The sequence below is a fragment of the Theropithecus gelada genome, chromosome 5, assembly GCF_003255815.1.
Source record: "Theropithecus gelada isolate Dixy chromosome 5, Tgel_1.0, whole genome shotgun sequence".
In the NCBI taxonomy this organism is placed as follows: domain Eukaryota; kingdom Metazoa; phylum Chordata; class Mammalia; order Primates; family Cercopithecidae; genus Theropithecus; species Theropithecus gelada.
Genome location: NC_037672.1, coordinates 119468998 through 119541086, shown reverse-complemented (window position 1 = coordinate 119541086; position 72089 = coordinate 119468998). Strand labels below are relative to the sequence as shown.

Below are 72089 nucleotides of genomic sequence, written 5' to 3'. Positions count from 1 at the left end.
TCATTAAAAAATCAGGAAACAACAGGTGCTGGAGAGGATGTAGAGAAATAGGAACACTTTTACACTGTTGGTGGGACTGTAAACTACTTCAACCATTGTGGAAAACAGTGTGGCGATTCCTCAAGGATCTAGAACTAGAAATATCATTCGACCCAGCCATCCCATTACTAGGGATATACCCAAAGGATTATAAATCATGCTGCTATAAAGACACATGCACACGTATGTTTATTGTGGCACTATTTGCAATAGCAAAGACGTGGAATCAACCCAAATGTCCATCAGTGACAGACTGAAGAAAATGTGGCACATATACACCATAGAATACCATGCAGCCATAAAAAAGGATGAGTTCATGTCCTTTGTAGGGATATGGATGCAGCTGGAAACCATTATTCTCAGCAAACTATCACAAGAACAGAAAACCAAATACTGCATCTTCTCACTTATAGGTGGGAATTGAGCAATGAGATCACTTGGACACAGGAAGGGGAACATCACACACTGGGTCCTATTGTGGGGAGGGGACATGGGGGAGGGATAGCATTAGCAGATATATCTAATGTAAATTACGAGTTAATGGGTGCAGCACACCAACATGGCACATGTATACATATGTAACAAACCTGCATGTTGTGCACATGTACCCTAGAACTTAAAAAAAAAAAAAAGAGATTGGGTTACTTACAAAGGGAAGCCCATCAGACTAATAGCAGTTCTCTTGGCAGAAACCCTACAAGCCAGAAGAGAGTGCGGGCCAAGATTCAACATTCTTAAAGAAAAGAATTTTCAACCCAGAATTTCGTATCAAGCCAAACTAAGCTTCAGAAGTGAAAGACAAATAAAATCCTTTACAGAGAAGCAAATGCTGAGAGATTTTGTCCCCACCAGGCCTGCCTTAAAAAAGCTCCTGAAGGAAGCACTAAACGTAGAAAGGAATAACAGGTACCAGCCACTGCAAAAACATATCAAATTGTAAAGACCATCATCGACACTATGAAGAAACTGCATCAACAGGTAAAATAACCAGCTAGCATCAAAATGACAGAATCAAATTCATACGTAACAATATTAACCTTAAATGTAAATGGGCTAAATGCACCAGTTAAAAGACAGACTGGCAAATTGGATAGAGTCAAGACCCACTGGTGTGCTGTGTTCAAGAGACCAATCTCACGTGCAAAGACACACATAGGCTTAAAATAAAGGGATGGAGGAATATTTACCAAGCAAATGGAAAGCAAAAAAAAAGCAAAACAAACAAACAAACAAACAAACAAAAAACCCAGGGGTTACAATCCAATCCTAGTCTCTGATAAAACAGACTTTAAACCAACAAGGATCAAAAGAGACAATGAATGACATTACATAATGGTAAAGGGATCAATGCAACAAGAAGAGCTAACTATTCTAAATATCTATGTGCCCAATACAAGAGCATCCAGATTCATAAAGCAAGTTCTCAGAGACCTACAAAGAGACTTAGACTCCCATACAAAAATAGTGGGAGATTTTAACACCCCACTGTCAATACTAGACAGATCAACAAGACAGAAAATTAACAAGGATATTCCGGGCTTGAACTCAGCTGTGGACCAAGTGGACCTAATAGACATCTATAGAACTCTCCACCACAAATCAACAGAATACACGTTCTTCTCAGGACCACATTGCAGTTATTCTAAAATTGACCACGTAATTGGAAGAAAAACACTCCTGAGCAAATGCAAAAGAATGGAAAGCATAACAAACAGTTTTTCAGACCACAGTGCAATCAAATTAGAACTCAGGATTAAGAAACTCACTCAAAACCTCACAACTACATGGAAACTGAACAACCTGCTCCTGAAGGACTACTGGGTAAATAACAAAATTAAAGCAGAAATAAGTATCTTCTTTGAAACCAATGAGAAAAAAGACACAACATACCAGAATCTCTAGGACACATTTAAAGCAGTGTATAGAGGAAAATTTATAGCACTAAACACCCATAACAGAAGGCAGGAAACATCTAAAATCGACACCCTAACATTACAATTAAAAGAGCTATAGAAGCATGAGCAAACAAATTCAAAAGCTAGCAGAAGACAAGAAATAACTAAGATCAGAGCAGAAATGAAGGACATGGAGACACAAAAAGCCCTTCAAAAAAATCAATGAATCCAAGAGCTTGTTTTTTGAAAAGATCAACAAAATAGATAGACCACTAGCCAGACTAATAAAGAAGAAAAGAGAGAAGAATTAAATAGACACAATAAAAAATGATAAACGGAGTATCACCATTGATCCCACAGAAATACAAACTGCCATCAGAGAATACTATAAACACCTCTATGCAAATAAACTAGAAAATCGAGAGGATACGGATAAATTCCTGGACACATACACCCTCCCAAGTCTAAACCAGGAAGAAGTCGAATCCCTGAATAGACCAATAACAAGTTCTGAAATTTAGGCAGCAATTAATATCCTACCAACAAAATAAAGTCTAGGACCAGATGGATTCACAGCCAAACTCTAGCAGAGGTACAAAGAGGAGCTGGTACCATTCCTTCTGAAACTATTCCAAACAACAGAAAAAGAGAAAATCCTCCCTCACTCATTTTATTTTATTTTATTTTATTTTATTTCATTTTTATTTTTTTTATTATTATACTTTAAGTTCTAGGGTACATGTGCATAACGTGCAGGTTTGTTACATATGTATACTTGCCCTCACTCATTTTATAAAGCCAGTATCATCCTGATACCAAAACCTGGCAGAGACACAACAAAAAGAGAAAATTTCAGGTCAATAGCCCTGATGAACATTGATGCGAAAAACCTCAATAAAATACTGGCAAACCGAATCCAGCAGCACATCAAAAAGCTTATCCACCATGATCAAGTGGACTTCATCCCTAGGATGCAAGACTGGTTCAACATAAGCAAAGCAATAAACATAATCCATCACATAAACAGAACCAATGACAAAAACCACATGATTATCTCAAAAGATGCAGAAAAGGCCTTTGACAAAATTCAACACCCCTTCATGCTAAAACCTCTCAATAAACTAGGTATTGATGGACCATGTCTCAAAATACGCTATTTATGACAAACCCACAGCCAATATCATACGGAACAAGCAAAAATTCCCTCTAAAAACCAGCACAAGACAAGGATGCCCTTCCTCATCACTCTAATTCAACATAGTACTGGAGGTTCTGGACAGGATAATCAGACAAGAGAAAGAAATAAAGGTTATTCAAATAGGAAGAGAGGAAGTCAAATTGTCTCTGTTTGCAGATGACATGATTGTATATTTAGAAAACCCCATTTTCTCAGCCCAAAATCTTCTTAACCTGACAAGCAACTTCAGCAAAGTCTCAGGTTACAAAAATCAATATGCAAAAATCACAAGCATTCCTATACACCAATAATAGACAAACAGCCAAATCATGAGTGAACTCACATTCACAATTGCTACAAAGAGAATAAAATACCTAGGAATCCAACTTACAAGGGATGTGAAGGACCTCTTCAAGGAGAACTACAAACCACTGCTCAAGGAAACAAGAGGACACAAACAAATGGAAAAACATTTCATGCTCTGTTCTCACTCATAAGTGCAAGTTGAACAATGAGAACACATGGACTCAGGGAGGGGAACACCACACACCAGGGTCTGTTGGGGGATGGGGGACTAGGGGAGGGATAGCACTAGGAAAAATACCTAATGTAGATGATGGGTTGATGGGTGCAGCAAACTGTTGGCACACGTATACCTATGTAACAAACCTGCACATTCTGTACATGTATCCCAGAACCTAAAGTATAATAAAAAGAATTTAAAAATCCACAAACATTCCATGCTCATGGATAGGAAGAATCAGTATCGTGAAAATGGTCATACTGCTCAAAGTAATTTAGAGATTCAATGCTATCCTCATCAAGCTGCCATTGACTTTCTTCACATAATTAGAAAAAACTACTTTAAATTTCATATGGAACAAAAAAAGAGGCCACATAGCCAAGACAATCCTAAGCAAAAAGAACAAAGCTGGAGGCATCACACTACCTGACTTTAAACTATACTACAAGGCTACAGTAACCAAAACAGCATGGTACTGGTACCAAAACAGATATATAGATCAATGTAACAGAAAAGAGGCTTCAGAAATAACACCACACATCTACAGCCATTTGATCTTTGACAAACCTGACAAAAGCAATGGGGAAAACATTCCCTATTTAATAAATGGTGTTGGGAAAACTGGCTAGCCACATGCAGAAAGCTGAAACTGGACCCCTTCCTTACACCTTATAAAAACATGAACTTAAGATGGATTAGAGACTTAAGACCTAAAACCATAAAAACCCTAGAAGAAAATCTAGGCAATACCATTCAGGACATAGGCATGGGCAAAGACTTCATGACTAAAACACCGAAAGCAATGGCAACAAAAGCCAAAATAGACAAATGGGATCAAATTAAACTAAAGAGCTTCTGCATAGCAGAAACTATCAGCAGAGTGAACAGGCAACCTACAGAATGGGAGAAAATTTTTGCAATCTATCCATCTGACAAAGGGCTAATATCCAGAATCTACAAAGAACTTAAACAAATATACAAGAAAAAACCAAACAACCCCACCAAAAAGTGGGCAAAGGATATGAACAGACACTTCTCAAAAGAAGACATTTATGCAGCCAACAAACATCTGAAAAAAAGCTCATCATCAATTGTCATTAGAGAAATGTAATCTAATGATCATTAGAGAAATATAAATCAAAACCACAATGAGATATCATCTCACGACAGTTAGAATGGTGATTATTAAAAAGTCAGGAAACAACAGATGCTGAAGAGGATGTGGAGAAATAGGAAAGTTTTTACACTGTTGGTAGGAGTGTAAATTAGTTCAACCTTTGTGGAAGACAGTGTGGCAATTCCTCAATGATCTAGTATCAGAAATACCATCTGACCCAGCAATCCCATTACTGGGTATATACCCAAAGGATTATAAATCATTATACTATAAAGACACATGCACATGTATGTTTATTGCAGCACTGTCCACAATAGCAAAGACTTGGAACCAACCTAAATGCTCATCAATGATAGAATAGATAAAGAAAATGTAGCAAATATACACCATGGAATACTATGTAGCCATAAAAAAGATGAGTTTATGTCCTTCGCAGGGACATGGATGAAGCTAGAAACCATCATTCTCAGCAAACTAACACAAGAACAGAAAACCAAACACCACATGTTCTCACTCATAAGTGGGAGCTGAAGAATGAGAACACATAGACACAGGGAGGGGAACATCATGCACCAGGGACTGTTGGGGTGTGGGGGACTAGGGGAGGGAGAGCATTAGGAGAAATACTCAATATAGATAATGGGTTGATGGGTGCAGCAAACCACCATGGCGCATGCATACCTATGTAAGAAACCTGCACGTTTTGCACATGTACCCCAGAACTTAAAGTATAATAAAAAATAAAAATAAAAATACGACAAAGATGAAGGAATTAATTATTACAAACATGTTCAAGATTTAAAGCAAAATCTGAACACAATGAGGGGACAAATACTGAATTCAACAGAAAAACGGAAACCATAAAAACTGAAACTATAAAAAAAAATCTATAAAAATTAACCACTGTGCCAGAACAGAAATTCTAGCAGTGAAAATTACATGAAATGAAAAATTGACTATATGGGCATAATAGGAGTTTAGACACTGAAGAAATAAAGACTGACTACTAGCAATCTTACACAATTTCAAAGGACAGAAAAAGAGTGGATGCTTCAAAAATCATTCTTTTAGGTCAGCATAACCTTGACACCAAACTAACATTACAAGAAAGAACAACTATATAGGCCAACATCTCTCATAAACAGAATGCAAAACTTTTACTATTAAAATATTAGTAAATTAAAAATTTGCTATCTGTAAAAGGTAACATATGTGACCAAAGTGGAATCTATCCAGGAATGCAAGATGGATTAAATGTTTTTAAAAAATGTAACTCTCTATATTAACAACAAAACAATGATATAACCTACATGAATCAACTCAATTAGTGCATAAAATTCACTTAAGAAAATAAAAATTACTGGGAGGCCGAGGCAGGTCGATCACGAGGTCAGGAGCTTGAGACCAGCCTGGCCAAAATGTTGACACCCTGTCTCTACTAAAAATACAAAAATTAGCTGTGTGTGGTGGCACGCCTGTAGTCCCAGTTGCTCCGGAGGCTGAGGCAGGAGAATCGCTTGAACCTGCGAGGCGGAGGTTGCAGTGAGCCGAGATTGCACCACTGCACTCCAGCCTGGGTGACAGAGTGAGACTCTATCTCAAAAAAAAAAAAAAAAAAAAAAAAAAGGTAAGAGGAGAAAATGATAATTAGTGGCACCGAGAAAAACAGAATTTTCTTAATCTGACAAAAGGTATCTACAAAAAATGAAACCAAATACCATAACTAATATAATGATAAAATATGGAACATTTTCCCCCAGTTTGGGAGTAAGACTAAGATAAGAAGGTCCATCACCATTTCTATTCAATGGTGTAGTGTAGGTTTTATTGACTGTAATAAGAAAAAAAGTAAGAGATTGGAAAGTAAGAAGTAAAATAATTATCACTAGTCATAGATGACGTTATTGTATTAACAGGATATCCAAAAGAATCTGTAATTACAAATTATTAGAATGAGAGAATTTAGTTAAGATTAACAGTTATCAAAGTTAATATACATAAAAGTCCATTTATTTTTATATGTCATCATCAAATATACTTAAAAACAGTGCCATTTGTAACAGCACAAAAAAATCAAATAACTGAGAATATAATGAAATATATGCCTCTACAAAACATTACTGAAATTAAGACCTAAATAAACGGTTATGTTTCTGATTTGTAATTCTCACTTTTCTTAATCCTCCCTGATCTACAGAATGAACGCAATCTCATTCAAAATTTCAGATTTTTATATGGGTGTGAGTGGCAAAGGGGAGACCATGAAACCAACAAAGTGAATCTTACATTTTTATTACAATACGAAGACTCTAAAATAGCAAAGACATACTTGAAAAACAAACTGGAACACTCATATTACCAAATATCAAGATGTTATAAGCTATATAGTAATTAAGACAGTGTGGTATTGGTATACAGACTTGACACTGGAAAAAATACCTACATATATAAGGTTATATCAGATGTACAACTCCAATCCAGTGGAAAAATGATGGTGTTTTCAATAAATGCCGCTATGTCAATTGGCCATACTTTCAAAAGTTCTTGAACATTATGTCAAAAAACGAAAAATAATAAGTGTTGGTGAGGATGTAGAAAATTGGAATCCTTGTGCATCGCTTGTAGGAATACAATATGGTGCAGCCACTGTGGATATCAGTTTGGCAGTTCCTCAAAAAGTTAAACAGAACTACCATATGATTCAGCAATTCTACTCCTAGGTATATGGCCAAAAGAAATGAGAGACTTAAAGAGATACTTGCACACTCATGTTCATAGCAGCAAGACTGCCAATAACCAAGGGGTAGAAACAAACCAAATGTCCAACAGATGAACTTTTAAACAACAAAAGTACAGTGTATAGATACAATAAAATATTATTCAGCTTTAAAAGAGGATGAAAGTTCTGACACATGCTACAAACATGGATGAACCTTGAAAACATCATGCTAGGTAAAATAAGCCAGACACACAAAAGGACAAATATTATTGGATTCCACTTAAGCGAGTTATGTAGAACAAGCAAATCTATAAAACATTCAATAGACTGGAACGTCCAAGGGGCCTGGGGAAATAAGGAATGGGGAGTTACTTCAATGGGTACAAAGTTTCTTTTTGGGATGATGAAAAACTTCTGGAAATGGAGAATGCAGTGCAGTAGAACATTGTGAATTTACTTAATAGTACAGAATTGTACACAAACATGGTTAAAATAATAAATTTTATGTCACGCATATTTTACCACAATATAAAATACATGAATGTTCATGTAGTTGTATTTATAATAAACTGAAAACAACTCAAATGTCCCTACATGGGTGAAAGGAGAAACAAACTGCAGTAATGTATATAACAGAATACTATTCAGTAATGAAAAGGGGCAACTATGATACATACAACTTGGAATGAGCTCCAGATGAGTCAAAGCCAATTTCCAAAGGTTATATGATTTAATTTATATAATATGGAATCTCAGCAACAAAAATATATTGAGAGAACAGATCAGTGGGTTAGGGGACAGAATTTGACTATAAAGGAGCAGCATGACAGAGTTAGTTTGTGCTGATGAAACAATTCTGTACTTTGTGGTGGTAATTTTTCAAATCTACATATAGGAAAATATTTCATAAAACTATACACATAAAAAACGAATGAATGGAAAAACTGGTGAAACCTGAGTAGGGTCTGTGGTCTTGTGAGTAATACTGTGTTATGTCAATTCATTGGTTTTGATAATATAATTATGTAGCACCTTTGAAGGAAGCTGAGTGGTGGGTACATAGGACCTCTCTGCAACTTCTTATGAGCCTCTATTTCAGAATAAAACATTTTTTAAAATTCTGAGATAAAAATAATTCCTTTACTTAAAAAAGCACACATTAAAATTGGTATCATATACATTCTTAATATTCCAGGAAGTTTTTGATTTTGCAAAATACAAGTCGGCTGCGTGCAGTGGCTCATGCCTGTAATCCCAGCACTTTGGGAGGCCGAGGTGGGTGGATCCCCTGAGGTCACGAGTTCAAGATCAGTCTAGCCAACATGGTGAAACCCCATCTCTACTAAAAATACAAAAATTAGGCATGATGACGGGCACCTATAATCCCAGCTACTCGGGAGGCTGAGGCAGGGAGAATTACTTGAACCCAGGAGGCAGAGGTTGCAGTGAGCCAAGATCGTGCCATTACACTCCAGTGTGGGTGACAGAGTGAGACTCTGTCTCAAAAAATAATAAAAAAAAAATTAAAAAAAGGAAGAAATATACAATTCATCTTGGTGCACAGTTATACAGGATGAGCACTCATTAAAAATTTAGCAGTAAATGATCAAAGAAGACAACTCGTTTGTAAGAGAATATATCTAAAGAACCCAGAAATGCTCTGCATTTCTGTAGCAGTAAATTTAGATGTTTCTAGACATGAAAAATAGCTGGTTTTGTTTTTGTTTTGAGACAGGGTCTCACTTTGTCACCCAGGCTGGAGTACAGTGGCCAGATCGTGGTCCACTGCAGCCTTGACCTCCTGGGCTCAAGTGATCCTCTCTCCTCAGCCAACTGAGTAGCTGAGACTACAAGCATGCACCACCACGTGCAGGTAATTAAAAAATATTTTTTGGTAGAGATGTGGTCGCACCATGTTGCTTCAGTTAGTCTCGAACTCTTGAGCTCAAGGGATTCTTCTATCCAGACCTGTCAAAACGCTAGGATTACAGGCATGAGCCACCACACCTGGCTTGTACTTTCACTCTTGAGGAAAATAAAAATTTATAAAGTTTTCAATATGTAAATGTTAACTAATTTTTATAGGAAAGTCATTGCCTGGGAGGCAATAAATAAGTAAACAAATTTACAATTTTGTTAACAGTGCTAAGACATGTAAAAATGAATGTGATAAGAGAATATAGCAGAGCGTGACATAGTATATGAGAGTTCAGAGGCAAAAGAGAGATTTAAGAGCAGGAGATTTCAAAGACAATTTCATGAAGAAATTCTATTTCAGCTGCCCTAGAAAGGAGATAAATTGGATAAAGATGAAGTGGAAATGTTTGGTCTTGCTAAGCTAAGGGGAGAACATAAGTAAAGAGAATACAGAGGAAATCCATGATATATTCAAGAAACACAGAATTATCTAAATTGGTTGAATAATATAGTATTGTTAAAGAAGTAGGAAGTAGTAAATAGACTGCTTGTGTAGAGTCCAAAAAATAAATAAGAATAATGGAATTTCCTATTGTGCAGAACACTGCAGATGCCATGAAATTTTTTCAATTCTCAAATTCTAGTAAACTTTGACAGCTTCAGGGCTAAAATATTCAAAGTCTGACTTGAAGTACTATCAAACTGTACTCTAAAATATCTTTCTACTAATGAAACAATTCGACAAACAGTTGATGAAAAAAAGTTACAAAGCATTAACATTTTGAACAAGTACCCAAAGATATAGCTTAAAAATTTATAAAGTCATCTGTCCAAACAAGTTACATATTAGAATGTTTTTACAATAATGAATTCCCTTTACATTACAGTCAACGTGCAAAGCAAGACTCTGACAAGTATATTAACACATGTAGAAAAATTAAAACTTCATTCTCAGGAAATCATTCATTTTAAAATTTTAAATGCCAACGCCAACCTATGAGTAGTACACCTTTTCACTTCTACCATCATATAACAAATGAAAATTACAGTTTCCATGAAAACAGAAAGTAATCCAGACTTAGAATACCATAGAGAAAGGCAACTCAGGCTCAGCAGAAATTTTAACACTAGAAACATGTGTATTATTTACAGGAACTAATAATGTTTTGGTAACCAGGATGCTCCTGAACAGTGTAACTGTTAAGCTAAATAAAACTAAATATTTCTGACATCTATTGTAATACAAAAAGTAACAGAATAGTTTTACTTTAACTTAATTTATAGGATGCTATGAGGATCAAAAGGTTCTGAAAAGGAAATTTGAATGCTTCCTGTTTTACTTAACAATATTCTTTCTTCTTTCTCACATCAAAGAACAATTACCTTTATCTAGGAACCATCAATTTCAGCTCATTGTCAAAGACAAAGTTGCATTTGGAAGTCACAGTGTTCTTTCACTATTGTTTTAAAGCTTGAAGATGGTCACATTAAGGTTGATTGATGGGGATCATTAATATTTTCAAAGTATTTATACCTATCTCATGTGCATATTATACTCGTTATTTTTTACAAGTTCCATCTCATGCCCCTTGGAATAATTCTGTCATATCACTTCACCTCATGTGCAAAATAAAATACAGTTGACCCTTGAACAACATGGGTTTGAACTAAGCTGGTCCACTTAACACATTTTTCCAACCAAATACGAATGAAAAACACAGTATTTTGGAGATACAAAACCTACCTATAGAGAGAGCCAACTTACGTGGGTTCCACAGGGCTGACTGCAGGATTTGAGACTGCGTGAATTCTGCTATATGCAGAAGTGGGAGTGTGTGCTGGAATCAAACAATACCGCTGGTATACTGGGGGATGACTGCATGTATATATCTAAAAATACCTTCTGCTTAAAACTGTAAAACAGATATAACTAAATGCCTGTTCTATCTTTTATAGGTACTACCTCATTACATGATTAAGATCATCATTTTTTTCATTTAAAAGTTTAGAGCAATACTTTCTAACCATACTTACGTATGCCATAGCCCAGATAAGAAAATGGCATTGGGCCGGGCGCGGTGGCTCAAGCCTGTAATCCCAGCACTTTGGGAGGCCGAGACGGGCGGATCACGAGGTCAGGAGATCGAGACCATCCTGGCTAACACGGTGAAACCCCGTTTCTACTAAAAAATACAAAAAACTAGCCGGGCGAAGTGGCGGGCGCCTGTGGTCCCAGCTACTCGGGAGGCTGAGGCAGGAGAATGGCGTGAACCCGGGAGGCGGAGCTTGCAGTGAGCTGAGATCCGGCCACCGCACTCCAGCCTGGGCGACAGAGCCAGACTCAGTCTCAAAAAAAAAAAAAAAAAAAAGAAAAGAAAATGGCATTGCACAGTGTAAATAACAGGCTGCCTGAGGCCAGAGTTAACTGTCCAGGGCTCTAGCTGTCTCAGGGCCCATACACACCTATCAAAAGCTAAAAAACCCACTATCAATCTCCATTCATAAGCCATCATTCATGCCTATTTTAACTATTGTACTATTTCTGCTAATAATTTGAGTTCAACGGGGGATAAGGTGGAGGAGAGTATGACAAAATGTAGGCCAGGGTTAAATTTCTATGAACTCTCACTGAAAATACCCTGAACATAATCTACCCATTACTCAGTGAAACTGTTTTACTTCCACTCAATTCTTCTCTTTACTCTTATTTCCCTCATTTTAGCTACAGCCATTTCAGTAATATATTCATATTACACTATATTCTCTATAACCCCACTGACCCAATTACAGCTGGGTCAATTCTCCGACCTGGCTAACATCTACTATGACCCAAAACAAGTTGTAAAAATCACATTAGGTGGCTCCACTATAAAATCATGCATGTACACAAAATCTCCGTAATCTTTTTTCTCTTTTTTTTTTTAGACTGAGTTTCGCTCTTGTTGACCAAGCTGTAGTGCAATGATGTAATCTCGGCTCACTGCAACCTCCGCCTCCCAGGTTCAAGCGATTCTCCTGCCTCAGCCTCCCAAGTAGCTGGGATTACAGGCGCGTGCCACCAGCCTGGCTAACTTTTGGCATTTTTAGTAGAAACGGGGTTTCACCATGTTAGCCAGGCTCGTCTTGAACTCCTGACCTCAGGTGATCTGCCCACCTCGGCCTCCCAAAGTGCTGGGATTACAGGCGTGAGCCACCGCGCCTGGCCGAAATCTCCATAATCTTTAAACATTTAAAATATCCTAACCATATTATTCTTGTCACCAAACTGCTAGAAAAAATAGAATGCAGACACTGCCTACAACTTCTCATCTTCCATTCCTCAATGATGGCCAATCTCAATTCTAATACGCCTTTTTATTATTATTCTGTAGGGTGGTATTTTTCAAAGTGTGGACTAAGTATCACCTGTATCACCTGTATCAAACCACGTGTAATAACTTGTCAAAATGCAGATTTGCGACCTTTCCCTAGATTTGCTCAGACTATCTGGTTGCTTCTCCCGAGCAGCCAGGTTTGGGAACTGCTGTTTTAGACAACAGTGAACTCATGGTTGCCAAATCCAAAGTTTTTTTTGTAGTTCTCATTCTCCTTGACCCCTCTGCAGCACTTAAGAATGCTGATTTTATTCTTGAAATTTCTCTTTGTGCTAGCCTTACTCTCCACTTACCTGTCAAAGAACTCCATGTTTCCTTATTTTTCTGAATCCAATATATGAGTGTTCCTTGAGGTTCTAGCCCTAATCCTCTTTGTATTCTCCCTGAAGAGGCAAACATCTCTTCTCACAACTTCAATAATCACCATTAACTATCTGCACAATCTTTGCAAACGACTGATTCCCAATCTTTTACCAAAGGTACAAAACTTTCTTAAGGTCTCCGTTACCATATTTCTTATTGTTATATATCTCCAATTAGCCATCTTATTACCATCTTTAAAATGTCAAAACTTCAAATCTTTTCAGCCAAATCATATTCCATTCTTGACTTCTCTACTTGTAGTAGTAATGGTACCTCCAGTCACCCAGCTCAAAGTCATGGAGTCACCTTTGTCTTGTCCATCTCCTTTATTTCATATATTCTGTTTTCATTGCCTAGCATCCCATCATTACTTGAATTTATCTTCTTTATAAATGGTAACAATCCTGGTTTGGGTCATCATTATCTCTTACGTAGGCTGTTATCATGGCCTCCTAAATTTCCAGTCTTCTCTTCTCTAATCTCGAATACAATTCCTCTCTAATCTTTATTATTTCCAGATATAATGCATTTTCTCTCCCATTTCAGCTTACCAAATTTTACTCATCCTTCAATGCTTGCCTCAGATCACCTTAGAGCTAAAAGGGGGCTTAAACTTAGATACAAGCAATTTAGTGGTTTTTGAACAATTTTAAAAGTGGAAGTTTAGAAGTCTGAATTTAGAAGTTTGGTTTTCTTCAAGCAAACTATCTTGCAGAACTTCAATACATAACATGTGAGAGATGAAAAGCACAGCTGTTTTTGATGAAGGGCAGCCTGGAGCCCTTCCCACAACACCTTTATCCCTGAACAAAGAATGAAAATCATTAGTCTAAACTTCATCCTTGCAAAGATAAAGAACTGAAGAGAGATTAAATGATTCACAGTAGTCTCAGCCATAAAAGCAAATGTTGGGCTTCACGTCCATTTCCTGACCTTTCTACTAAATGACTGCCTTCTACTCCATGCCATCTCCTTTATCCTTTATGAAGTCTCTCTTGATATCCCTTATCTAGACAAAATATTTCCTTTCTTGAAACCAAAATACCACATACAATTGAATGTACATAGTATACAGAGGCGGCAACTACATGTTGAATAAATGAGTGGTACTTAGTAGATTTTGTCTGTAAAACAGTTGGGCATTTTTATCTTCCCCTTAAAACTGCAAATTTCGTGAGGAAATAAATTGTTTTTTACTGATCCTCATGGCAGTGCCTAATTCTGGGCCTTTTAATAATGAGGCAGAACTTTCAGACACAAATAAAAGTACTTGGTGCTTTCCCACATTTTGTAAGTGCCAGCTAAAAGCAAAATAGTTATGAATGGAAGAGCCAAGAGAAGGTGAAAGATCTTGTATTTTCAAAGGCAAGTTTACTATCAAGGAGAAGTGAAATAATAGAAGGCTGAACATTTGCTATGAAAAGAAACAGCCCTGCAAAGAAAATAAAAATATTGAACAGGGAAATAGCAGTTGCAGAAATAAGCAATAAATACTATGTAACTAACTGAAATGGAATTTGTTAATATTGTGTTTATTTTAATCCACATGAAACTGCCCATATTTTGATCCCTTTTAATCCACCAAAAAGGCAACTTCACATGATTCAACCTAGTATCAGTAGAGTTTAGATTACTGAAAGATGTCTTTCCAGCATGACTTCACTGTTCATCAACTAAATTCTACCATACTTTTAGAACAGACAAAAAACCCAAAACTATTTATATACACCTCATTTGTGATTATAACAGTTCATGTGGGGTAGGTGTGAGATTGATAAGTTTAGTAAAGATCTAAGGTAAGGGGGACAAACTCTGAGAACCAATCATGTTTAATATATCTGTGATTGCAAATCAAGGAATAAGATGCAGAAGCTAAAGTATGAGACAAACAATTTCACTAAAGATACTTCTCCTAACTCAAAAGTAAGTAAACTTTCCCTTTTTTTCTTTCTAATCACTGTATAAAGACATACAGGTAAAATGCTAAACAGTCTTTTACTGACTTATAAATTAGAAATCTCTGTTAATCTAAATTATAAATAATTAAATCACATTTGGTACAGATAGATCTTGTAGAACAGCTGAAAATGGGCAATCATATTTAATGTACATATGACAATCCTCTATTAATAGAATAACTACTTTATCAAACTATTCCTTAACATGGTTAATATTTTTCTACATTTATATGTGCAGTTTGTATTCATGAACTCCTTTAACATGAGAGCTGATGTTTTAGGTATTGTTTCTTTACTAACACCTAGCATGGTGACTGGCAAATATTGGGCAGTCAAATGTCTGTTGAATTCATCAATGAGTATGAATCATTATTTTTATTCTCAACTTCTAATATTTAATTTTTAAAAAACTGAGTGAGATGCCAGGATACAACATTGAATATGGTAGCCATATGGACAGCTTTAAAGCAAAAACTGAAAAGAAAAGGAAATCTCTATTAAACTACAAAAAGGAAAATGGCTTTACAATATCTGTCAAAACAAATACAAAATGGCTACATATTCAAATAGGTAAGTCCTTTTCCAAGAAAATGAAAAAGTAAAAAACTCTAATGTTTCAATGTAATTTGGCAGGAATATTTAGAAATTTTCAGCAATCACTGCACATTGCTATTGCTAAGACTCTGATTCTGAAAGTTGAAAACCACCAATATTTTAAAAACATTTTTACTAGTCAAAACATACCAAACAATACAAGATTTTTAATGTGACAATGGATTGCCTATTTCACATGTTAAATTGCTCTATGCAGGGAGATTTCACAATCCAGGATCCATAGCCATGTTGTTGTAAGTAGGATTTCAACTTACATTTAGCTTCTTGATAGGAGGCAGACATACACTAGAGAAGAAAAAAAAATGAATTACAGAAAACAGGCAGCATTTAACTTCTGAAAAGTAGCCCCAATACTGCTTCTTTAGCTTGAAATTTTAAAAAGTTAATGAGTCTTTTTTAATTCCGATATTTTAATATTTTTGAAGCTAAAAAATTTCCTTCCCAACACTCCTAAAAAGCAATTATTCTTTTTTTTTTTTTTCTCTCAGAGCCAAGGTCTGACTCTGTCATACAGGCTGGAGTATGGTGGCATGATCACTGAATTCCTGGGCTCAAGCCATCTTCCAGCCTCAGCCTCCTGAGTAGCTAGGACTACAGGCATGCACCACCATGCCCCACTATTTTTTTTTTATCTTTTGTAGAGACAGGGTCTTGCATGTTGCCCAGGTTGGTCTTGAACTCCGGGCCTCAAGTGGTCCTCCACCTTGGCCTCCCAAACCTCTGGTAGTATAGGCATGAGCCACCACACCTGGCCAGTTTTTCTTCTTCTTTTTTTTTTTTTTTTAACATTTTAAATTAAAAGATTAATCAATCTCATTGAAGAAAATTTGAAAAACAGACAAAATATAAAGAAAGAAACAAAAATTATCAGTAATCACAAAACTCCATGGTGGTAGATAAAACTAATGGTGGTAGATAGCCACCATTAATATTTTGGCGAATTTTCATTTTTTGTAAATGAAAACATAAATGAATTTTTAACAAGCTGGTTTTACTGAGATATAATTTACATACCATGAAATTAATTCATTGTTAAGTATATTGTTTGGTGTTTTTTAATGAATTCATAGAGGTATGTAAGTATCAGCAGAGTCCAGTTGTGAAACAAATCTCTCACCTCTAAAAAGTTCCACTGTACTCACCTGCAGTCCTGGTGCCAGGACCAGCCCTAAACCCAGACAAACATGAATCTACTTGCTGTCTCTAGAGTTTTCCTTTTTCTAAAAAATTCATATAAATTAACACAATAAGGATCCCGTTGTGTCAGGCTTCTTTCAGTTAGCATAAAGTTTTCCAGTTCATTTAGTTTGTTTCATGTATCAGTAGCTTGTTCTTTTTTATTGCTGACCAATATTCCATTGTAGGGGTATAATATTTCATTGCAGGGATATAACACATTTTGTTTATGTATGCACCAGCTGATTAACATTTGAATTGCTTCCAGTTTTTGGCTTTTCTGAATAATGCTGTTATAAACATGCACGTAAATACCAGTGGAATTGCTGATTACACATTTACCATCTTAAGAAAATGCCAAACCGTTTTCCAAAGTGGCATTTTCTCATAGTCTGTAGTTTGTATTTTCATTTTCTTAACGATGAATTTTGAAAAGCAAGTATTCTATTTTGGAGTCAAATGATCAATTTTCTTCTTTTATGGGTTATACTTTTGGTATCATATCTAAGAAATCTTTCCCTAACAATGTAAATATTTTCTAATTTATATTTAATAATGTAAATATTTTCTCATATTTTATTTGAAAGTTTTATAGTTTTAGCTCTTAAGAGTTAGATCTAAAGTCCACTTTGAGTTAATTTTTGTGTATGATTGACATAAAGATCTAAGTTAATTTTTTGTTTTACCCACATATATCCCACCATTTTAGCATTATTTGTTGAAAAATGATTCTCCCATAGAATTGGCACTTTTGTACAAAAACAATTGATCATATGTGTATAGGTTTATTTCTGTTCCACTGATCTATATGTCTATTATTATATCAATACATTGTCTTAATTACTATAGCCTTATTGTAAGTTTTCTAACTTGGTTCTTTTTCAAAATTCTTTTGGCTCTTAAATGTCCTTTGGATTGCGCTGGGCACGGTGGCTCATGCCTGTAATCCCAGCACTTTGGTGGGTACAGTACTTGGGGTCAGAAGTTTGAGACCAGCCTGGCCAACATGGTGAAACCCCATCTCTACTAAAAATACAAAAAATTAGCTTGGCGTGGTGGCGGGCACCTGTAATGCCAGCTACTCGGGAGGCAGGAGAATCACTTGAACCCGGAAGGCGGAGGTTGCAGTGAGCCAAGATCATGCTGTCACACTCCAGCCTGGGTGACAGAGCAAGACTCTGCCTCAAAAAAATTTAAAAAAGGCCTTTGGATTTCCATATCAATTTCACAATCAGCTTGTCAATTTCTACACAAAAGCCTGCTGGAACTTTAATTTTGCTTTGAAGCTATAAATTAATTTGGAGAGAAGTGACATCCTAACAATACTGTTTTCCAGTGCATTATGATGGTACATCTCTCCATTTACTTAGGTCTCCTTCAATTTCTCTCATCTATGTTTCATCATTTCCAGTGTACAGGTCTGGCATTTCTTTTAAATTTATTCCTCTGTGTTTACACACGAACACACACACACACAAAAGTACACATTTGGTGCTACTGTGGATGAAGCTGCTTTCTCAATTTTTTGAGCATTCATTCCTTGTATAGAAACAATTTATTTTTCTACATTGCTCTTATATCTTGTGACCTTGCTAAAGTCACATATGATCCAGTTGTTTGTTTCTGGTAGTTGCCAAACAATATTTTACCTACAAGATACAATTTAGGAAAAAAAAATTTCTTCATCCTTTACAGTATAGGTACCTTTTTACCTCTTTTTCTTGCCTTGCTGCACTGGCTAGGACCTACAGAACAGTGCTGAATACGTGCTGAGAGCACACATTCTCGCCTTCTTCCCCAATCTTGAGTAGGGAAAGGAGTTACTCAGTCTTTTAACTATTAAGCAGAATGTCAATGGTAGGCTCTTCATTGATGCCCTTTATGAACGTGAGGAAGTTCACTTCTATTCCTTGTTTGTTCAGTGTTTTTATTGTGAATGGGTGCTGGACTTTGTCAAATGCATTTTGTATGTCTTTTGAGATTATACAAATTTTAAACTTGAATTTATTCATATGGTGTGTTACATAAAGTAATTTTGTGATCTCAAATCAACCTTGCATTACTGGTATAAACCTTCTTGGTTGTGGAGTATAATCCTTTTTGTATATTGCTGGATTTGGTTTGTCAATATCTTGTTAAGGATTTTCACATTTATTTTCATGAGAGAGACTGGTTTGTAGTTTTCATTTCTTGTAATGTTTTCTGGCCCACTTTTGGTATCAGGGTAAAACTGGACTTGTAAAATGAGTAGAGAAGCATTTTCTCCTCCATTTTCTGAAAGAGCTTTTGTAGGATTTGTATTATAGTTTGCTTATATGTTTGACAGAATTCACCAGTGAAGTCATACACATGTCTGAGATTTTCTTTAGGAAAATAATTTAATTGGTAATTCGATCTCTTAAGTTTTATTTGGATATTCTATTTTTGAGTCAGTTTTTATGAGTTGTGTCTTTCTAGGAATATGTCCATTTCATCTAACTTGTTTGTTGACAAACAGTTGTTCATAATCCCTTATAATAATTTTAAGCTTCTTAAGGTCTGTAGTGATGACCATTTTTTTTAAATTCCAAATTTTGATAATTTCTGTTACCTGTTATTTTTTCTTGGTTAATCTAGCTAAAGGATTACCAAGTTTAATTTTTTAATGAACCAGATTTAGATTTTTTCCTATTTTTTTTTCTATTTTCAATTTCACTGATTTCTATTCTGATTCATCACATTTTATTATTTCCTTCCTTCTACTTACTTTGGTTCTGATTTGCTCTTCTTATTCTGGCTTCTTGAGCTGGAAGCTCAAATAACTGATTTTAAGATTCTTTTCTAATATAAGCATTTAAAGCTATACATGTCTAAGTACTTATTTATATAGTCATTCCTTGGTGTCCATGGGGAATTGGTTCCAGGACCCTCTAGAAATATCAAAATCTGCAGATGCTCAAGTCCCTTATATAAAATGGCACGGTATTTGCATATAACCTAGGGACGTTCTCTCATATTCATTAAATCATCCCTAGATTATTTATAATATCTAATACAATATAAATTCAATGTAAACAGTTGTTATACTGTATTTTATTTGTATTATTTTTATTTTTGTATTTTTTTAAAACTTTTCCTTCCTCTCTACCCCAAATATTTTCGATCCATAGTTGGCTGAATCTGAGGATGCATAACTTATGGCTACAAATGGCCACCTGTATTCCATAAATTTTAATATATAATATTTCACTTTCACTTAGTTCAAGATATTTCTTAGTTTTCCTAACAATTTTTTCCTTGAACCATGAGTTATTCGGAGGCAAGTTAACTTCCAAATATATAGAAGTTTCTCGTATTTCATTCTGTTCTTGATTTCTAATTTAATTCCATAGTGGTTAGAACATACTTGGCATGATTTTAATCCTTTTAAGATTACTGAGACTTGCTTTATGACCCTATGCTGAAGAATGCTCCATGTGGGCTTGGAAAGAACATATATTCTACTATTGTATAGAGTGTTTTCTACAGGTCAGTGAGTTTTGATTAGTTGGTAGTGTTTATCCTATATTTTGACCGATTTTCTGTGGAGTTGTTCTACCAATTACTGACAAAGGAGAATTAAAACCAACTACAGTTGCTGAATTGTCTATTTTACTTCACAACTCTGTCAGATTTTGCTTGTATATTTTAGGGCTTTGTCGTTACACCAACGTACACATATCTTTGTAATGTATTGACCTTTTTACCACTGTAAGATGTTGCTCTTTGTCTCCAGCAATGTTTCTCCTCTTCATGTATATTTAATATTAATATAAATATTCCAGCTGTCTTATTATTTATATGATAGGTCTTCTTTCATCCTTATAACTTGCAATTTATTTGAGACTGAATTTAAAATCTGTCTGTTGCAGACAGCATATATTTGAATCAGGCTTTTTTTAAACCCAGTCTGACAATCTGTCATTTGACTGGAGCAATTAGTCTATTAGTCTACTTTATTGTAATTATTGATATGGTGAATTTATATCTGCCATTTTACTATTTATTTCTCACATCTTATGTCTTTTTACAATTTCTCTGCTTTTACCTTACTGTCCTATAGTTTAAGAAAAATGTTTTACTGAACTATTTTAATCCTTCTGTTGGTATTTTATCAATAATTTTTCATTTATTTTCTTCATGGTTACATTAGGAATTACAATATACCTCTTTACCTTATATATTTGATTTCAGATTCATACTGGCTTATGGTAAAACAGCAACTTTATTTCAATATAGAGCCATTTCTTACCAAATTCTTTGTTATATTGTCATATATATTGAATCTATGTTATAAACTCAACAACACAGTGTTGTTTTAAACAACTTTTTAAAAAGAAAATAAGAGCAAATATATAGACATGCACATATACATACTCATAGGTCTCATGTTTATCCACACAATTATCATTTTCAGTATTTACTATTCCTTCCTGTGGATTTGCTATCATCTGGTACAATTTTTTCCAAGCCTCAAGGACTTTCTTTGGAATTCCATTTAGGGAAGTACTGCTAACAACACATTTTCTTAACATTAGTTTAACCTGTGAATGCTCTTATTTTGCTTGTATTTCTGAAGGATTATTTTCCTGGATACAGAATTCTTGGTTATCAGGAGTTTTCCTTCAGCACCCTGAACCTGCCATTATACTGCCCTTTGGGCCTCCACTGTTTCTTTTATAACAGCTTTGTTAAGATATAATTCACAAGTCACAAAATTTACCCTTTTAAAGTGTACAATTCAGCTTTCAATGTATTCACTAATTTGTGCAGCCATCACCATTAATTTTAGAACTTCTCCATCAACCCAGAAAGAACTTTGTATCTATTAGCAGTCACTCCTGATTCTTCCTCCTCTAGCGCCTGAAAACCACTAATTTCTGTCTCCATGAATTTGTCTACAATAGACATTTAATATAAATCAAACCACAAGATATGGGGCCTACGCATTCTTTCACTTGACATAATATCTTATTGTATCTGGGCTCTCACTTATATTTCATTGTCTATATGCCATACCACACTGTCTTGATTACTGTAGTTTCATAGAAAGTTTTGAAATTAAGAACTATGGGCCGGGTGCGGTGGCTCAAGCCTGTAATCCCAGCACTTTGGGAGGCCGAGACGGGCGGATCACGAGGTCAGGAGATCAAGACCATCCTGGCTAACACGGTGAAACCCTGTCTCTACTAAAAAATACAAAAAACTAGCTGGGCAAGGTGGCAGGCGCCTGTAGTCCTAGCTACTCGGGAGGCTGAGGTAGGAGAATGGCATAAACCTGGGAGGCGGAGCTTGCAGTGAGCTGAGATCCGGCCACTGTACTCCAGCCTGGGCGACAGAGCGAGACTCCGTCTCCAAAAAAAAAAAAAAAAGAAAAGAAAAAAGAAATTAAGAACTATGTATCTTTCAACTTTTTCTTTTTCAATTTTTTTTTTTTTTTTTTTTTGGCTATTTTGGGTTGTCCTCCACTGTTGCTAATAAGAAATCAATGCATTAAGCCTTTGTAAAACTTCTGCCATCTTCTGATCAACTTGTATGTGGAAGGGAATGTACTGAATGTTACAGTCAGCTATCAAGTATCCCTTGGCTTGTACTCTTTGATGGGCTCTCTTGGGTATTCCCTGCACATGAGCATAGTTTTTCAGTCAGCCAGGGAAATATGAAGAATCTACCTCAGCCCTTTCAGGGCTCTCTCATTTTCCAGATCTCCTTGTTAACTTGCTAGTTAGCCTACCACTTGCCTCCAACCAGGATGGCAACCTTGGGCCAGCAAACTTACCAGTTTTCCCCATTTATTTCCTACCAAGTTTGGCATTTAAGCCAACAAAACTGCAAACTTTCATTCCCCTGTCCCAAATCAAGTATACCTCCTCTGAAAGCAAAGCTGCTGCTTTTGGTGGCAGCCTCACTGGGTCAAAAAATTACAGTTCTTGCCATTCAAACCAGCAGAAAGGAAGAAAATGAGAATGAGAAAAGAATGAGAAAATGAATGACAAGAGCCCTGGGCAAGAGGGCCACATACTCCTGTAATTCTTGCTAAAAAAAAAAAAAAAAAAAAAAAAAAATAAAGCCGGTTTTTATTTTTTTTTTTTTTTTTTTTTTTTTTTTTTTTTTTAAGAGAGATAGGGTCTTGCTTTGTCCCCCAGGCTGAAGTGCAGTGGTGTGATTATAGCTCACAGCAGCCTTGAACTCTTGGGCTCAACTGATCCTCCTACCTCTGCCTCCCAAATAGCTAGGACTAGAGCTGTGGGCCACATGTCGGCTAATAATAACAGTTTGTGAGGAATACACACCTTTGAATGTTTTTTCTGTCTTCTGTCAATGTCCAGAGTTGTGAAAGGTTGTGTTTCACAATTTTGTCTGGTTTTCTACTTGTTTTTATAGCAATTTACAACTTTTTTATGCCACAAAACCAGAAACAGTCTAGATAAGCTTTTATACTTAAAAATGTGTGATTATATATACACACACCTGTAATTAATGTAACTGCCTTACAGGCTGTGACTATACAGGTTGAGCATTAGGTTGGTAAAATTAAATGACTTTCATATAATGCTATCTCATTATTGGCATTAGGATAGCAAAGCAATTTACATTTAATATTTAATAATGGTAACCTGGAATTATGTTCATGTTGGCCAGGCATGGTGGCTCAAGCCTGTAATCCCAGAACTTTGGGAGGCCGAGGCAGGTGGATCACCTGAGGTGAGGAGTTCGAGACCATCCTGGCCAACATGGCAAAACCCCATCTCTACTGAAAGTACAAAAATTAGCCCGGCATGATGGTGTGCACCTGTAATCTCAGCTACTCAGGAGGCTGAGGTGGGAGAATTGCTTGAACCTGGGAGGCAGAGGTTGCAGTGAGCCAAGATTGTGCCATTGTACTCTAGCCTGGACAACAGAGTGAGACTCCATATCAAAATAAAAAAAAAAAAAAAAGAGAGAGAGATGTTCATGTCATTATCACATAGAAAGAAAAAGTAGATTAAAACATACCATACCCAATATGGTCTTATTTTTAAACAGACACATATACAAATACGTATATATGAGAAGGAACTGAAATAACATGCTCACATTAAAAGACTGAGTATTAACTTCGAATAGTAAGTGGGATTACAAGTATCAATAATATTTTTTTCTGTATTTTTAAAACTTTTTCAAATTTTTGACTTAAACTTACATTATGTTTATGTAAAAAATATTTTGGAAGAGAGAAAAAGGCTGTGTACATTGCCTACTAAATCAGATTCAAATCAGATGCTGAAATTAAAGTTTTTTCACAACTTTAAAATAGAAAAATTCATATATCTTAAAAATGTATTATTTTAGAATACTTAACATTCTATAGTTAATACAATTAATACCAAATGCAGAATAAATTTTATTAACATTTTGTTTCTCTGGTATGACATAGCAGGTTTTGAGTGCTATGTAACTTACACTGTCAGAATAAGTATATACCATACTAAAATGGCTACTTTAAATGGCAATACTTATTTACATATCTAATTTCTGACATGTTCATTTAAAAACCAGTTTTACCGTTACATGGTAATATCTTATATTCAGGAAGTATTCAATAAACTTTTGTTAAGGAGATTCATTTTAAAATGACCACATTAATGTCTTAAATTTTATTCCTATGATAACTTTATTCCTTTAAGGACTTACCTTGGCTGCATGATATGTACCAGCTTCAAGTAATTCTTTTTTAGCTTCTTTGGCAAGCAGGTTAAACCGACTTAACATTGCAGCCTTACAAAGCCGACTTGCCATTGACATACCACTTTTAAATGGGGAACTAAGCAGAGAGAAATGAAATTTTTTTTTATTTCTTTTTCAGCAATTTATGTCGGCAATTGTACGGATTAAAATCAACATGTATCTACAAAATATTTCTTGATTATTTGCAATATACATAGTGAACTGTTTTTTACATAAGAGGCATTCTTAATATTTACTTTCTGAAGTACATTTCTTACATTACGTTTTAAATTATTTAGTATTGTATCAAAAATTAATGCAGAAGATAGACCTTGGAACATTTCTATTGTATGAAACAAAATTAATCTATGATGATACAGATTAAACAGTGGTTCTATAAGGGATTGACTGGAAGTGGGCATCGAAATACTTTCTGCATTTTGACTAAAATGATGGTTACATAGGTATATGAATATACCAAAATTAATGAAATCGTACAATCTATTTTGTATTTCACTGCAAGAAGTTTTGGCTCAATAAAAGCGTAACATATACACATAACCTATTTCACAACCCTTTGTGTGTGTGTATATTATGTGCATGTAGACGTGTAATTTGGGTTTCTAATGAAAGTAGGTCCACAGATCATGAACCTTTTTGCTACTGTAACTTTTCCCCTTCATTGTATCTTCTCATTAGTTGTTCTTAGGATAGATAACAAAAACAGTCAAAATCCTTCATTCCTCCTAGTTTCCAGTTATTTGCAATGTGACTTTTCAGATCCTCACATCAATAGCCATGGCTGATTTTTGCTTCCCTTGAATTTTACTAGTCTTGTGATTTGTTTTAGCAAACAGAATAGATAGTGTGATAATTCTGAAGCTAGGCCTGGAGATGCCTTGGTTCTTATTTTCTTGGCACTGCTGCCTCTCCCATGTGACCCTGCTAGGACTAGCCTATTAGAGGGTAAGTGAACACAAGGTAAGATCAGCTCACCTGACCTTTAGTTGACCAACAGTTGACCCCAGATGTGTGGGAGAGCCCAAGAAAATCCAGAAAAACCATTCAGCTGACTCAAGAACTTCCAAGTAGTAATAATAAATAGTTGTTTTAAACAACTAAGTTTTGAGGTGGTTTATACATAGCAACAGCTAACATACACTCATGTGTACAAAATCTATTTGATTTCTACATATTAATTTCCCACCATGATACTTTTGTTGCAGTGGTTTTGATAATTTCTTGATTTTTGGATATAAATACCATCTTCAAAGAGTGATAATTGTTACATAACTCCTTCTTTCCAATATTTTCTCTCTCTCATTTCCCTTGTCCAAATGTATTAATGCCTCCAGCAAAATGTTGAGTAACAGCAGTAACAGTAGATAATGCCTTACTCTGAATGTTAGTGGGAATGCTTCTGACATTTTATCAATCATGATAATATTTTTGGACTAATAAAGATATACTTTATCCTGTAAAAAGACACTACCTAGCTATTCCTTTTTATTGAATATCTTCATCTAGAATAGTTGAAGAGCTAAATTATTTATACACTTTCTTAGAATTTATAGAGATAAACATCTGGTATTTTCCCTAGATTAATTAATATAACATATTAATAAGAGTTTCTAGTCTAGTGTTATTTCTATTATGTTACTATCTTTGAATTCCTAGAAAAAATGCCAATTGGTGTTACTGTATAAAATATATTATTGCAATGTGCTGCTAAATTCTGCTCCCTGATCTTTTATATAGCAGTTTTTCTTGGATATAAATGAGTTTGGTCTGCAATTTTGTGTGGTAGAGAGGAGGAGCAGCAATTTTTTTTTGTAAACTTTTAAGTTCAGGGATACATGTGCAGGTTTTTTTTATATAGATAAATGTGTGTCATAGGGGTTTGTTGTACAGTCACCCAGATATTAAGCATAGTACGCATTAGTTATTTTTCCTGACCGTCTCCCTCCTCCCACTCTCCACCATCTGAAAGGCCTCAGTGTGTGTTGTTCCCCTCTATGTGTCCATGTGTTCTCGTCTAGCTCCTACTTATAATAGAACACGCGGGATTTGGTATTCTGTTCCTGTGTTCGTTTGCTAAGGATAGTGGCCTCCAGCTCCATCCATGGCCCCGCAGAGGACATTTGCTCATTCTCTTTTATGTCTGCATAGTATTCCATGATGTATATGTACCACATTTTCTATATCCAGTCTATCATTGATGGACATTTGGAATTATTCCATGTCTTTGCTACTGTGAATAGCGCTGCAATGAGCATACGCATGCATGTGTCTTTATACCAGAATGATTTATATTCCTTTGGGTATATACCCAGTAATGGGATTGCTAGGTCAAATGGTATTTCCATCCTTAGGTCTCTGAGGAATTGCCACACTGTTTTCCACAACAGTTGAACTAATTTACACTTCCACCAACAGTGTATATGTGTTCCTTTGTCTCCACAACCTCACCAGCATCTGTTTTTTGACTTTTTGATAATAGCCATTCTGATTGGTGTGAGACAGTATCTCATTGTGGCTTTGATTAGCAATTTAAAAAAATCAGATTTAAGTATCAATCATATACTTGTTTCATAAAAGTATTTGGATGCTTTCCATCTTTTTGGATAGCACTGGAATTATCTGCTTTTTAAAGGTTTAGAAAAAAAACCTCTGAACTACCTCAGAATGGTACTTTGAGGAACAGTTAAGGTGCCTTCTTGGTAACTTTCTCATGAAAATAACATTTATATTTTTCCTCCTTCTATATATAAGTTTTGCAAGTAATGTTTTCCTAGAAATTTGCCCATTTCATTCAGGTTTTAAAATATATTTGTGTGGTTACCCAAAATAGCTTATGATCCTCTTGTTTTTATATGAGATTGGTGATTTTTCTTATCAGCTTTTTATAAGTAATTTTGCCTTTTTCTGTTTTTTTAAAGCTCTTTTCTTTATATTTCTAAATTATTTCTATCACTTATTGTTATATGCATTTAAGGCTCTGACTTTTCTATTCAGCTTTGTTTAAACTGTATAACCTACAAATTCTGATGTGTAATATTTTCAATATCCCTATTTTCTAAATATTCTGCAATCTCAGTTTATATTTCCCCTTTGAGCTAGGAGTCAGAATTTTTCCAGTAAAAGCAGTTCCTAGTATTCCGAGTTTGTTATTCACAGTTTTATCTCATCATAATCAGAGAATATGTCTACATTGCTTCTACTTTTTGGAATTTATTTTCTTTGTGGTTTAACACACAAACAAGCTTTTTGTTAGTGCTCTATAGTTTCTTGAGGACTAGGTACATTTTCTATTTTTAAGATGCAGAGTTTAAAGTAATGAAATCTACCTTACTGTTATTTAAAATGGCTATATTCTTGTTTACTTGTTTACTGTTTTGTCTACCTGATCTACCATGAACTGAAAGAGGTGAATTGTTGTCTCTACTAGTAGTGTGTTTCTATGTTTCCTTTCCTTGTCTTCTATAATTTCTGCTTTGTGAATGTGGCTATGTCACTTTCGGCTAAACATTCTTCTGTCCTCCGTATGAATTATACTGTTTATATTGGTAAGGTTTTATTTTTTTTTTTGGTCTTACTGTAATGCTTTCAGACTGAATTATACCTTGTCTAATATTTAGACTACACATTCTGGCATTTTTTTTTTTTTTTTTTTTTTTTTTAAGATGGAGTCTCGCTTTGTTGCTCAGGTTGGAGTGCAATGGTGCGATCTCAGCTCACTGAAACCTCTGCCTCCTGGTTTCAAGTGATTCTCCCTGTCTCAGCCTCCCAAATAGCTGGGATTACAGGCACCTGCCACCATGCCCAGCTAATCTTTTGTATTTTTAGTAGAGATGGAGTTTTGCCATATTGGTCAGGCTGGTCTCAAACTCCTGACCTCAGGTGATCTGCCCGCCTTGGCCTCCCAAAGTCTTGGGGTTATAGGCGTGAGCCACTGCACCCAGCCTCTGCTTTCTTTTCATTTGTAATTACTTGGCAAGTATTTGGCCATAAAAAATGTTAAGCTCATTTTACACAGTTTCATCTTTGTTATGCCATTATTTTATGTTTTCAGTAAGTAATTTTTTAATGTCTTTCATAGAAGACCTGTTTGTATGTTTAGTTGAGTCTGTTATTAATAGTAAAGCACTTGCTTATGCTGGCCTAAGTCATTTGATAAAAGTGTAATTCATCCTAGTTAAAACATCAGTATTATGCTTAACTGAGTTCCTACTAAGAAATGTTTATGGGTTTGTCTGGTTTTTTTTCCTTTTTTTCTTTTTCCTTTTTGGGATAGGGTCTCGCTCTGTTGCCCAGGCCAGAGTGCAGTGATGTAGTCATAGCTCACTGCAGCCTCAAACTCCTAGGTTCAAGTGATCCTCCTGTCTCAGCCTCCTAAGTAGCTGGAACTCCAGGTATGCACTCCCACTCCTGGTTAATAATTTTTATTTTTTATATAAAAGACTGGGTGTCTCACTATGTTTCCCAGATTGGTCTTGAACTCTTGGTTTCAAGCCATGCTCCTGCCTCAGCCTCCCAAACTGCTAGGATTACAAGTATGAGCCTTCTTGACTGCTAAGAAACATTTGTATGTGGTCTTCACTTAAATTTGTCCTTCACAAAGAAAGCAATTTTAAGCATTTAAATTTTTAACATTATTCACTGCCTCATTACAAATGTATGTTCACACTAAAAGAAGAGTTTTACTGAATAATCAATGGCAGAGACATTATGAAGAAATGTCTAGAAGGCACAGAGCATCATAGTTAAGAACAAGGGCTTTGAAAATAAAATGTCTGGGTCAGAATCCAAGCTGTGTCATTAACTACTTGGGTAACCTTAGGCAAGATATTTAACCTAGCTTTTGTCTCAGAAACTGTAAAGAATAAATAAATAAATAAATAAATAAAATCACTCAACCTACAGGGTTATTATAAGAAGACAGTATAACACAGCACCATAGTTCTTACACGTAAGAGTACCTAAGTAATATTTGGAAGAGTATATAAAAAATATAATTCCTTAGTAGAGACGGGGTTTCACCGTGTTAGCCAGGATGGTCTCGATCTCCTGACCTCGTGATCCGCCCATCAAAATACAAAAAAAATAGCCGGGCGAGGTGGCGGGCGCCTGTAGTTCCAGCTACTCGGGAGTGAGGCCGGAGAATGGCGTGAACCCGGGAGGCGGAGCTTGCAGTGAGCTGAGATCCGGCCACTGCACTCCAGCCTGGGCTACAGAGCGAGACTCCGTCTCAAAAAAAAAAAAAAAAAAAAAAAATATATATATATATATATATATATATATATATATAATTCCTGGCCGGGCGCGGTGGCTCAAGCCTGTAATCCCAGCACTTTGGGAGGCCGAGACGGGCGGATCACAAGGTCAGGAGATCGAGACCATCCTGGCTAACATGGCGAAACCCTGTCTCTACTAAAAACACAAAAAATTAGCCGGGCGAGGTGGCGGCGCCTGTGGTCCCAGCTACTCGGGAGGCTGAGGCAGGAGAATGGCGTGAACCCGGGAGGCGGAGCTTGCAGTGAGCTGAGATCTGGCCACTGCACTCCAGCCTGTGCGACAGAGCGAGACTCCGTCTCAAAAAAAAAATAATAATAATAATAATAATTCCTGAGCCCCATATTCAAAGTCAGATTCAGTAGAAGAAATTGAATTTCTAAAAAATTTACATCATTCTAATACTAAAGGTATTAAATTACAGTTGGAGAAACATAGGTTATGGTGCCAGATTCTTTGGGTTTGAATGGTGACTCTGCCATTTAGTATGTATTTCAGTAAGCTATATAACTTCTCCACGTCTGTCTTCTCATCAGAAAAAAAATATTAAAATATTAAAATGTTTAAAATTAGTACAACACCTGCAACATAGTCACACTTGACTAATGATAATAATTATTGTTCAGACTTCAATAAATGGTATCCAAAAGAGTTAGAATAAAAACTGCAATAAATGTCTTCTTTTGCTTAAGTAATATATGGTTTAAAGAAATTAGTAATTTTAACCTTTCAGTGATCTTCCCACTCAGGCCATCCACAATCTCCAAAGAAACATCTCCTTGTGCCCAATTCAGACTCAGAAATTTGTATTCCAAGTTCATCTGAAGTGGATATGCAGAGGGTACTAAACTAATATGAGGTCTGTTGACTAAGTAAAACATTGGAAGTTTTGAAGTGAGTGCATCATCAACACGTTGCTTTATAGCGATTTCTAAGCCTCTGGTATCACTGCAATTCCCATCACCTAGAAAGCAAAAAGAAAACACTCAAGTTCAATATTAAAAGACCATTCCAAAATTTAAAAATAAATGAAATGATTGGAAATCATCCAAAGCCCATTTCTCTATCCTTTATCTTTCAACCTTCCCTTTCCTAGTTCTATTCTCTTAGCATCTACTCCATATTCTTAACTAGAACCAGAACAAGGTAATAACAGATTTTCCATTTTAAAAAAGACTCTGATACAGAAAATAATGAAAAGTCCCTCTACGGAGCATTAGCAAAGAGCCACAGCTGCTCAGAAACGGGTACTTTTGTACTGACTCTGAAAGAAATCTGGTACGTCCAGATTTGTCGACTGCATTATATCCTGATTTCTTGCAAGTGCAGTTGACAAATCTGGATGAGAAACAATTAGTGAAAGGGAGTCATTTTCAAACATCTAAGGGCCACAAATTTTAACTTCTCCAATACCACAATGCTTCAATTTCACAACACAAAATAATTTAAAGAATGACCATTTCTGGTTAAAATTGTGCCAATACCAAAAGCTTTGAATTCTCAGTCATAATAATTATTGAAGGAGAAATCTCAAAAAGATGCAACGTTACTACTAAAAAACAGTAAGCTGCATCAAACTTAAAACAGAAGTTAGGAAGCAGTCATTCTTATTTAAAAAACAGTTATTCTAAAGCATATCTCTTTCTTTCTCAGAAGGTCAGAAGTTCTTGCAACAGAATCTTTGTAAACCACTGGACATATTTCACAAATGAAGTTTTGTGTCCTTATCATTAAAATTGTTGAGATGGTTACTAGGGCTGCATTATGACTATCTGGGCACTAGAAAATGATGTAAAAAGGACACGTACTGCTTTTGGCATCCTTTTTCTAAACACTTCCTTAAGTGTTTATCAAGAGTGACAAATGATCAAGACAAATGAAGAGTGACAAAAGAAAACTAATCAAATAAAAAATACACTTGGGCACAGAATAAAAGTTGGAAAATATAAGGTGTGAGGAATATTTAATGTATCTACAATGAACAGTAGATAATAAGGATTTTTAAAAAGCCTAATGTATTTATTACACTCTGCAATGAAATAATGACAGTGATGTACCAAAAAAAAAAAAAAAAAAAGACATTTGGAAAAAGGAAGAAAAAAAAAAACCTGTAAGTCAAACTCCTCATGAAATGCTTTAAACATCAAATTGTTTACCTAGATGCTTTAATGGGAAGTATAAAACCTAATATAATAGAAAAAAAGTTTACAAATATTTTATTATAAATTTTACTTTTCCTTTCATATATGTGTGCACTAATAATTTACTATATCTGAGGTATGATTTTAATATATCTTGAGGCTCAATCTTGTTCCTAGAAAATAAATCTCTAAAAGTATGCAATATAATTGAAAAATTTTGATTTGATTCATTCAAAAGGATCTGAAATAACATGAAACTCCAAGGTTAAAGTCAAAGGTTAAATCTAATCAAACACTATAGAAGACCTGACCTGACAATAATTCATATATATATATATATATATATATATATATATATATATATATATGTATATCTCCAAAATCTATCAAAAGCAGCAGCATGAAAAGTTATGAAAACTGGGGTGGAATTCAGGCTCTACCACTAAGCAAACTGACAGACTTTAGGCAAGTATTTTATTAACATTGTGAATGTGATCGGAAAAAGAAAAGAAAAAAGGAAAGGACTGAATAAGAGATTCCCTAAGGTTATCAGCTGCTTCTTAAAAGTCCACAAACTGTATTTAAAATGGATTTCTTCACTAGGAAGGATTCTCTACACTTCAATTATACAAATCAAATTAGTACATGAAAAGGACCTCTGGATGGAAATAACTTCTGGACAAACATTTTTGAAGTACTTAGGCAGAAAAATTTATTGTAATAGGGGTTACCAAATTTGCAAGATATATTGTAAAAAGCTTGAGAATGAATACAAATCTAGCTATTTTTTAATAGTCAAGAAAGAGAATTTTTTTCCCAGATTACTCTGGATAATTTTCTATTTAAATATAGTAAATGCCCTTTTAATGCAAGCCTAGATCCCATGTTTTAAATTTAAAAATTCCACCACCATAAAATGACAAAATGAGTATCTACAGAATATCCACAGCATAAAATTTGTTTCTGCAAACTTTTTGAAAAGTAAAATAACGCTTTAAAATAATGTTGGGGTACAGAAAACTCCTCAAAATATGAAACTTCAGCATGCTGAGTGCTTCGAAAATTGAAAGGCCTCAGAAATAAGCTTCACAGCCAAGGTTTTTCTCTGATCTTTCCCTCATCTCCCTGTGTCACTGATCTTTCCCAAAGCACCAGGAGGAGCTCTCTCTGGAATTTCCTTATCCAGCTGGATGGTCACTACAACTTAAACGGTATCTTTATTCCACAATCTCTGCCTCCCACCTTTGGGATTCATTCATTCTCCCTGATAATTTATCATGAAACCAATAGCTCTACAAAACAGCAGATATGTGTTTTGACCTTAAAGTTTCATATATGCAAAAACTAATTTTATACTGATAAGTACAGAGGATTTGCTTAGTGAGCGAGAGGCCCAGGAGATTATGAAATCTCACTCACCAACTAGTATACTGCTGATGTAAACTGGCTGTATAAAATGACTCAGCAATGCTCCCTGTACACCAAGCACTTCCCATCTGGTCAATTTGTCACTTGAGGACATACTGCTTATTCTATTAACACCATCTTTAGGACAGTAAACAGTCAGATAAATTTTGCCTTCAACAGCCACGTGGAGACAGAGTTCTTCATTGGCTTCAAATGCAGATATAGAATGTGGATTAAGACGTCTAGAGAAAGAAAAGAAAGTTTCTTCCTTTAAAAAACAAAGGTGACAGAACAAAATCTACCTGTACCTAAGAACTGTTCTCTAACATGTTTAACTTCCCAGTGTACATTTAATTCCAGTAACAGAAACAGATGCAAGAAAGCAAGGCAGGAATGGAGTGCCTTCATTCCACAATAGTAATATAAAACAGAGATGAACCACATTTAGAGCCTCCAATAGAGATATTTTTCATATTATTACCATTTTATGTCCCTTAAAATTCAAAGAAACACTAATTTTTATCCCTATCATAGTTTGTGAATTAGTTCCCTCATCTGTATGAAATTTTTTTAAAACTACAAAATGAAAGAATGAAAAAAAGGAAAACTATTTTTCTTTGTCATCTTCATTAAAAATGCAAAATTATTTTTCTTTAAGTTTCTTTCTAGAGAACCCTGACCTCATCTTCAAAGGTGTTACTAGAGGGATATTTTTAAAAATATTACCCATGGTTACTTACCATTAGATGGTCAGACTTAAGGTGACTTTTACCGCCTTCTTTGTTCTTGTTTGTACTGTTTAAATGTTATGCTACCTGATATTCATTCATCAAAGCAATAATATTTTGGCCATAGGTTAAAGTTTTTCTTAACTCTCGTATTTGTATGTGAGTAGTGCACAAATCCACACTTCCTAAAGTTTATGAGGTCTTCAAAGTAGAAAGGAGCAGAAGATATTTTTTACTAGCATAGCAAAAAAAGTGGTGAAGTACATGCAACTTTTAGGTACAGGTTGAGTGTTGCTTATCTAAAATGCTTGGAACTAGAAGTGTTTCAGATTTTGGTTTCTTCACACTGGAATATTTGCTTTATACATACCAGTTGAACAGAAATCCAAAAATCTGAAATATGAAATGCTCCAATGAGAATTTCCTTTGAGCGTTATGTCAGTGCTCAAAAAGTTTCTGATTTTGGAGCATTTTGAATCTCAGACTTTTGGATTTGGGAAGCTCAACCTGTAGAAGTAATAGATTGAGGGGAAAAGGATTTGGGGTCTCCTGCAGGCCACAAATAACAACTCAAAGCTGAAGAGAAAATATGGGTAATTAGAATTTACATGTTCTATTTGCTGTAGAAAGTCAGATGTGTGGCATGGCCATCCTACTTGCTTTTAAAAACAACTTCTATAATACTTACAACTGTGACTTAATCTGGGCTGATCCTTTAGGCAACTGGTTCATGTAAAGGCAAATGTTGATATTCTGCTTAAGAGTGAGTAGATTAGAAGTTGGTTCTGTACAAAATATTGATTTTTCCATCATAGCAGGATTTTTGCTGTAGAAGAGCAGAAGTTGTCTGTAAAAGTACCTAAAATAAATGTTATAATTTTGTCAAGTAATGAATTTTATAAAAGATGGATCTCAATGAGCATCGTGTCCATATGTGTCACAAGCAATGTCCTACGTGTCAAAAGTTTTGACACAGGTAAGAACTCCTAAATTAATCTTAGCTTTATTTAATGAAAAATTAAGGTTCTTGAAAGTTCTTAACTGGAGCCCAGTCTGCCCTGTAACCTAACCTAAAACACCATTCTTTCTCGACTACTCCACTTCTGTTTCACATTAGAGTCTTCCAACTATCATCTTCTGCAAAAGACTCATTTCTCTACTGATTCCTCCCTTCTTCCTCAGACAGTTCTGCTCCCAGTCTCCCAGATGAAGTGCCAACTTTTTGCCTTACTTCTATTTCCCCTTCCCTACCCAAACAAATTACTACAAAAATGACAAAAACTGTGGTCCCTGCTCCTTAATAGTTTTAAAGAAAAAATACAAGAGCATAGGAACAATACAATGAACACCATAAGTTGTATTAAGAAATGAAGCAGATATAGTTACCGATAATTTATCGCATGTTTCAAAATAACTAAATGAGTGGAACTGGAATGCTCCAAACACAAAGAAATGAAAAATGATTGAGGAGAGGGATATCCCAATTACCCTGACTTGATCATTACACATTTAACGGTTGTATCAAAATATCACATTTACCTTATAAATATGCATAACTATTATATATTCACAATAATCAAAAATTTTAAAATTCAAAAATTTTTTTTTTTAAAAATAGGGAAGCAGATCTCCTGAAAGACTACAACTAATCAAATCAAGGACAAATACTATTTTGCTTATTTAATAAACCATGACTTTAAGATATACTCCCTTGAATCCCATCATCAAAAATATACAGTAAAAATTAAGCAACAGTATGTAAAAATGCCAAGCACAGGAATAAGTAGGAATAACACAAAAGAGGTAGCTTTTAAAGAGGTCAAATAATTCCATAAGCACTGACGGGGGGTGGAGGGCAATGAGATGCATTACCCTCATAGTCTTGCTGAATAACTTTTAGGATTATAGGATTCCTCATTACTAGAGATACAAATTTATATTTTTTCAGGTACACGTATCTACATTTATTTTAAAATACTCTACTGAAGAAAACACCAACACAAAAAGTGAGAATGCAGAGATTTAACAAGGACAGCAGAATGCTAATAACTGTTGAAGGTGAATGAGAATTTGCTATCCTGTTCTCACTTGAGTGTCTTTGAACACATCCATAAGAGGCTGGGTGCAGTGGCTCACCCCTGTAATCCCAGCATTTTGGGAGGCCTGGGGGGTGGATCAAGACCAGCCTGGCCAACATAGTGAAACCTCGTCTCTACTAAAAATACAAAAAAATAGCCGGGCGTGGTGGCAGGTGCCTGTAATCCCAGCTACTTGAGAGGCTGAGGCAGGAGAATTGCTTGAACCTGGGAGGCAGAGGTTGCAGTAAGTGGAGATAGCACCACTGCACTCCAGCCTGGGCAACAGTGCGAGACTCCGTCTCAAAAACAAAGAAACAAACAAACAAAAAACACAAAAAAACGCCCAAAACATCCATAAGTTAAATAAAAAGTCATTTTAATGGTTTAAAGAACTAAAATGAATAAGATCTAGTATTTCATGGCACAACAGGATGACAATAGTCAATAATTGTACATTTTAAAATAACTAAACGAGTATAATTGAAATCTTTGTAACACAAGACAAATGCTTGAGTTGATACATACTCCATTTACCCTAAAGTGATTATTGTGCACTGTATCAAAATAGCTTATGCACACTATAAACATATACACTATATACCCACAAAAATTAAAAACAAGAAATTATAAAATTTAAAAAAGAATTCCTAATTTAGTAGGAATAAAGAGGAATTAAAAACAAAAAATAACCAAAAGCTGGTGGATATTATGAGAAATAGCACTCATTTCCCATGTTATATGTTTTCATATGAAGTGACTTGCAAATTCCTTTCTTTCCCACTTGCTATTCATTCCTCTTGTAAAGAACAGAGTGACTGAGTCTGGAAAAAGAAACTAGGCATGCTCACCTAAGCCCTTTTCTCTCTCTCTCTTCAAGATACTCCAGCCTCAAGAATCCCTTATCTATACTCTGCTTTATGGTAAACTTTGCATAATCCTCATGAATGAAAACCTGTTGGTTTCTGGTGCTGTCCTTGGATAAGTATGGCTATTCAGGGGTGAAATAAGACCAAACCTACTGAGTGTGGATCAAAAGCTATACTTTTCAGCAACTTTAGTCATAAAAAAGTGTTATTTTTATCTTTCAAAAAAATATATTGTAGGATTTTTTTTTTTTTTTTTTTTTTTTGAGACAAGGTATTAGTCTATTGCCCATGCTGGAGTGCAGTGGAGCAGTCTTGGCTCACTGCAACCTCGATCTTCTGGGCTTAAGCAATCCTCCCACCTCATCCTCCAAAGTAGCTGGGACTACAGTTGCATGCCACCATACCTGGCTAATTTTACTTTTGTAGAGGCTAGGTCCCACAATGTTACCCAGGCTGGTCTCGAACTCCTGTACTCCAGCAATCCTCCCAACTTAGCTTCCCAACGTGTTGGCATTACAGGTGAGAGCTACTGTGCCTAGTTGACTGTAGGATTCTTAAAACTGAGTTTGGCCAGGTGCGGTGGCTCACGCCTGTAATCCCAGTACTTCGGGAGGCCAAGGCAGGTGGTCACCTGAGATCATGAGTTTGAGACCAGCCTGACCAACCTGGTGAAACTCTGTCTCTATTAAAACACAAAAAATTAGCCAGGCATGTTGGCGCATGCCTGTGATCCCAGCTACTTGGGAAGTTGAGACAGTAGAATAGCTTGGACCTGGGAGCCAGAGATTGCAGTAAGCAGAGACTGTGCCACTGCACTCCAGCCTGGGCAACAAAAGCAAAACTCCATTTCAAAACAAAACAAAACAATAAGAACTGAGTTCAGGTCTTAATAATAGAAGCCACTAAAATCCACAGGGTAGACATTGGAGTTACTATGATAAATGTTCCAAAGATGACATGGAATTATTCTGATGACTTAGATAAGAATATGTGACATCCTTGGCTCTATGATCAATAAAATTCTATTTGTAAATGAAGGCATTTATATGAAGTTACTTTGGGCTGAGGGCATTCATATTTAATAACATTAATACATGTATTATCTTACCTAAGAAGAGACCTTCTTGCTGTAACAACAGCATGAGTGTCATGTAATACTCTTCCATTTGGCTTAATGTCCTGGCTGTAATTATATTCACCTGTGCCTATAGCTACAACCTCATGCTGTCCAGCTGAAAGAAAAAGGCAGACAGTAGAAGGTTAATTTAACCTCTCTCTTCTCTACGTTCAACTCTTACCTCTATCTCACCATTTTTAATTTAGTAGAATATATTAACTGAAAAGATGAAAAAATAATTCCACAATTTAAAATAAGAGTCTTAGAGTCTTCTAAGAAGCAAAATTAAAAAGTAGTATCTCAATGAAAAAGGTAGATGTTTTATAATACTTCATCTAAACTTTTACCACAATCAACAGAATTACCAAATGTCCTTGGCTTTCAAATATGGCTTTCTATCTCTTCTACATCTAGATGTATTTGATCTTCTAAGACACTTCATTTGCCATTCTGCTTCTGTCTTAAATTATCTGTATTTAATGCCTCTAATTTATCTATATTTAATGCCTCTAATTTTTCTTAATCCACTCAAACCCTATACAACAAATTAGTTTCTTTCTTTGTTCTACTGAAGCTGCTTTCTTAAAAACAAACAAACAAAAAAAACCCTATGCTTTTTCCAGTAGCTTTGTTCCATTCACATTTTGCTGTGCCCTGCTTGAAATCTTCTGGAAATTCTATGCTCCAAAAATACACAATTCAAATTGGCAGTCTTTTTTCCTCTCACATTCTAATTAGGCCTTTCCATTGCCCAGTGACTGGATCACTCCTTTTCCCCCCATATTCCCCTTTGAATATCCTCCTCATTCTTTCTCTTACTTCAGAAAATCTTGAGTTTTCGTTTTTCAAACAAAGTTCAATTCTACATTCACAACTACCTAATGGATTTTTACTATTAGGCTGGTGCAAAAGTAATTGCAGTTCTTTTTTTTTTTTTTGGCACCAACCTAATAATTCAGCAACAATTGCTGAGGTGTTACCAAGTACCGGGCACTAAAGTAGATGTTAGGAATAAAATGTTGAGCAAGACATACCTCCATTAGGCTTACAGCAGAAGAGACAGAAAAAACACTAAACAAACCCCAAAGTGTGATAAGTGCTTTGAGGGAAACAATTATGAGGGTTATGTGAAGATAATGAGAGAAAAGCTTATTTTATGCAGACTAGTTGCAGAATTCTTCCCTAACGAGCTGAAATTTAAGCTTCAGCACCAGCGAGACAAAGGGTATTCTAGTCAAAAGAAATAACACATGCACACCACCCTGGGCAAAGACAGAAGACTATTTCTTTCCTGGGCAAAGAGAGAAGTATAGCTAATCTAATAAGTAGGGTGAAGGGAATGGTGTAAGATGAAGTTGGAGAAAGAGGTGTTATATAGTACACTATGCTGAGAAGTTTATGGATTTTTACCAAAGAGCTATGGGGAAGCTACTGAAGTAAAAACCAACCTGGATTACATTTCCTTCCTACAAAGCAAACAAAATAATTGACAAAATAAAAAGACAACTTACGGATCAGAAGAAAATATTTGCAAAGCATATCTCCAATAAGGGGTTAATAGCCAAAGTATATATATAACTCCCACAACTCAATAGTAAAAAGCAAGTCACTTGATTTAAAAATGGGAACAGAACCTGAACAGACATTTTATTTGACAGAAGACATACAAAGAGGTATATGAAAAGGTGCTCAACATTACTAATCACCAGAGAAGTGCAAGTCAAAATCACAATGAGATATTCTCACCCGTTAGGAGGTCTATTGTAAAAAAGTCAAAATGTAAGTTTTCACGAGGATGTAGATAAAAACCCTTACACGTTGTTGGCAGAAATGTACATTTTTATAGGCATTGTGGAAAACTATGGAGATTCCTCAACAAAATAAAAATACAACTTGCCATATAATCCAGCAACCCCACTTCTGTGTATATATCCAAAGGAAGTGAAATTAAGATCTGAAGAGGTATCTACACTCCCATGTTCACTGTAGCATTATTCACAGCAGCCAAGATACAGAAACAACCTAAATGTCTCAATAAAGGAACAGATAAAGAAACTATGACATATATATAATAGAATGTTTTTCAGCCCCCCCAAAAAAGAAGAAAATTCTGCCATTTTCAACAATATGAATGAATCTGGAAGACATTATGTTAAGTGAAGTAAGCCAGACACAGAAAGACAAAACACTGCATAATCTCACTCATATGTGGAATCTAAAAAGGTTGAACTTATAAAAACAAAGGAGAACGGTGGTTACTAGTGGTTAGAAAGAAGGGGAAATGGAGAGACATTGATCAAAGGGTACAAACGTGGAGTTGTAAAACTAATAACTTCTGGAGACCTAATGTAAAGCATGGAGACTACAGTTAATAGTAATGCACTGTATATTTGAAATTTATTGTCAATATTGTGGGTGGTAGGGTGGAGACCAGGTAGACCAGGAGGGTATTGTGGTAGAAAAAACAAAGAGTGGTAAACGGTGTTACATGTTTCTGGAAAGTCAAGTGAATAGGTAACAAAATCCACTGGACTGTGCAACATGCAGGCAGTGGGTACCTTGGCAAGGCTAATTTCCAAGAAGTAGTGGAGAAAAAGAAAAAACTAAGTTGAAGCAAAAAGTAGACACAGTGGGCCGGGCGCGGTGGCTCAAGCCTGTAATCCCAGCACTTTGGGAGGCCGAGACGGGCGGATCACGAGGTCAGGAGATCGAGACCATCCTGGTGAACATGGTGAAACCCCGTCTCTACTAAAAAATACAAAAAACTAGCCGGGCGAGGTGGCGGCGCCTGTAGTCCCAGCTACTCGGGAGGCTGAGGCAGGAGAATGGCGTGAACCCGGGAGGCGGAGCTTGCAGTGAGCTGAGATCCGGCCACTGCAACTCCAGCCCGGGAGACAGAGCGAGACTCCGTCTCAAAAAAAAAAAAAAAAAAAAAAAGTAGACACAGTGGCTGTCAGGAGCTTCTTGATGAAGTCTGGCTACAAAGTCAAATAAATAATGACTGGATTAAGTAGAAAGGTGTCATGGGTTTAAAGGAGGGTTTGTTTTATTTTTAGGATGGAAATTTGGAAAGCCAGGCTTTCCAGAATACTGAAGAGATGAAAGCAAAGATATATTATTCAGGGACACCTGGGCACAGACTCTACTTTCATTCCTAGGATAGGGATGTCACGCTATGAATGCTGAATCTGACTCAATAACCAGGTCTGTAAACCTTCCCTTAAATAGAATTATATAGTGTCAGTATAAGTTCCAGAATGGTGATATAAGCTCTGAGTTGTAAAGGGTAATAATGTAGCAAATAACTCAGCTTCTTTCTCAGCTCTGTAACTCAACTTGCAATGCTTCAGGGCGATACCCAAGTTTGTTATTGCCAGTAAAAGAAGAGTTAACCAAAAGAAGGAATTTATCAAGATGTGAGAAGGAATGGAATCAGAATTCAAGTATAAGAATTAGCCTATAGGAGTGGTGATGCTTCCTCTACTGTCACAGTAGAGAAGATGGATACAAGTGCAGGAAAGTATATAGATTTGGTGGCACTGGAGGGAAGGACATTTAGATTTGATACCTTCTTATAGACCCAATTAAAAATAATAAGGTGATTTTTGATGGGGGAAAATGGCAGATAGGACACAGGACTAACATGCAGCTTCCACTTGGACGAACGGAATAGTGTGTGGAGACTCATATCATGAACTTTTGCTCCAAGAACCACTGCAGGAACATATCAGGAAAACCAAGGAATTCACAGACCCTTTGAAAGAAGTAGCTTGCCATTGCAAACTCTGTGAGACAGCTGAAAAACTGTGAGTTCCCAAAGTGTGAGGTGGGGAAAAGTCTACCTCTGAACACACATTGGGGAACATAAAAATCCAGATCACAGGTGAAGGATTTAACTTTACCTAGAGATGAAATAAATTTAGGGAGCCAAGCAAAATAGAAGACAAACAGCACGAAGAGCCCTGTAGGAGATCCCAGACCCCAGCCCATTGAAGTCATCCCTGGCTTTATCTCATAGGGGTCCTTGGATAAGGCAGCCAGTGGGACTGGGAAGGGGCCACAGGTTAAAGGAAGCTTCTAGCTGAAGTTTGTAATAATTTTGACTGAGTGCAAATTTTCCTGAGCAAAATCCATGGGGGCGAATGGGAAGTGCAGATAGGAGTGCAGAAGCCATATCCTATGACAGGCTGCAGGCCTGAGAGCCCTGCTTGCTTTCTCAGTGGGGAGGATTATAGCCTCGGGCCAGATCTCAGCCCTGCCTGCTGCTGCCTGAATATAAACTGAGCTCTGTTGGTGGGACACTGCAGGAGTGAGACTGGCCTTGTTGGCTGTGTGGGGGCTGGGTGAGGCCTGTCACTGTTAGCTTTCCCCAACTATCCTGGTGACATGTATGACACAGTAGAGGCAGCCATAATCCCCCTAAAACATAACTCCATTGGCCTGAGAACCATCCTGCCATCTTCCACAGTGGCCACAGCACAAGGAGAGTCTGAGCTCAGACCCGCCTAACCCTGCTCCTACCTGATGGTTTTCCTCTACCTGCCCTGGTAGCTGAAGACAAAAGGCACTCTTGGGAGCTCTACAGCCCCATCAGTTGCCAGAGAAACCTGAATACTTATCCTGGCTAAGGTAGGGCAAGCTTATATCCCCCCCGTTCTCTGATGACAGCTGGTGCTCCCTTGAAAGTGCCACCTCCTGGCTGGAGGCCAACCAACTCAAGTCATTACAGCAACTCATAACAGAACCACCCTGCTCCAAAGAAGGAGAAAACAACAGCTAATTTCACCTCCTGCAATGTGCTGGCTAACCAGAGGTCCTGAGTCTGTCCATGTGACAACTTCACTGCTAGCATAGCCAGCATTTGAGAAAACCAGCACACTAAACAAAACTATAACCAAGGATTCCCACAGAGTCCACTTCACTACCCTGCCACCTCCACTAGAGCAGGTTCTGGTATTCATGGCTGGGAGATCTGAAGATGGATCACATCACAGGACTCTTTGCAGACATTCTCCAGTACCAGTCCGGAGCCTGATAACCCGGCTGGGTGGCTACACCCAGAAGGGCAATAACAATCACTGCAGTCTGGTTCTCAGGAAGACTCATCCTTAGGGGAAGGGAAGAGCACCACATTAAGGGCTCACCCAATGGAAAAAAAGAATGTGAAGAGCAGGCCTTGAGTTCCAGATATTTCCACTGAAACAGTCTCCCCAAATGAGAAGGAACCAGAGAAGTAAATCTGGTAATATGATAAAACAAGATTCTATAACATCCCCAAAAGATCACATTAGCTCTCCAGCAATGCATCCAAACCAAGAATAAATCACTGAACTGCCAGATAAAGAATTCAGAAGCTTGATTATTAAGCTCCTCAAAGAGGTGCCAGAAAAATGTGAAAACCAACTTAAAGAAATTAAAAATATATATATAGGGTATGGATGAAAAAGTCTCCAGAGAAAAAGCTATTATAACGAAAATAAAATCACAACTTCTGGAAAAGACACACTTAGAGAAATACAAAATGCACTGGAAAGTTTTAGCAAGACTAGAACAAGTAGAAGAAATAACTTCAGAGCTCAAAGATAAGGCTTTTGAATTAGCCCAATCTGACAAAGACAAAGAAAACAGAACTTAAAAAAATGAACAAAGCCTCCAAGAAATTGGGGATTATGTTAAATGACCAAACATAATAACTATGGTGTTCTTGAGGAACAAGAGAAATCTAAAAGTTTGGAAAACGTATTTGAGGGAAAAATTGAGGAAAACTTCACTGGCCTTGCTAGAGATGTAGACATCCAAATATAAGCAGCTCAAAGAACACCTGGGAAATTCATCACAAAAAGATCATCACCCAGGCACAAAGTCATCAGGCTATCTAAAGTCAAGATGAAGCAAAGAATCTTAAGAGCTATGAGAAAAAAGCATCAGGTAACCTATAAAGGAAAATCTATCAGATTAACAGATTTCTCAGCAGAAACCCTACAAGTCAGAAGGGATTGGGGTCTTATCTTTAGAGTGTGTAAACAATAATTATCAGCCAAGAATATTGTATCCAGCAAAACTGAGTTTCATGAATGAAGGAAAGATAAAGTCTTTTTCAGACAAACAAATGCTAAGAGAATTCACCACTACAAAGCCAGTATTAAATAAATGCTAAAAGGAATTATGGATCTTGAAACAAAATTATCAAAATACACCAAAATAGAACCTACTAAAAGCATAAATTTCACAGGGACTATAAAACCATAATACAATTTAAAAAAAACCACCCAAAGTATTCAGGCAACAACTAGCATGATTAATAGAACAGTACCCCATATCTCAAGACTAATATTGTATGTAAATTGCCTAAATGCTCTACTTAAAAGATACAGAATTGCAGAATGGATAAGAACTTACCAACCAAGTTTCTGCTGTTTTCAAGAGGCTCACCTAACACATAAGGACTCACATAAGGTAAAGGGGTGGAAAAAGACACTCCACGAAATGTAAACCAAAAGCAAGCAGGAGTAGCTATTCTTATACCAGACAAAACAAACTTTAAAGCAGTAGCAGTTAAAAAAGACATAGAGGGACATCATATGATGATAAAAGGATTAGTCCAACAGGAAAACATCATAATCCTAAATATATATGCACTTAATATTGGAGCTCACAAATTTATAAAATAATTACTACTACTTAAGAAAAAAGATAGATGGCAACACAATAATAGTGGGGAACTTTAATACTCCACTAACAACACTACACTGGTCATCAAGACAGAAAGTCAACAAAGAAACAATGAACTTAAACTATACCCTACAACAAATGAACTTAGCAGATATTTACAGAACATTCTACCCAACAACTGCAGAATATACATTCTATTCATTAGCACATGGAATATTCTACCAGATAGACCATATGAGAGGTCACAAGTCTCAGTAAATTTAAGAAAACTGAAATTATATCAAGTACTCTCTCAGACTACAGTGGAATAAATTTGGAAATTAACTCCAAAACAAACCCTCAAAACTATACAAATATATGGAAATTAAATAATCTGCTCTTGAATGATCTTTGTATCAACAATGAAATCAACATGGAAATTAAAAAATTATTTGAACTAAACAATAATTGTGACACAATCAATCAAAACCTCTGGGATACAGCAAAAGTGGTGCTAAGAGGGAAGTTCACAGCATTAAATGCCTATAAAAAAGTCTGAAAGGGCACAAACAGACTAATCTAAAGTGACACCTCAAGGAACTACAAAAACAAGAACAAACCCAAACCCAGCAGAAGAAAAGATATAATAAAGATCAGGGCAGAAACAGATAAAACTGAAACAAAAAACACCAAAACCAAAAGATAAATGAAACGAAAAGCTGGTTCTTTGAAAAGACACACAAAATTGATAGACCAGTAGTGAGATTAACCAAGAAAAGAAGAGAGAAGATCCAAATAAGCTCAATCAGAAACGAGACAGGAGATATTATAGGTGATGACACCAAAATACAAAAGATCATTCAACGTTACTATGAACACCTTCACATGCACAAACTAGAAAACCTGGAAGAGATGGATAAATTCCTGAAAAAAGACACCCTCCTAGATTAAGCCAGGAAGAAATAGAAACTCTGAACAAACCAATAAAAAGCAGTAAGAGTGAAACCATAATTTTAAAAATGCCAACAAAAAAGTTAACAACTGGACAGATTCACAGCTGAATTCTATCAGACATTCAAAGAAGAATTGCTACCAATCTTACTGAAACTATTCCAAAAACGGAGAAAGTGGGAATGCTCCCTAAAACATTCTATGAAGCCAGTATCACCCTAATACCAAAACCAGCAAAAGACATTAAATAAAAGAAAAACTAAAGACCAATCAATATCCCTGATGAACATAGAAGCAAAAATCCTCAACAAAAATACTAGCTAACTGAATCCAAGAGCATAAAAAGATTATACACCATAATCAAGTGGGTTTCATACCAGGGATGTAGGGATGGTTTAACATATGCAAGTCAATAAATGTGATACACCACATAAACAGAATTAAAAACAAAAATTATGTGATCATCTCAATAGATACAGAAAAAGCATTTGACAAAATCCAGCATCCCTTTAAGATTAAAACCCTCAGTAAAATTGGCATAGGAGGGACATAACTTAAGGTAATAAAAGCCATCTATGACTAACACACAGTCAGCATTACTGAACAGGGAAATGTTCAAAGTATTCCCCCGAGAAAGAACTGGAACAAGACAAGGATGCCCACTCTCATCATTTCTATTCAACATAGTACTGGAAGTCCTAGCCAGAGCGACCTGACAAGAGACAGAAATAAAGAACATCCAAATCAGTAAAGAGGGAGTCAAACTGTCACTGTTCACTGATGATATGATCATATACCTAGAAAACCCTAAAGACTCATCCAAAAACCTCCCAGAGCTGATAAATGAATTCAATAAAGTTTCAAGATACAAAATCAATGTACAAAAATCAGTATCTCTGCTATGCACCAACAGTGACCAAGCTGAGAATCAAATCAAGAACTAAACCCCCTTTACAACAGCCAGAAAAAAAAAAAAAATAGGAATATACCTAACCAAGGAGGTGAAAGATCTCAAGGGAAACCACAATACACTGCTGAAAGAAATCAGATGACAGAAACAAATGGAAACACATCCCATGCTGAAGGATGGGTAGAATCAATATTGTGAAAATCACCATACTGCCAGAAGCAATCTACAGATTCAAAGCAATTCCCATCTAAATACCATGATTGTTCTTCACAGAACTAGAAAAAATCCTAAAATTCACATAGAACCAAAAAACAACCTGCATAGCCTAAGTAAGACTAATCAAAAATAACAAATCTGGAGGCATCACATTACCAAACTTCAAACTATATACTACAAAGCTACAGTTACCAAAACAACATGGTATTGGTATTGATATACAACTAGGCACTCAGAATAATGGAACAGAATAGAGAACCCAGAAATACAACAAAATACTTACAGTCAACTGAACTTTGATACAGCAAACAAATACATAAAGTGGGGAGAGGACACCCTATTCAACAAATGACTCTGGGATAATTGGCAAGCCATATGTAGAACAATAAAACTGGGTCCCTCATCTCTCACCTCATACAAAAATCAACTCAAGATGGATCAAAGACTTAAATCTAAGACATTAAGCCATAAAAATTCTAGAAGATAACATTGGAAAAACTCTTCTACATTTTGGCTTAGGCAAAGAGTTCATGACCAAGAACCCAAAAGTAAATGCAACAAAAACAAAGATAAATAGATGAGGCTTAAACTAAAACACTTCTGCACAGCAAAAGAAATAATCAGCAGAGTAATCAGACAACACACAGAGTGGGAGAAAATCTTTGCAAACTATGCATCTGACAAAGGACTAATATCCAGAGTCTACAAGGAACTCAAATCAGCAAGAAAAAAACAAATAATCCCATCAAAAAAAATGGGCTAAGGACACGAATAGACAATTCTCAAAAGAAGATATAAAATGGCCAAAAATTATATGAAAAAGGGCTCAACATCACTAATTATTTAGGAAATGCAAATCAAAACCACAATGCAATGCCACCTTACTCCTGCAAGACTGGCTATAATTTAAAAATTAAAATAATAACGGATGTTGATGTGTATGTGGTATAAAAGGAATACTTTTACAATGTTGGTAGGAATGTAAACTAGTTCAATTTCTATGGAAAACAGTAAAGAGATTCCTTAAAGAACTAAAGGTAGAATTATCATTTAATCCCGCAATCCCACTACTGGGTATCTACCCAGAAGAAAAAAAAGTCATTATATGAAAAAGACACCGGCATACACATGTTTATAGCAGCACAATTTGCAATTGCAAAAATATGGAACCAGCCCAAATGCCCATCAATAATGAGTGAATAAAGAAATTGTGGCATGCATACACACACACACACACACACACACACACACACCCTGGAATAGTACTCAGCCTGGACAGAGTTGGAGACCATTATTCCAAGGGAAGTAATGAGGAATGGAAAAATCAAACATTGTATGTTCTCACTTACAAGTGGGAGCTAAGCCAGGAAGACATGAAGGCATAAGAATGATATAATGGACTCTGGGGCCCCGGGGGAAGGGTAGTAGAGGGGATGAGGGATAACATTGGGTACAGCATAGACTGCTTGGGTCATGGGTGCATCAAAACCTCAGAAATCGCCACTAAAGAACTTATCTCTGTAACCAAACGCCACCCATTCCCCCAAAACTACTGAAATTTTTTAAAACTGATGAGGCAGTTTCTAATAATACATCTTAAATATGTACTGATTGTGTGAGTGACTCCAGGAATGTTCATCTGATTTCACTCAGGCTTTCCCTGCTTATATTCATACTCATATTATCTAAAACTACATTTATTATTCTTATCCATGCTCTTCTCCAATCAGCTTCACACTAGCTTCTAGATTCCCTATGGATGAGGAAATATGATTATCCTATGTCAACTTTAAATGTTGGTATTACTTTTTATTCATGTCACTTCATCCATCATTTATTGTCCACTTTTACCTTATCAATTTTTTTTAAAACTGTATTTTTCCCTTCCCATTTATGTCCATCTCAACTCTAATGTAGGCACTCCATCACAACCACATAAATTGTGATTCTATAATTCAGGTTTAACCCCAGAAATCTTTAAAAAAATTATTTGTCAATTATTGTTTAAATACTCATTTATCTTAACCATTACAAATGAAATTAGACTTTTACTAAATGCCAAGTACTATGCTAAATACTGTAGTGACATTATTATATCTAATCCTAACAACTCCATGAAGTTGGATTGTTATTGTTTCTATTATCTCTACTTTTAAGAAATAAGAAAAAATTAAAGCATAGAGATGTTAAGTATATAATTTGCCCAAAGTAATTTAAATAGTGGAACTGAGTCTGATTAATGCTCCCAACAATTACAGCCCACAGTCTATCACTGTTTGAAATTACAGCTTTAATTGATCTTGTTAAATTTAACTTTTGACCTGTTTTTAAACCACTCCATAATCTGGCACTATTTTATCAATCTAATTGCATTTTGTATTACTCCTGTACATAGACTAATCTGTACTAGCAATAAATTTACCTCATTTTCCTGCAGTTTTCTCACTGCTGCTTCCCTCATTCCTTTCTCTATGCAAAAATGTCTTCCTTTCTTCTATGTATCCAAATTTTATCAACCCTTAAAGTTACAGCTTAAGTCATGCCTATTCCAAAAGATTTTAAACTCTATCATTTCTTTTCTAAGAATTCTTACACACTTTTTGCATTATGGAAAACAAGTTTTAACTTTTATCATCTTAGACTTTCAACTAGTATATTTATCTACCGTGCCTACTTAGATCATAACAACTCCTTAAGAATAGGAATCAAATCTCAAATTGTTTCTATGTAATTTATAATATCTAATTCAGAGATGAATGTAAGACTCAAATGGTTTCAATTAATGATGAACTCAGAACATTAAAGGGTTAACAAAAGATAAAAACATAGTTAGAATCACAACTTTACATGTCCACAAGAAAAAGATTCCATATATCAATCTTTTCTTACTTGAAAAAGAAGAAAAGATGCCATTCTTAATGTTACTGAGGACTAGATTTCAGGAGGGTAGTGGTGCCAGCAGGGCTAAGGTTTAAAATGTTAGGACTTTTACCATTTTGCAGTTCTCTGTTGGGTCCTGGTCAGTGTGCTTTATTTCTACTCTGGAGAAGCTTTGTGTTTAATGACCCACACTTACCAGAAAAAGTCACTTCAGATCAATGCAACACCATTGTGTACAGGGGCAAAGACAGTTAACTAAAATATTACTATTAGATTATTACAATATTACTTTTTCCCAAATATTTGGACTTACCTCTTTCAATTATAAAAGCAGCCAATGAACTGCTATATTTCAGGTATTCTGAATGATTAGAAATTAGTTGATTAAATGTTTCTTTAACGATCTGTGAAATCTTTGCATACTGAATATTTCTCCCTTCTAGAAAAAAATCAAAACATAAATTTCAAGAACATTGTCCTCCTCCCAGAGCTGTCTTATTATTCTTATCATAACCTTACAATCAAATTATTTAATAATTTATAGATATCTGTAAGCAAATTTATAATTTAGGTCATGACTGAGATTTCAAAGTTTTCAATTCTAAAAGAATATGAGTTATTGAGCTTTTTGGATAACTTATAAAAAGATATGTCAGTATTATATACTAGCAGACTACTGATTTATATCTGTAGAGTTTGTCTGATGATATATTCAAAAGTCATACTGGACACAAGACAATTCTTTGTTGTACAGGTATGTGCCACACACTTTGCAAGATGACCAGCACCCCACTGAATGCCCTAATCATTGTGACAACCAAAATACATTCTCTTATTATTTGTCCCATTGAGAACCACTACAAACCACTAAGCATTTAGATTCTTAATACAGTTCCATGTTCTCACTAAAAAAGCTAGAAATTTTGAAAGAGGAGGAAGATAGTTCTAAGTAACCTAGGATTACCATAGAACAGTTTATAACCAAGAATATACATCAAAAGTTATCTATGGATTTTTCTTTTTTTTAGATGGAGTCTTGCTCTGTCACCCAGACTGGAGTGCAATAGCATAATTTTGGCTCACTGCAACCTCCGACTCCCGGGTTCAAGCGATTCTTCCGCCTCAGCCTCCCGAGTAGTTGGGTCTACAGGCATGCACCACCACGCCTGGCTAATTTTTGTATTTTTAGCAGAGACAGGGTTTCACCATATTGGCCAGGCTGGTCTTGAACTCCCAACCTCATGATCCACTCACCTTGGCCTCACAAAGTGCTGGGATTATAGGCATGAGCCACCGTGCCTGGCCTCATTATTTTTAATGAAGATATGGTCCAGTTAGCAAAGTAGGCTGGACGTGGTGGCCTACGCCTGTAATCTCAGTACTTTGGGAGGCTGAGGCAGGCAGATCACTTGAGGTCGGGACAGGTCAGGACCAGTCTCGTCCACATGGTGAAACCCTGTCTCTACTAAAAATAGAGGTAGAGACAGGGTTTGGTGGTGGGTGTCTGTAATTCCAGCTACTTGGGAGCCTGAGGCAGGAGAATTGCTTGAAACTGGGAGGCAGAGGTTGCAGTGAGCTGAGATTGTGCCACCACACTCCAGCCTGGGTGACAAGAGCAAAACTCCATCTCAAATAAAAAAATAAATACATACACACACACACACACACACACACACACACACAAATGTATATACATATAGCAAACCAGACAGGCTGGGAAATACTGACTACCTCTGTAACTGGCCCAATAGTTTGGGGGTCTCAAATCGTTCTTCTTCAAAAGTTATAACATTCAAAACTTGTTTTTACCCATAAATTTAAAGAATTTGCTTTCCCTTTTCTGACAAATATATGTCTCCTGACGTGAGCCTACCAAACCTGGTATTTTTAAAAACTACATATTCTTTCTCACAGATTATCACTGTTTTCCCGAAGTAATAGCAATCTATATTATTTGCCATCCTTAACTTAGGATTCTATCCTCTTATTCACTAAAAATGTCCACAGAAGTTGAAAGGAAAGACAAGAGCCTCTTCCCATATTAGGAGATCACTGCTGTAGGACTGATCCCTCATTGCCCTCACTTCATCAATTCTTACAACTGTTAGGCCAGACACTACATCTAACTATTGGTGGATTTTGTCTTTTGAAAGGGCCTATTTTCCCTGGTCTGGTCCTTTTCTTTCAAGCAAGCACATAAATGTGCAAGGCCTTTTACTCTGTCTTAGAAAGACAGTGAATGCTGAATAGGCATAGAACTTTTCAAATCCTAGCCTGCAGGTGAGGAAAATGGAAAATAAAGGTTCCTTTTCTTTTTCCTCTTACAAATACTCGTTAAAGTCTGAAGTGTGCTCACTAGGTAGTAAATGTAAAAATTAAGAATAATTGTTTAGCTTTCAGGATATTCATAATCTAACAGGCAAAGTATATAATAACTATCATACAATGTGAAATGTGACTGTTATAATAAAATAATATTAGTTACTATTTAGTGAGCATCTATGGTGTGCTAGGCACTGATGTAAGAATTTTACATTTATGAATTCATTTAATCCTCATAATAACCCTATGAGATAATTACTGTAATAACTATTTTACAGATGAGTAAAAAAGGTACACAGAGAAGTAACAGGTCACACAACTAGGCCACACTATGTCACACAACTAGTAACTTCAATTGAAGCTGCAGCTTTCTCAGGCTTGAGTGACAAATAATGGCCATTAAAACTAAATAAACAAATTATTTGAAATGAATGTTTCAAATGACCTCCAAGTACCAGAAAGCTATTGGTTTTCATTTATGACAAGCCCACCAAAACAAAGAATTCTAAAAAAGATGTATGAAATTGATAAAACATCTCCTTATAGGAAAAAAAAAAAAAAAAAAAATTTCTTCAGCCTTTCCTCTCCATTCCTTATTTCTTTCATTTTTAGCATAGTATAGAAAAAAATTCTCCTTTCTGTAGAAGTGTGAAAGGTTTGGATGATAAAGTGTTAATGTACATTTTCACACCTATGCTTATTTTAATTATGTTGTTACTATTTTTAATTGGGCTACTCTTCTAAAGAAGAACATCACAAAAACTTTCCTACCATAATGTACTTTTGAAACATATGCTGGTTCAGGTAAAACAACAGGTTCTGCAGGGAAAGGAGGAGGACCTGTAAACAAAACAAAAACATAAGGAAACATGAAACTTCAACATTCCAAAGAGCTGGTATTTCTTTTTTGTTCTGTAATAAAACAGCAATCCAAAAATTATTTTTTTCTGTATTTTTGCCAACTCTGGGCCATCAAATACTCATTAGCTCAGCCCTGATAAATGTCTTTCCTATTTTGAAATTGTTTATGCAAACAAATTTCTGAGTTTCCTAATCTCATACTACAATATTGCTTGCTTTGTAATAGATGAAACATCCTGAAAAGCTGCTAAAATGAAGTCCTAGTTTAGATACATGTAAACAACTTTCTATTTACAATACTCTGAAAAACATTTTAAATTAATGTTCTATTAAAAATTAATGAGTAAAGTATATCATTTTATAAATAACACTATTTTACCAGGACATTTTTCTAAGGGAATGCTACATTCACAGTTTTCAATGCTTTTAGTCCTACTCTTTACAACTGCTTTTCAACTTAGTCTCCAAAGTTAGGGAGTACAGAAAAAAGTTTAAAAACCACTAAACCTGCAGACAAAATAATAATAATAATAATAATAATAATCAGGAAAACTTAAGGAAGAAGCTCCAGAAGCCAAGGTATCAATTAAAATAGTCAGTTTCTCTTAAGAATCATTCATAAAGACAAAGAAAGCAAACAGAACTGCTTCGTTGGAATTAATTTTGAGGAAGACAGAAATGAACAAAGATGACAATGTCACCTTAGAGCTCATACCAGTAAAAGAAAAAAATACTAAGTATGGCTTAGATACATACACTCTGGACTTTTTTTTTTTAATCTGATAAGAAATTCCACTTTTATTTATTTAGAGCACTACATCCCCCATACCATACAGTAACATTATTTATAAAGCATAAATATTTTTTGTTTTCAAAAATTTTCAACTTTTTAGATAGAAGAGGTACATGTGTAGGTTTGTTAACTGGGAATACTGCATGATGCTGAGGTTTGGAATATGGATTCCATCACCCTGATTGTAAGCATAGTATCCAAAGGTAGTTTTTCTTTTACCCCCACCTCCCCCCACGCTTTAGTAGTCTACAGTGTCTACTGTTCCAATATTTATGGCTATATATGCTTAATGCATAGCTCCTAACATTAACAAGTGAGAACTTGAGGTATTTAGTTTTCTGTTCCTGCGTTCATTTGCTTAGGATTATGGCCTCCAGTTCCATCCATGTTGCTGCAAAGGACATGACTTTATTTTTTTTAATGGCTGCATAGTAGTCCACAGTTGTATATATACCACACTTTCTTTATCCAATCTACCACTGATGGGCACCTGGGTTGATTCAATGTCTTTGTTGTTGTGAATAGTGTAGAGATGAACATAAGAGTGCACGTGTCTTTTTGATAGAATAATTTATTTTCTTTTGGTTATAAACCCAGCAGTAATAGAGTTGTTGAAATTCTGGATTTTAGATAAGCAGAACTTTAAAACTCAGAGAAAGATAGATTTAATTCCATGGAATGAAAATTAAAGATACTAAATCCTGTTTATTAGGCATAAATAATTTCAACAAAGAAAGAAAGACTGTACAAGATGTTTTGCGTTTTAAAACACCAAGTACAAGGCCAGGCACGTTGGCTCACGCTTGTAATCCCAGCACTTTGGGAGGCTTAGTTGGGCAGATCACTTAAGGCCGAGAGTTTGAGACCAGCCTAGGCAACATGGCGAAACCCCATCTTTACTCAAAATACAAAGATTAGCTGGGCATGGTGGCGTGCATCTGCAATCCCAGCTACTCAGGAAGCTGAAGTACGAGAATCACTTGAACCTGGAAGACAGAGGTTGCAGTGAGCTGAGTCTGTGCCATTGCCCTCCAGTATGAGTGACAGAGAGACTGTCTCAAAACAAAAAACAAACAAAAGAAACAAGTACCAAGACTTGTCCCCACAGCCCAACATACTGGCTGTGGCATTCTGTGGCCGGAGGACGTCTTCAGGCCTAAACCTGACCCATCCTTCCTCATTGGGTAGGGGGTTTCCCTGCAGGATCTCCAATAACTGCAGCTAGAGGCTCACGGACAGAATTTGGATCTCCCTGGGCCTGAGCCCCTAAGTGGGAAGGGTGGCGGCAATCTCTGTGGACCAGCAGACTTGGCCTCTCCTCCTGGTAGTTCTGAGGAATCCGGGCAGCACAGAGAAGTGGGTTTCTCCCCAGCGAAGCACACCCTCTCCAACAAAGGACAAAGTGCTCTGTTAAGCAAGTCCTGCTCCCCGTGCCACTCAACTGGGTGAGACATTCAAATAGGGGTTGTCACGCACATTATACAGGAGTGATCCTACCGGCATCAGGTTGGTGCCACTCAAAGTCAGAGGCCCCAGAGGGAGGAGCAGGCACCCATTTTTGCTGTTCTCCAGCCTCCCTGAGTGACATCTCCAGGCACGGGAGAGAATCAGATGAATAGGGCCTGAAGTGAACCCCCAGCAAAGCGCAGCAGCCTTATAGAAGAGGGACCTGAGTACTGAAAGAAAAACTAACAAGCAGAAAGCAACAACAGCATCAACAAGAACAAAAAAGCTCCCCCAAAACCCTATCCAAGGGTCAGCAGGCTCAAAGACTGAAACTAGACAATCTCATGAAGATGATAAAGAATCAATGAAAAAACACTGAAAATCCAAAAGGCCAGAGTGCCTCTTTTCCTACAAATGATCACAATGTCTCTCCATCAAGGGCACATAACTGAATGGAGGATCAGATGGACAAACTGACAGAAGTATGATTCAGAAGACGGGTAATAAAAAACTACGCTGAGCTAAAAGGAGCATGTTCTAACCCAATGCAAAGAAGCAAGCTAAGAACCTTTATAAAAGGATAGAGGAATTGCTAACTAGAATAACCAGTTCAGATAAACTACCTGATGGAGCTGAAAAACACAGCCTGAGAACTTTGTGAAGCATATACAAGTATCAACAGCTGAATCGACCAAGCAGAAAAAAGGGTATCAGAATTTGAAGACCACCTCACTGAAATAAGACGTGCAAACAAGAATAGACCAAAAAAAAAAAAAAAAAAAAAAAGAAAAGGAATGAACAAAGACTCTAATAAATATGGGACTTCATAAAAAGACCGAACCTGTGATTGATTGGAGTACCAGAAGGAGATAGGGAGAATGGAAACAAGCTGGAAAACACACTTCAGGATGGTATCCAGGAGAACTTCCACAACCTAACAAGACAGGACAACATGCAAATTCAGGAAATACAGAGAACACCATTAAGATACTCCACAAGAAGATCAATCCCAAGACACATAATCATCAGATTCTCCAAGGCTGAAATGAAGGAAAACCTGTTAAGGGCAGCCAGAGAGAAAGGCCAGGTCACCTACAAAGGGAAACTCATCAGACTAACAGTGGACCTCTCAGCAGAAACTCTACAAGCCAGAAGAGATTGAGGGCCAATGTTCAACATTCTTAAAGAAAAAGAATTATCAGCCCAGAATTTCATATCCAGCCAAACTAAGCTTCATCAGTGAAGAAGAAATAAAATCCTTTCCAGAGAAGCAAATGCTGAGGGATTTCATTACCACCAGATGTGCCCTGCAAGAACTCCTGAAAGAAGCACTAAATACGGAAATGAAAAACTGGAACCAGCCACTGCAAAAACACACCAAAATATAAAGACCAATGACACTATGAATAAACTAGTGCATCAAGTAGTGTGCAAAATAGCCAAATAGCATCATGATGACAGGATCAAATTCACATGTAACAACACTAACCTTAAATGTAAATGGGCTACATGCCCCAATTAAAGCACACAGACTGGCAAACTGGGTAAGGAGTCAAGACCCATTGGTGTGCTGTATTCAGGAGATCCATCTTATGTGCAAAGACACAAACAGGCTCAAAATAAAGGGATGGAGGAAAAATCTACCAAGTAAATGGAAAGCGAAAAAAGCAGAGGTTGCAATCCTAGTCTCTGACAAAACAGACTTTAAACCAACAAAGATCAAAAAAGACAAAGGAGGGCATTACATAATGGTAAAGGGAACAATTCAACAAGAAGAGCTATTCTAAATATATATGCACCCAATATAGGAGCACCCAGATTCATAAAACAAATTCTTAGAAACCTACAAAGAGACTTAGAGTCCCACACAATAATAGTGGGAGACTTGAACACCATACTGTCAGTATTAGACAGATCAATGAGACAGAAAATTAACAAGCATATTGAGGATTTGAACTCAGCTCTGGATCAAGTGGACCTGGCAGATATCTACAGAATTCTCCACCCCAAATCAACAGAATATACATTCTTCTCAGTGCCACATGGCACTTAATTCTAAAATCAACCACGTAATTGGAAGTAAAACACTCCTCAGCAAATGCAAAAGAACTGAAAACCTAACAAACAAACTGTCAGACCACAGTACAATAAAATTAGAACTCAGGGTTAAGAAACTCACTCAAGACCACATGATTTATTGGAAATTGAACAACCTGTTTCTGAATGATTCCTGGGTAAATAATGAAATTAAGGCAGAAATCAAGAAGTTCTTTGAAACCAATGAGAACAAAGAGACAATGTACCAGAATCTCTGGGACACAGCTAAAGTAGTGTTAAGAGGGAAATTTATAGCACTAAATGCCCACATCAGAAAGCTAGAAAGATCTGATATTGATACCCAAACATCAATTAAAAGAGCTTGAGAGGCAAGAGTAAACTAATCCAAAAACTAAAGAAATAACTAAGATCAGAGCAGAACTGAAGGAGACAGAGACATGAGAAGCCATCCAAAAAACTCGAATACAGGAACTGGTTTTTTTTTTTTTTTTTAACAAATTAACAAAATAGACTGCTAGCTAGACTAATAAAGAAGAAGGGAGAAGAATCAAACAGATACAATAAAAAATGATAAAGGGGATATCACCACTGACCCCACAGAAATACAAACTATCATCAGAGAATGCTACAAACACCTCTACAAAAATAAACTAGAAAATCTGGAAGAAATGGATAAATTCCTGGATGCATACACCCTCCTAAGACTAAACGAGGAAGAAGTCAAATCCCTGAATAGACCACTAACAAGTTCTGAAATTGAGGCAGTAATTAATAGCCTACCAACCAAAAAAAAGTCGAGGACCAGATGGATTCACAGCTGAATTCTACCAGAAATACAAAGAGGAGCTGGCACCATTCTTTCTGAAACTATTCCAAACAATGGAAAAGGAAGGACTCCTCCCTAACTCATTTTATGAAGCCAGCATCATCCTGATACTAAACCCAGGAAGAGACACAACAAAAAAGGAAAACTTCAGGCCAATACACCTAATGAACATCAATGGAAAAATCTGCAATAAAATACTGGCAAATGAAATCCAGCAGCACATCAAAAAACTTATTCACCACAATCAAGTCGGCTTCATCCCTGGAATGCAAGGCTGGTTCAACATACACAAATCAATAAATGTAATCCATCATAGAAACACAAAACACATATAAAGACAAAAACCACATGACTATCTTAATAAATGCAGAAAAGGCCTTTGATAAAATTCAACATCCGTTCATGTTAAAAACTCTCAATATACAAGGTATTGATGGAACATGGCTCAAAATAATAAGAGCTATTTATTACAAACCAAAGCCAATATATTGAATGGGCAAAAGCTGGAAACATTCCCTTTGAAAACTGGCACAAGACAAGGATGCCTTCTCTCACTACTCCTATTCAACATAGTTTTGGAAGTTCTGGCCAGGGCAATCAGGGAAGAGAAAGAAAGAAAAGGTATTCAAATAGGAAGAGAGGAAGTCAAGTTGTCTCTGCTTGTAGACATGATTTTGTATTTAGAAAACCCCATCTTTTCAGCTCCAAAACTTCCTGAACTGAGAAGTAACTTCAGCAAAGTCTCAGGATACAAAATCAATGTGCAAAAATCACAAGCATTCCTTTACACCAACAGTAAGCAAGCAGAAAGCCAAAGCATGAATAAACTCCCATTCACAATCACTACAAAGAGAATAAAATACCTAGGAATACAGCTAACAAGGAATGTGAAGGACCTCTTCAAGAAGAACTACAAACCACTCCTCAGGGAAATAAGAAGGGACACAAACAAATGGAAAAACATTCCATCCTCATGGGTAGAAGAATCAATATTGTGAAAATGGTCATACTGCCCAAAGTAATTTATAGATTCAATGCTACTTTCCTAAACTACCACTGACATTCTTCACAGAATTAGAAAACTATTTCAAATTTCATATGAAATCAAAGAAGACCCCATATAGCCAAGACAATCCTAAGCAAAAAGAACAAAGCTGGAGGCACCATGCTACCTGACTTCAAACTATACTACAAGGCTACAGTAACCAAAACAGCATGGTACTGGTACTAAAATGGATATATAGACCATTGGAGCAGAACAGATACCTCAGAAATAACTCCACACATCTACAACCATCTGATCTACGACAAACTGGACAAAAACAAGCAAAGGGGAAAGGATCTCCTATTCAGTAAATGGTGCTGGGAAAACTGGCTGGTCATATGCAGAAAACTGAAACTCTACCCCTTCCTTACACCTTATACAAAAATTAACTCAAGATGGATTAAAGACTTAAATGTAAAGCCCAAAACCATAAAAACCCTAGAAGAAAACCTAGGCAATACCATTCAGGACACAGGCATGGGCAAAGACTTCATGATAAAAATGCCAAAATCAATTGCAACAAAAGCCAAAATTGACAAATGTGATCTAATCAAATGGAAGAGCAACTGCACAGCAAAAGAAACTATGACCAGAGTAAACAGGCAACCTACAAATCGGGAGAAAATTTTTGCAATCTACACATCTGACAAAGGTCTAATATCCAGAATTTACAAGGAACTTAAACATATTTACAAGAAAAAACAATCCCATCAAAAGGTGGGCAACAGATATGAACAGACACTTCTCAAAAGAAGAATTTAAGTGGCCAAAAAACATATGAAAAAAAGCAAGATCAACATCACTGATCATCAGAAAAATGCAAATCAAAACCACAATGAGATACCAACTCATGCCAGTCAGAATGGCTACTACTAAAAAGTCAGGAAACAATAGATGCTGGTGAGGCTGTGAAGAAATAGGAATGCTTTTATATTGTTGGTGGGAATGTAAATTAGTTTAACCACTGTGGAGGACAGTATGGTGACTCTTCAAGGATCAGAACCAGAAATACCATTTGACCCAGCAATACCATTACTGGGTATATACCCAAAGGAATATAAATCATTCTACTATAAAGACACATGCACATGTATGTTTAGTGCAGCACTATTTACAATAGCAAAGACATGGAACCAACCCAAATGGCCATCAACGATAGACTGGATAAAGAAAATGTGGTACATAGAATACTATGTGGCCATAAAAAGGAATGAGATCATGTCCTCTGCAGGGACATGGATGAAGCCAGAAGCCATCAACCTCAGCAAACTAACACAGGAACAGAAAACCAAATACTGTAGTTCTCACTCATAAGTGGGAGTTAAACATTGAGAACACATGGACAGAGAGAGGGGAACAACACACACCAGAGCCTTTTAGGGGGTGAGAGTTAGGGGAGGGAACAGAGGATGGGTTAATAGGTAAAGCAAACCACCATGGCACATGTATATCTATGTACAACAAACTGGTATGTTCTGCCCATGTATCCTTTTTTAATTCAAAAAAAAAAAAAAAAAAAAAAAAACGACATCAGATCAGGCACAGTGGCTCATGCCTATAATCCTAGCACTTTGGGAGGCTGAGGTGGGAGGATCATTAGGAGTTCAAACCAGCCTGGCCAACATGGTGAAACCTGTCTCTACTAAAAATACAAAAATTAGCTGGGTGTGGTGGCAGGCACCTATAATCCCAGCTACTAGGGAGGTTGAGGCATGAGAATCACTTGAATCTGGGAGGCGGAGGTTGCAGTGAGCAGAGATGGCACCACTGCACTCCAGCCTGGGTGACAGAGTGAGACTCTGTCTCAAACAAAACAAAACAAAAAACACTACATAAAAAAACCATGTGCAAAATATTAATGAAGACATACATGAAAAATAATTTTAAAACAGTGATGAGCTCAAAATTTTGAAAAAAACTAAAGTTTTAAAAGTTTTATGTTGTGAATAAGGAGAAGACCAGAAAAACTGTCAATAGAGAAAAGCAAAGAAATGAATACTGAACTCTTATCTTCTACATCCTTTCATAAGACAAATAGATGTTTTAAACTCAGTTGTCTAGAGTAGACAAATTAAAGAAGAAACTTATCGGGGGGAAAACCAGCCCCCGATAATTCAACGTTATTTCACGTAAGTTCTTTTCTATTTCCCTAAGTGCTGGCTGGTCTCAGAAATAAAGGGAAAGAATACAAAAGGAGAAATTTTAAAGCTGGGTGCCCCAGGGGAAGACATCACATGTCAGCAGGTTCTGTGATGTCCCCCAAGGCACAAAACCAGCAAGGTTTTATTAGTGATTTTCAAAAGGGGAGGGAGTGTACGAATAGGGTGTGGTCACAGAGATCACATGCTTCACAAGGTAATAAAATATCACAAGGCAAATGGAGGCAGGGCGAGATCACAGGACTAGGGCAACATTAAGATTGCTAATAAAGCTTTGGGCACATATTATCATTGATAACATCTTATTAGGAGACAGGGCTTGAGAGCAGACAACTGCTCTGACCAAAATGTATTAGGCAGGAATTTCCTCGTCCTGATAAGCCTGGGAGCACTACATGAGACTGGGGCTTATTTCATCCCTTATCTACAATCGTAAAACACAGACGTTCCTAAAGCAGGCATTTTAGAGACCTTCCCTTGGGAATGCATTCTCTTTCTCAGGGATGTTCCTTGCTGAGAAAAAGAATTCAGCAATATTTCTCCTATTTGCTTTTGAAAGAAGAGAAATATGGCTCTGTTCCGCCTAGCCCACAGGCAGCTAGACTTTAAGGTTATCTCCCTCGTTCCCTGAAAATTGCTGTTATCCTGTTCTTAAGGTGCCCAGATTTCATACTGTTCAAATACACATGCTACACAAACAATTTGTGCAGTTAACGGAATTATCACAGGGTCCTGAGGCGACATTCATCCTCAGCTTACAAAGATGATGGGATTAAGAGATTAAAGACAGGCATAGGAAATCACAAGAGTATTGATTGGGGAAGTGATAAGTGTCCATGAAATCTTAACAATTTATGTTCAGAGACTGCAGTAAAGACAGGCGTAAGAAATTATAAAACTATTAATTTGGGGAACTAATAAATGTCCATGAAATCTTCACAATTTATGTTCTTCCACCATGGCTTCAGCCAGTCCCTCCGTTCGGGGTCCCTGACTTCCTATAACAGAAACTGTAGCTCACTATAGGGAAAAAGATGACCTTATTATTTTTTCAGGCTCTAGCCCAAGATAGAATATATTGTTAAAGAACTTTTCGTTGTCATTAAGGCACTATTGGCACTTTTTGGAGAAAACAATAATGAATACAGAAGTGCCGACAGCAGAGATAGGTAAAAGCTGCCTTAATTTTCAAAGTAGTGGCAGTAGACATGGTTAAATGCTACCTTAATTTTTACGGAGGAAAAAAAATAAATGTTTAGAAACTAAAGTTTGCAGACCACTGGGCCAAACATTTGCTAGTCGTACATAAACATTTTGAAAGCTATTAAGGAAAAGGTATGAAAAACTAATCATCAATATATTTTCTGATAATTCAATTGGATGCTTAGGAAATTCTATAGGTATGTTTTAACTTGAGTTCAACAAAGTATTTTAAATATTTTGTAATTTGATTGTGTATTCTTCAGTATGCACTGGTTAAGGACTTTGCATGCACTGTTTAATCCTAGTGACAACCATAGAAGGTAGCAACTATCACTGTCCCCCCTCTCCAAATGAAACAGATTTAGAGGGCAAACAACTTGAAAGCATAGGGTCAATATTCCAACCTAAGCAATCTAATTCTGGAGTTTACACACTTAATCTATTTGCTATGCTACCTTAGGTCATTTTCTCAAGTAATTCTACCATTTACTGAATTTAACACAAACTTCACAAACGCTGCATTTAAAACCTCTAAGTATTAAATGTACAATATTACATTCATAATAAGAATCTAACAAATCACAAAGAAAACTATATTTTAGGACTCAAACCCATTAACAATCTGACAAGTTACCAGACAGTTTAGCAACATGATTATACCTGCCAGTGCTGAAATATGCAAGAGCATTTTAACTACTATTAAATACATCAGTGGACAGCAACTGAAATAAATTATTCAAATCCTGCAACGTCTGTCTTGTAGTTGCCAAGTAACTCTCATTAACATAAATCTTTCAGGTGATTCCTTTTGAAAAATTATACCTTTTATAAATACTTTATAATCAAGAGTATTTACCTGATGTTTCCAAAATTCGTGGTTCAGGTTCATCCAGTTGTAGAAGCTCATCAAGAGCTAATTTTGCTGCATTGGATCTAGACTCCTTTTTATTCTGTCCCAGTCCAGTCTTGTACTGAATACCATCCACCACAGCACAAAAGGCAAAATACGGTCCCATAACATTACCTTGAAAAAGAACTCAGAATGAATGCTACAATAATTTTTACTGTATTCTTGCAAACAATGTCTCTACATGGGAAAACATTCCAGTACAAAAATTCTCAAAAACTACCTTCTAAACATCAACTTTACAAGTCTTTTTGTAGGACCAATAGGGGTTAAAGCTAAAGCCTAATGGGTGTCTGAACTAACTCTGAGGATTCAAGCAGCTAGGCTGGCTCCAGATTCAGTATGAGTAATAGGGCCAGTAATAGAGTACTGATCACATGTGGAGTGTCTAGTATAATTCCTGGCAATGGTAAACACTCCACTACCTGTCAAACGGCCAATGAGAGATAAAATGTGGAGATTTCAGGTAACATCTCACGTCTTTAAAACTTAAATACAAATGTCTTTAAAACTTTAATACAAAGAAAGCTGAAATTCTCCTACCCCTTGGATTGCCCTAACACACTTTCAAGCTCCAGAATATAAGAGATCCCTTTGAAGAAACCCTGTGTACCTATCAGGGCATTATGAGAAGCAACTCAACCCATTACAGCTGTAGAGGTTGGGGAGTGGGAGGGGAGGCGGGGAGGGGGAGAGAGAGGAAGAGAAAACCAAAACATAATGATAAACTAAAGAATTAAACAGAATGTCCAGTCATCACAATTTCTTTACCTAGCTTTTATATTTGGATGAAAAATGAAATGGTATTGTCTTGTCTCGTGTATTTACAGGTCAAAGGTTCTTCTGTTGGAAGTTTTGCTTGTTATTATTTAGACTTTAGCAGGCCTTTAGGAATCTGACTGTCCATTCTTTGGTTACGGATGGCTACATACAATGCTGCCACACATAAACCCCACTATCTTATTTCCTCACATACTCACAAGTATGTTACATTAACTCTTTAATATGTACATCAACGTTTTACAAGCAACTCCTGACTGCTTCTGGGTAAACTGCTTTCCCTATAACATCTCAGACTTCAGTTTCCCAAGTGCCTTCCTTCCTGATCACTTGGGTTCCAATCCAGGTTTACTAAATCAGAGAGCATTTTGTATAATCAACAAGTGGCCCAGATGATTCTTATGTATATCACACATCTTGGCTGGGTGCACTGGCTCACACCCATAATCCCATCACTTTGGGAGGCTGAGGTTGGAAGATCTCTTGATGCCAGGAGTTCGAGGTCAGCCTAGGCAATATAGTGAGACACCTTCTCTAGAGAACATTTTGAAAATTAGCCAGGCCTGGTGGTGGATACCTGCAGCAGTCTTAGCTATTTGGGAGGCTGGGGTGGGAGGATCATCATTGCACTCCAGCCTGGACAACAGAGTGCGAACCTCTATCTAAAGAAAAAAAGATATTTCACCTAAAATTTATTAGTAAGTCTCCTGTGTCAGAATGCGGGGCCTTTAAGCTTTAGCCTGTTTATAACTCGGGTTCTCAAACTTTAGTGTAAATTTAAATCACATTAGAGCTATTTAAAAATTCTGACACTGTGGTTTCACTACCAAACCCACTGGATTATAGAACTATACTTTGAGCATAAAATGTACACCATTAACCAACAGGTCATGTTTTTTAGTAGTTTTTTCTCAGAGCAGTGAAGATTTGTCCTGATCATTTATTTTTTCTTACAATGACCAATAGCTTGCATTTTCCAAGAGCAGTCTGAGATTACTGGAGGAAAGCTAACTAGTTACATGGAAATTAAGTCCACCTCCTACATTACCACCACCATCTATGTTAAGATATTATTTCTGTCACCTGTTAGTTTATGGGTATTTCAGCCAAAACAACAGACTGAAACTTGATGTCGCTGTGACTATCTTTACTAAAATCTTGACATGTTAAAATTATTTAGCAAAGATGTTAGCTTTGACATCCATACTGGCAAGTTAGCACCAGGAAAATTAAAGAAAAAATCTAACTACTCGTGTGTGTGTACAAACACATATACACAGAGTTTTTAAAATTTAAAATTTTAAGCTGTCAAGGCCTCTTAAGAGCACTTATTCCTCCACTTTCCTAAAATCTTCCTAATCATTGGCTATAATGTGAAGAGATCAGAAACTACTTTCTACATTTTCCTTATCTGTACTCCTGTAGACTTTCACAAACACAGCATGGTTACAGATTATTCTGATTGGGGAGTTTAATGGAGAATTGAGAAAACTGTAACAGACTAGTCTGCAGACAAAGTACTAATCATGTAATCGAATGCTTGAGTTTCAGAAGGCAAATTTGACCTTAACTTTTCTTAGGCATCATCCTCACAGAATCCTTCTCATTAAATAATCATAGTCCAAATATTTAACATCTTTACAAAAGCATGTTTATGATACAAGAAGTAATTACACCCCAAAATAGTCCATGAGACTAATTTCCATTCAGCTAGCCACACATAAAAATATTACAGTTCAATGATTATAAAACTTTGGTATATGTGAGTTATTTGTAGAGGCAGCAATGGCTAAAAACGTGTGAACACAAACATTTAAGTATTCTTGTGAAAACATACAATCAGTTACCTAACCCCAATATTAGATGAAAGAACTAAATTTAGCACCATTATTGTGCTATACTTTTGGTTTCGGTTTTTAAGACAAATACAATTTTACACTTGCCTGTTGTCACAGTTTCCTTAAGGTCAAGCTGAACTCGTTGCATTTGTGCAAACTGGTGCAAGGCTGACACAGGATTTATCTCTCCACGTTTGTATTTCATTATAAATTCCTTAGGTATTTTTTTTGGAGGAAGCACAGGATTTGAAATAGATGAAAGATTTTTGGAAAGCAATGGTTCCGGAAAATTACCTAAAAACAAATGTTATACTTGTCAATTTGGTTTTTAAAAAAATGAGCAAAAGCACTAAATCCTCCCTGAAATGGAAGGTTATCCCAGATACACTTCGTCATACGTTTTTCTTAAGTTTCTATTAAACAGTTTTGGCACACATGACAAGCACCACATGTTATTGCATCTATCGAGTACTAAGACTATTTTGCAAAAAAGTAACATCGACATGTATTGTTAAGTGGTATCAAGGGTCATGGAACTTTACTGACGTCAGGGTCCTTCAGAAACCAAGCCATTTTTACAGATAATGTCACTAAGGCCTAGAATACAGAAAGACACAGATCTGGGACTAAAACGTGGCTTCTGGCTCCCATCCACTATTTTTCTCACTGGATTCAATCGAATTTTAAAGTATGTTTGCCCCTGCTTTATACCTAATACTACAGTAAGTGCTATGTGGAATACAGAACAGTGTAAGTCCAGTGTCTTCCCTTACGCCTCACCTCAGAAAGGCAAGCCACACTTGAAGGGGGGTGAACAGTCAAGGTGGTAACAGATGGTTAAACGAGCGGCACAGGTAAAGAGCTCTACAGGCCTCCTCCAAGTGTTGAGTCAGATGCCAGCTCCAGGTGGAACACGGCCATGGGTAAATATCTATACAACCAGGAAACCTTTAAACCAGAGGCTCGACAGAACTTACTGGCCATCCCAGAATCTTAAAGAACTGATTCATTGTTACAAATGAAAAAAGTCGTACCTGTTACTTGCGTAACCTTGGATGCCATCTTGGACAGGCTGTAACTTTCTGAGGAACATCCTGTGGGTGTAGTTACCGTCTGTGTCGCTGGTTGAACTGGCAGGTTCTTTTTCAGCATCTGGGCAAAGCTGGGGACCTGCGAACTCTGAAACCAATGATTGTTGCTAGCCATTTTCTCACCTAGAGGTCACGATAAAATTGGCAGAAAACAAGACAAAACACTATATAAACTGAAAATGTTTTCTTCAAACCACACCCCCCCGTTATTTCCATCAATGGCCTTGGCACATATTCGGATGACTAGAGTCAAATCCCTCTTGAACTGATCTCAGGACTGCTTTTTGAGTTTTCATAGACACGGACCTCTTCTCTCCTGAATCCCTTCCCTAAACCTCTGCTACAAAGGAGGAAAGAAGGAACATAGAGAGGTCCGTGTAAAATACCTTAAAACTACTCGGGAGTTAGGGAAGATATCAGCAAGGTCAGGAAAAAAGAAGAGAAGAAAAAAAAAAAATCAGCTCGTCGGTGGCCTCCTTAGTCCTAGACCAACCTCTACCCACCAAAGTTGTCCTTCCTGCCCTCTATGTGGGCAGACGGGAAGCTGCTGCTGCGCCTCAGGCCGGGGGCTCGCAGGCGGCTTCCGCCGCCGTTGCTCCCACCTCCCAGCCTCAACTTCTCGCTTCAGGCCGCTCTGCGCGAGCTCCACAGGGTCAGGGCCGCATCTTTCAAAAGAGCCCTCGCGGTGCCCCTGCAGGACCCGGGCCTGCGCCCCCGCGCCCTGCTTCGTCCAATCACTAACCGTCTTGGAGGCCGGCGCTCCTGGGCCGCGCTTGCGCCAGCGTCTTGCCGCCGCCCTCCGCGTCCTGCGTCACCCAGGGAAGAGACGCCGACCTTCGCACGCGTTCGAGGCTTGAGTGACGTCGACTCTGTTCTCCGAACACAAGGACCAGGTCCAACTGGCCGCCTTCCCCTCCTGGAGAAGCCAGGTAAAATCGCGCAGTTCGGCCTCCTCCCTACCATCCCGTGCCCCGCAGTAGCCCTGACAGAGCACTGTAGGGATGATTGTTTATACTGCGGTTGTCTGTGCCTAGGGCCTCCTTCTCCCGAGCAGTTGAAGGCTGCCCAAGGGGTACCTGCGTGAGGGTTTCAAGAAAACCCCTCATTTCATCCCCAGTTGCAATCTGAGAAGGTGCCCATGGGGAAGCTTGACCTCCACGGTGGCCTTCCTGTTTACAGAAAAACTACCTCACACGTCCTGAAGCTTGGCCAGTGAGCGAACAATCATGAAAACAGATGGGGTCTTTGAGAGCAAATGGCTCTGCTATCCGGATGACAAATGCAGCGTGGATGTTTTCAATTCTTTGCTCTCCTAAAGGTTGAAGGAGGCCCTACTCGAGGTGTTAGGTGGTCGTTCGTGGAAAATAAGAATACTAAGTCACCCAACAGATTTCAGCATGTAAACAAAAAGTAATCCAAAGAATTGAGTAACTTTGTTATAACAAAATTTCAGTGCCTATCTGCCTTTTTATAGGGATAAGTTTTCTCAGTAATTAAGTCAAATGTAAATCTCTTTTTTTAAAAAAGAAGGAAGCCAGGCATGGTGGTGGGCACCGGTGGTCCCAGATACTAGAGAGGCTGAGGCAGAAGGACCAATTGAGCCGAGGAGTTCAAGTCCAGCCTGGGCAACATTAATGAGACTGCCATCTCTTTAAAAAAGAAAAAAAAAAAGGAAAAAAGAACAAGTAGACGTAATATGCATCCGGAAGTAGTTGGGCTTATTGGAAAAAATAGTCCCATCCCCCTCGTTAAGCAGTGCATTTTCTTTTTTTTTTTTTTTTTTTTTTTTGAGAGGGAGTCTCGCTCTGTTGCCCGGGCTGGAGTGCAGTGGCCGGATCTCAGCTCACTGCAAGCTCCACCTCCCGGGTTTACGCCATTCTCCTGCCTCAGCCTCCCGAGTAGTTGGGACTACAGGCGCCCGCTACCTCGCCCGGCTAGTTTTTTGTATTTTTTAGTAGAGACGGGGTTTCACCATGTTCACCAGGATGGTCTCGATCTCCTGACCTTGTGATCCGCCCATCTCGGCCTCCCAAAGTGCTGGGATTACAGGCTTGAGCCACCGCGCCCGGCCAAGCAGTGCATTTTCAATAAAAGTATTTTTCTTTAGTGGTTATTAAAATGTGTGTTGATTATGTTGCTTCGATCAAGTGCCCATTAATGATCCCAATGATAACTCAATCTGGAACTTTAAAATTAACGTTTAGAGACTTCTGGTTACAGGAAATTAAAAAATTCAAATGTCAAGAAGTAAAAGGATGATAATACAACTTCTAAGTACATTAGGATCAAATTTGAGAGGAGGCATGGAATGTAAATAAAAGCTCAAGGAGTGAAAGGAATGAGGTACAGAATTTCCCTACTGCATATGAAAATATATAAATTATGTTTTATTTTGAAGTAATTTTAGATTTACAAAGGAATTGCAAAGATAGTACAATCTTTCCATTCCTTCCAGCCACTTTCCCCTAATATTATCTTATATAACTGTCAACTAAAAACAAAGAAATCAGGCTGTTAAAGAATTAAAGTTAGTTTCATTCAGAGTCTTAGGATTGCAACCCAGGAGAGTCTTTCAGAGGGTTTCTGTTTCACTGCACCAAAGCAGTGTTTCAGCCCATAGCTTATATTTCAGGTGATGTGGATGTTCAGCATGTGCTCAGAAGTTACAGTAGAGCAACATCTCATCAAAGTTTGGGTGGGAGAGGAGTACATTCGTTATAGATTACAGAGTCATAATAATTATTCCTGTCAGACATTATCTCATGTACAGGAAAAGACAAAGGCTAGGATCTTTGAACTTCTTTTCTAGAAATGCAGTGATTCAGGCAAGAGACATGGGAACCTGTTCACTATCCTGCTTATGATCTCCAGGGCATTCCTTCTGGCTGCACTCAGTCTCTGAGTCAGGGGGTTGTGAAGTTACGCTCACAAGCAGAGTGAGCAAACATGGCTTCGTCACAGCAAGTGTGGACTCTGGCTGGCCAGAGGCAGATGTTTGCTACTTTGTCTCATGTAACTGTGGCACATTGATGGAAACTAATAAATTAACATTAGTACAGCACTACTGACTATACAACACTTTATTTGGATTTCACCAGTTTTTCAACCAATGTCCATTTTCTGTTCCAGGATTCAGGTTGTCATATTGCATTTATTGGTCATATCTCCTAAGTATCCCATGGTCTGTGATAGATTTTCAGTCCTTCTTTATTTTTCATGACCTAGATAATTTTGAAGAGTGCTGGTCAGGTGTTTTCTAGAATCGCCCTCAATTTGGGTCTGTCAGGTATTTTCTCATGACTACAGAGTTATGGTGTTTGGGAAGAATACTACATAGATGAAGTTCACTTCTCAGGGCATATTAGGGAGTAACATAATGAGTATAACTGGTGATGTTAACTTTGCTGACTTGGTTAAGGTTGTGTCTGCCAGTTTTCTCTACTGCACAATTTCTGTTTTTCCTTTTCTAGTCTCTGTTTGTTAGAAGGTTCACCTCTTAGAGAGAGGAGTATCACAGAATTTGTGGACATTTATTCAAACCACATATTAATAAATATTTGGGGGTGGTAATATTTTAAGGTTATGTATATGCACTGTTTCACCCTAGCGTTTCACCCACTAATTTTAGCATTCATCTTTGTAGTCTTACCCAAAGCAGTTATTACTACGGTGTTCTAATGATTCTTTTCAATATCCCTCATTCTTTCTGCATTTATTATTTGGAATTATGTAAGAAAGCCTTGCCCCTTTCCTTTATATTTATTCATTTATTTGATTATATCAGTATGGAGGCATAGGTATTTATTCTGTCATTTGAATATAATCCAATACTACGTATTTTTTTAAATTTCGTTTTATTTATTTATTTTTTTTTTTGAGACAAGGTCTTGCTTTGTCACCCAGGCTGGAGTGCAGTAGTGTGATCGTGGCTTACTGCAGCCTCCATCTCTTGGGCTCAGGTGATCCTTTCACCTCAGCCTCCTGAGTAGCTGGGACTACAGGCATGTGTAACCACACCCAGCTAATTTTTTTTTTTTTTTTTTTTTTTTTTTTTAGGGACAGGCCTTCTCCATGTCACCCCGGCTGGTCACAAACTCCTGGACTCAAGCAGTCCACACGTCTGGGCCCCCCAAAGTGCTGGGATTACAGGCATGAGCCACTGGGATTGGCACTACCATTATTGATTTTGTTGTTCAAATTATTCCAGCTTTGGTCATTGGGAACTCTTTCAGGTTGGCTCTTGTGTCCTCTTGACATGTCCTCACCTTTTTTTTTTTTTTTTTCCAAGGTGTTTTTCCTGCCCTATATCTAACGAAAAGCTGTGGTTACTTTTACAGAAGAATGGTATTTAGAAACTAAGCTCTGAGCATTAGGAGTGCTTATTGCTGCTGGGGTGTCATTGCTTCTATGCCTGCACAGAGGACAGACAAAGCTAGGAACTATATTTATATGTACTAACTCCTGTATACAGACATATCTATATTTAGATATAAAAACAAATTTATACTTATACCTTTGACTGTAATCTGACACCCGGGCAGTCATTCCTGCTTCCCTTTATTTGTGATTTCTTTCTCTGATAATGAGAAATCTGGCAATATCTAAAATGTATTTTATTTTTCAGTGTATAGTAGATGCATATTGGTTAACTTTTACATTTGTGAGAAACAAATTTGCCACCAAGAAGAGTTTAGCATTTATTTATTTCATTTTTATTTCTTTAACTTTATTGACCAGGCTATTTCTTTCATTTTTTTCTTTAATCTTACATTATCTAGTCAAAACAGTTTCCCAGAGTTACTCAGGTTGGTTATTTGTTTACAGTTCTATGGGTTTTGACAAATACACGGTCATGTATCCACCGCTACAGTACTGTGTACAGAACAGTTTCATCACCCCCAAATTTCCCTTGTGTGTTCACTTTG

At 36.8% G+C, this 72089-nt stretch overlaps 1 protein-coding gene across 3 annotated transcripts; it reads right to left on the bottom strand.

The window, feature by feature from the left end:
• Nucleotides 1-15815: 15815 nt before the first annotated feature.
• Nucleotides 15816-68323, bottom strand: ADAD1 (adenosine deaminase domain containing 1). Of its 3 annotated transcripts, none has more exons than XM_025385332.1 (12): nucleotides 67668-67911; nucleotides 67108-67252; nucleotides 66179-66367; nucleotides 63405-63572; nucleotides 52929-52997; nucleotides 50149-50274; nucleotides 38219-38342; nucleotides 34855-35025; nucleotides 33451-33680; nucleotides 30617-30854; nucleotides 24566-24695; nucleotides 15816-15982 (listed from the first exon to the last, which is right to left on the bottom strand). In XM_025385332.1, the coding sequence occupies exons 2-12, from the start codon at nucleotides 67223-67225 to the stop codon at nucleotides 15869-15871; spliced, it is 1677 nt and encodes a 558-aa protein (XP_025241117.1). In that variant the 5' UTR covers nucleotides 67226-67252; nucleotides 67668-67911; the 3' UTR covers nucleotides 15816-15868. The 3 variants fall into 3 exon arrangements, with proteins under 3 accessions (XP_025241117.1, XP_025241115.1, XP_025241114.1); XM_025385330.1 differs by having other exon boundaries at nucleotides 34855-34992; nucleotides 67108-67287; nucleotides 67767-67911; XM_025385329.1 differs by having other exon boundaries at nucleotides 15825-15982; nucleotides 67108-67287; nucleotides 67907-68323.
• Nucleotides 68324-72089: the final 3766 nt, after the last annotated feature.

Coding starts and splice junctions, on each gene's coding strand:
- ADAD1 (XM_025385329.1), bottom strand. CDS start 67,279: ATGGCTAGCAACAATCATTGGTTTCAGAGTTCGCAGGTCCCCAGCTTT. Junction 30,855..33,450: donor CATCAGCAGTATACTAGTTG/GTGAGTGAGATT, acceptor TTTGCTTTCTAG/GTGATGGGAATTGCAGTGAT. Junction 24,696..30,616: donor AGTGGGAAGATCACTGAAAG/GTTAAAATTACT, acceptor CTCTCTGCTTAG/TTCCCCATTTAAAAGTGGTA.